This window comes from Gossypium raimondii, chromosome 13 (genome assembly GCF_025698545.1).
Source record: "Gossypium raimondii isolate GPD5lz chromosome 13, ASM2569854v1, whole genome shotgun sequence".
Taxonomy (NCBI): domain Eukaryota; kingdom Viridiplantae; phylum Streptophyta; class Magnoliopsida; order Malvales; family Malvaceae; genus Gossypium; species Gossypium raimondii.
In genome coordinates, this window is record NC_068577.1 from 28344738 (window position 1) to 28416826 (window position 72089).

General features: G+C 31.3%; 4 protein-coding genes and 2 non-coding genes across 10 annotated transcripts in view; 3 read left to right on the top strand and 3 right to left on the bottom strand.

Annotated features, from left to right (window-relative positions):
• Positions 1 to 2072: 2072 nt before the first annotated feature.
• LOC128036365 (small nucleolar RNA R71) lies at positions 2073 to 2179 on the top strand. The gene has a single exon (XR_008193162.1). It is a non-coding gene; the product is annotated as a small nucleolar RNA R71 (small nucleolar RNA).
• Positions 2180 to 2265: 86 nt separating this feature from the next.
• Positions 2266 to 16878, bottom strand: LOC105781490 (aspartic proteinase CDR1). The gene is made up of 2 exons (XM_012606027.2): positions 15585 to 16878; positions 2266 to 2489 (listed from the first exon to the last, which is right to left on the bottom strand). The coding sequence occupies exons 1-2, from the start codon at positions 16876 to 16878 to the stop codon at positions 2266 to 2268; spliced, it is 1518 nt and encodes a 505-aa protein (XP_012461481.1).
• A 17800-nt stretch (positions 16879 to 34678) lies between these two features.
• On the bottom strand, positions 34679 to 34785 carry LOC128036361 (small nucleolar RNA R71). Its single transcript, XR_008193158.1, has one exon. It is a non-coding gene; the product is annotated as a small nucleolar RNA R71 (small nucleolar RNA).
• Positions 34786 to 35992: 1207 nt separating this feature from the next.
• On the top strand, positions 35993 to 36508 carry LOC105781491 (uncharacterized). Its single transcript, XM_012606028.1, has one exon. It carries the CDS (start codon positions 35993 to 35995, stop codon positions 36506 to 36508), a length of 516 nt encoding a protein of 171 aa, XP_012461482.1.
• A 13379-nt stretch (positions 36509 to 49887) lies between these two features.
• On the top strand, positions 49888 to 51133 carry LOC105781115 (transcription factor MYB60). The gene is made up of 3 exons (XM_012605691.2): positions 49888 to 50063; positions 50166 to 50295; positions 50409 to 51133. The coding sequence occupies exons 1-3, from the start codon at positions 49931 to 49933 to the stop codon at positions 51001 to 51003; spliced, it is 858 nt and encodes a 285-aa protein (XP_012461145.1). The 5' UTR covers positions 49888 to 49930; the 3' UTR covers positions 51004 to 51133.
• A 17895-nt stretch (positions 51134 to 69028) lies between these two features.
• Positions 69029 to 72089, bottom strand: part of LOC105783524 (S-sulfo-L-cysteine synthase (O-acetyl-L-serine-dependent), chloroplastic) — a 7932-nt gene continuing 4871 nt past the window's right edge. For 2 of the 5 annotated variants that reach the window (XR_001130102.2, XR_008192799.1), the window contains exons 10-11: positions 71482 to 71646; positions 69029 to 69394 (exon numbers count right to left, since the gene is read on the bottom strand). Coding sequence is in view for 1 of the 5 variants with exons in the window: in XM_012609026.2 (XP_012464480.1) it covers positions 71557 to 71646 (90 nt within the window). In the remaining 4 variants the exon portion in view is untranslated. Of the gene's footprint in view, positions 69395 to 70670; positions 71647 to 72089 lie in introns of those variants that run through there. The other 3 variants (XR_001130104.2, XR_001130101.2, XM_012609026.2) reach the window with 3 other exon arrangements.

A 72089-nucleotide genomic window follows, 5' to 3' on the forward strand; every position in this document is an offset into this window, starting at 1 on the left:
CCAGCATCAAGCCATTTGATAATCTCCTTTTTGGCAACTTCCTTCATATTGGGATTCAGTCTTCTCTGCTGCTCGATAGATTTTCCATGGCAATCCTCTAGTAATATCTTGTGCATATAGATTGATGGACTGATTCCTTTGATATCCATAATCATCCATCTCAATACTTTCTTAGATTTCTTTAAAACTTTCAATAATTGAGCTTCTTGATCAAATGATGAGGTTTAAAAGAATGGTCTGATAAATTTAATGGTTCGAAACTTCTCCTTGATTCATCCCCAATTTGCTTAACTTCCATTAGTTCACAAAGCTCTTCAATCATTTCTGCTTTAATTAACTCAAATGAGTCTACATCGTCATTACAATTATTGTAATAAACTTTTGAAAATTCTTCCTGAACTATTGTGTCAACAATCTCAAAAGCGTGTTTTCATCTATACCTGCACACTCCATAGCATCGAAAACATTAAAAGTTATCTGCTGATCATTAACTCTCATAGTTAGTTCACCTTTTTGTACATGAATTGATGTTCTACCGGTTGTAAAAAAGGTTTCCCGAGTATGATTGGTACCTCTTTATCAGCCTCACATTCCAAAATACTAAAACAGACTGAAAAAATAAATTTGTCAACTCTTACCAACACGTCTTCTATTTTACCTTCTGGATGTGCATATGAATGATCAGCTAATTGTAAACTGACAGTTGTAGGTCTCGCTTTCCCTATTCCTAGCTTCTTGAAAATAGACATAGGCATTAGATTTATACTTTCACCTAAGTCGCATAATGTTTTGCCTACATAATGGTTTCTAATAGAGAAAGGTATAGTAAAACTTCCTAGATCCTTCAGTTTTGGTGGCAATTTGTTTCTCAGCATTCTTGTGCATCCTTCAGTGAGAGCAACAATTTCAAACTCCCCTAACCTTATTTATTTTGATAAGATATCTTTCATGAATTTCACATAGTTGGACATTTGTTTCAATGCTTCTAGCAACGATATGTTGTTATGTAATTTCTTTAGAACTTCCAAGAATTTCTTGAATTGAAAATCTTGCTTAGATTTTCAGAAATGCTGAGGGAAAGGTGGCGGTGCCTTCCTTCCATTTATTCAGGTTGTTGTGCCGTGGCATTTTTATTGGCAACACAAGATGAACCTACTTCAACATTTTTTTGGTTACTCTTTTCCTTTGTAGCCTGCTCCACTACTGGTTCTAAATTATTCTTATTTGTGAAAACTGAAATACATTCTTCAATAGTGGTGTCATTAACAACTCCTAATAGTTGCGTACCACTTCTGAGCGTAATGGCTTGGCACTATTTCTTTCCTTAAGATCATGAATTTTTTGTATCACTCGGCATTGCTCCTTGTAGTCTTGAGCTTAATGATTTGGCAATTTGCCCCACTTGATTCTCTAAAGATCTTAAAGATGCAGCTTGACTTTGAATGATAGTATCATTCTTGGTCATGTATTCCTTCAATAGATCTTCCATCGATGAAGAACTCGAAGCTAAATTTTGCAGAACATTTTGTCGTGGCATGAGTTGACCGTATCCAGGTGGTACACTCACAACAATCTATCGAACAGCATTGCTGGAATTTCCCACCCCTAGATTACTCCAACAGAAGTTGGGATGTTGCTTCCACCCTGGATTATATGTGCTAGAATATGGGTTGTTGTTGCGATTAAAATTTCCTATATAATAAACTGAGGCTAGATTCAATGGGCATTCATCAAAAACATGATCTTTTCCCCAATAAACACATGCTAACTTGGCTATTTTTATTTCCTCCACTGCAGCTAGTCTTTTCAGTGTTTTAATCAAATTCTTTAAAGATGATACCTGAGTTGTTAGGGAAGTAATCACGTCAAGTTCCATTGCTCCAGAAACTTCTCTGACAGTCCATACTCTTGTAGTAGGGTATTGATAATCCTTGTTTGCTATCCTTTCCAGAATTTCATATGCCTCATTATATGATTTATTGAGCAAAGTCCCATTGGCCGATGCGTCAACCACCATCCTTGTATGCGCATTCAATCTATTGTAAAAAATTTCCATTTGAGTCCAATATTAAAAGCCATGCAACGGACATTTTCTAATTAACTCCTTGAATCACTCTTATGCTTCATATAATATTTCATCCTCAAATTATCGAAAGGACATAATATCGTTCCTTATTTTCGCATTCATGTTCAAAGGATTATATCTCAGCAAAATCCTCTAACAAATTTCATTCCAAGATGCCACCGTACCTAACGGCAATGCATTTAACCATGCTCTGGCACGATCTTGCAATGAATAATATGCGGCCTAACAATTCCTAGATTCAGATCATCTACGATCGGCACTACATGTTCTCTGATGGATTTGTCTCTGTCATCTATTATTCGAGGAATATCAACATCCCTTCCTTCCTGATGTAATGACTCTTCTCTAACTTGATCATTTCTAATTCTTTCAATTTCTAAATCAGAAGAATACTCTTCAATTGCTAAAATATCTCTACTCATGCACCAACAAACAAAAAAAATCAAAACAACTAATTAGGCTAAACTAACAAAATAAAAAAATAATAACACACCAAACTTTTTCCAATGTTGTCGATCCCCAGCAACGGTGCCAAAAATTTGTCGCGTGTGAATGTGTAATGCGAATGAGCAAGTATACACGTTGAATCAAGTAATAAAGTGATGAGTGAGTATTGTCTCCATAGGGATAGGAATTTATTAAAATAATTGGTTATTTATTATGAAATTAACTAATTAAACTGCATATAAGGAATAGATGACAAATTCATAAAGAAATTTAATGAATGACTTAATAAAATCAATTATGAATGAAAATATGCTAGGGCAATTTAAATGTTGTGGCAATTCTCAAAGAATAAGGAGGGAAGATTTGTACTGTTGAAGGATAAAGGTTAGAATTACTCAAGCTTTTTTTTTATATCAGAATAATGTCATGGCAAAATCTTGACTATTATACTGCTTAAGGACTCTCTACTACAGTATGCTTCTTTCAAGAGCCAGACTTTAAGTTGTCATTTTGAGTTTTTGTATTCTATAGAACTCTAGAATGATATATAGATTGTTCTTCCTTTCCTTGTACAGATTACAAATTTTATGTCTAGAGTGTTGCAAATATTCTTTCATATACTTACCTATATCATTTGAAAATAATCCAATCTATTTAATCTTTCCCAAATTAAATCAAATCTAATAACATACAACATACAATTATCTATGTCTATAGCTTGCATGCATGCATTTAAAATAATCACAAATTGAATGAAATAGTAACCTACTCAAAATCAAACCATGGGCATTAAAGATAATAAGAATCCACCCAAACAATTCCAACCTAATGAGATTTAGCTCATGGGTTGGACATTCAAGTCCAAAGCAAAACCATTCAACTTCTTCATTTAAGTTTATGAATCACAAATTCAAATCAGAAAGCAAAGTCAGAGCTGTAGGAAGCTCTCGCTACTCCAACTTTCACTTTAATAATGAGATTTTATGTAAAATTTAGGTCTTATTTCTCTTCCCCTTCCTTGCGTCTATGACTACTCTGCTCTGTAAGTTGCTAACTTTTCCTCTCTTTTTCTCTAAGATTTTTCATGTGAATCTGATGCAGAGAGAAAAAATTGCTCTCCAATTCTTCTCTCTTCGGATCCTCTTTTCTCTTTTCTCTTTCCTTCTTTATAGGGTAGGTCTCTCCCTCTCAGCACACACCTTTTGCTTCCTCTTTTTCAGGGTGATTTATCTGGTACAAGTACAGCTGGCTAAGAGTAACGTGGACTGAGTGTTGTGTCATCTTCCTGGTATTGCCATGGCATTCTTATTGGCAATCTAACCATCATTTTGCCATGGCAATATTTCACTTCCTTCATTTTCCTACACTTTTTTTCTCCTCTTTTTCATCCTGCACCTGCTGTCGGCTACAACCAACACATTTCTTCCCCAATAATAAAACTAACCAATAATAACATTTATAGCACAATCCAAGCTTCGTTATGCAATGTTCTAAAAATATCTGAAAATGCAAATTTATGTACTTAATCACAAACAATTAATTCAATCTAAAGGCTTGAAGTATCTTTTCAAAGGTTATCATCTCCCAATTGAACTAACCACATTATGAGCCTAGGCTAGTTCAAAAACCCTAACTTTGCAAACTTTGAAAAGGGATAGCTCTACTAAGACTATGTGAGGACCATGTAGAGACCTAGAGTATTTGATTGCTAGTCGCTCTAACATGTCTCATCCTAGGACATCACATCATTGTCATTGTCAAGGGTATTAAATTACACTTCCACTCAACGGTCATAGGACTCCTACCTAAGCTTGTCCCCCACTATTAAAGGATCATGCAAACAACTCACAAGCGATTTCTTCATCCCCTGAATCTCTAGACTCTCTCCAAGAAAAATATTGATCTTTTCTCAACTTTCATCCTTCTCTTTCATATCCTACCTTTATCTTATTTCCTAGTTCACCTCACTGGTTAACAACCCACTAAACTATGGGTAAGTTTTCTTTTTGTTCTTTTAACTAAAAAATTACAATTTTGTCTCTAATATTTTTAAATTATTTTTTGTCACTTGATGTTAAGTGGTTTTTTAGTTGTTATAATAACAATTTTAGTCCTTAACTTTTATATTTTCTATCACTTTAAATTTGATTCTATATAAAAATTATGAAGAAAACTCAAAATTATTTAAAATAGAAAATTCTATATAAATATTGTAGAGAAATAAATTCTTGAATATGTTGTTAATATGGAAAATAAAAAAACTTATCATTTAATAGAATTCAATAACAAATTAAAAACAGAACAAAACAAAAAATAGATCATTATGTACTTTTCAAGTTTTTCTCGAACCCATATTAGTAATATCTTCAAGTCAACTTCCATGTCCTTGAAGAACATCTAAAATTGATATTACAGAGGCTTGTGAAATCAATTCTAATATCATTTTTAGGCAAAAAATACAAAATATACTTGAATGTTTTTCAAACTCAATTTATAATTCCAATTCATTTAATATATTTTTCAAAACTCAATTTGTAAAAATAATTTATATGCTAATTTTTTTATTTTCTTATAACGAAAAAGCCATGTCAAGAGACGTAAGAGATAAAACTAAAACAAAAAAGTAATAATTTTGCTTATGTTATGAATATCGATTAAGTGGATGTTCATCAAAATCAAGATAAGTTTTGATTTACTTTAAACTCTAATAGTAATTAGAAGTAGATCTCTACTTCATTTATACTTCTTATGCCTATAAATAGAGACTTTGGAGAAGTTTTGAAAATATCCCAATTGATCAATAAAAATACGCTATCTCTTTACTCTCCATTCTCTTTATTCTTTACTCTCTGGATTTTATTTTATAATATGTTATCAGCACGATTCTCACTTAATTATCTTAGTTGTGGATTAAATCAGCAGTAACTTTGCAAACCATTAAGCCTCCTCCATAATACGAAAATTTAGCCTTCGACCACTAAAATTACCCTTATTTTTTTTGTTTCGTTGGCTCCTTTGCTTCTTTACATGGTTATTTACTACTGCTGTTGCTATTCAAATTGAGTGCTTACTTCCCTGATTCTCCATTACTTGTTGCTTTTCGCCTGCTGTTATTTGTAACTCTTCGTAGAAAATTTTTATCTATTTAGTGTTTTATATCTAGATTAATTTTCAACTAAGTTAAATTAATTTGATATTATTTTAATTAACTTATTTTACTTCTTATTAAAGTTGGTAAAAGCATCTTACTCCGGATGAAAGGTTTGAGTTTACAGAAAGAGGCTCAACACCAAGATGGACACTGTAGTCCATTGCTTTGGATAGTGAATTTTATTTTATTTTTTTACCTCAACATGGATTTTGGATTTATAGAGCATAATTTAAATTGGTAAGGAGCTTCAATATTTTTGAGGTATAATTATTATTTATTTGTTTTAAGTCTAATCAAATTATTAAGCTATACTATTGAATATCGATGGGTTCATAAGGTTTTCTAATAAAATTTTATAATAAATTATTTTTAAATGATTGTTTAAAGATATATTAATTATCGACGTAAAATATAAGTTTTTATGATATTGGTCCCCTTTAAAGAGATTTTTATTATTATTTATGAATAATTGGATTATACCTTTTAGATTGAATTATGAAGTACAAAATATATTAAAGCATCATAAGATTCTATAAGTTATATGTAGTATGTTCTTATGAAAGCATAGTTATTTTAGTACTAGTAATAGTGCTCGTGATAATAGCCAAGGTGACGACGATGGTGTTAAAGATCTTGGTATGTTTTACTATGATTTATTTATTATATCATGTTTATTATAATTGAAGACTAATCATGACAAACACAAATAGATAGGTTCTGATTTGAAATGCACGTATGTTTGCGATGGTGATTATGAAATAAAGAATCAATGGATGTGTTTAGAAGTTTGTCCTACTAGATTTGTTTCATTCCCTGAAGTGAATGCAAACATAAAGAAAATAAAAGATATAATCATGAACCACTAAAAGTGGGAACATAGTAATAAATAAGAGAACAATGAGAGTTCTCAAGATAACTATTCAAAGGGTAAAGATAACTTATGTTATCAATGTGATATGAAAGATTATTGGCTACATATGTGGCGTATGCCCAAATACTTTGTTTTTGTTAATATTCTTTGAGGAAGGATATGATAATGTAATAATGAATTCTATCATTACAAATAGAAAACATTTATCTTATTTGGTAGTGAAACAAACAAATATTATTCCAAAATTTAATAGTACAAAATTAGTTGAAAGCTCTAGAAGAGCTAATATATCAATACCGAAAAACACAAAATTTGTGATGGTTAATGCATTTGTTTTAAAACATATTCATTATAATGGATATCATATTGAGATTGTGAATGAAGAAAAGATTATATTTCATATAAATCACTATTACTATAAATATCTATTTTGAAAGGATGAAAAAGGGAGGATTGAGTTATTGATTACTCTTGTTATTAAATTGAATTGATTGTGACTATCTTTGTGATATTTTTCATCATTCCGTTAAAGGGTTGAAAGTAAAAAATTTGACTATGAAACATCTACTTATGAGTAATAGAATATGGTAATTCTATCTAAAGCACGTTATGGTTGGATGCATCTGAAGTTGCAAGTTTTTTTTCTTAATTGTGAGTATAACTCTATAGTATTCGAATAAGTTCTCAATTAAAATTACATGGAAAAATATTAGTGATGAGAACTTGCAAGAGAGAAAACTTATATATGAAAAATCATTGGTTATGTACATTGTATACCGGAAAATAAGATCCACTCTCAAAGTTTGCTATTAATATATTTTAATGGATTCAAAGTCTACTACTGGAGTTTAATTTTCTTACTTCTTTATAAAATCATCAAGACTCAATAGAGAAAAAAGGGTACATCTTTAAATATTAAATCTACTTGATATATGGTTTAAATATTTGAGATGGTCTTCTTTTAAGTTTTGATTACATGGGTTACATATTGTTTTAAGCATCTCATTTGTTCATGAAAATGAATATTAACTGATTTATTTATGTCGCTATAGTAGGTTTTATAATTAAATAATATATTTGATTAAAACATATCTAGTATTCAAATTTGTGTTAATAAACCAATGAATTTTATGGTTATTTGGATTTGATTTAGTTCAAAGAATTGTTAAAATAGTAGTTCATAGTTTTTATATTATTTTATTTGTTAATTATTTAGAGAAATGACATGAGCAATTGTAAATGAAAAGTTTTATGAGCATGAATGGTCGAATTTTGAATTAAATTTCATGCATATTTATGATGATGGTTATGAAAAAAATTGCTAGTTTTTTCATTATGTCATATTTTTATGTTTGAGATGTGACTTTTATTGATATATTTAGTATGGACTTGTTTCTATACATGACCTAGGCAGTCATTCTTGAAAGTTAACTGATTATGTAAAACTCTTGTTAAAAGGGTTTTAAAAGTATTTTGAATCGAACTTGGGGCTCTTGCACCTGAAGTGAGAATCATACCACTAGACCAAATGCCCTGCATTTAAATATTTTGGCATATTCTCTAAAGAGAACATTGCATATAATTATTTGAAAATTATATTTATTGACTTAATGGCAATATAGACTTCATATTGTTTTAGACATTTCCAATAGTAAATGCTACAATAGTACTTATATGTGGATACAAAGTAAAAGGAGTGATAGTAAAAGTATTAATTTGTTACAAATTAGTACAATTAAAATGCATATTAAAGTAAATCAGAAGTTTACTGATACAAATACATTTACTACTTGGTGTGACCAGTTAGACCATCCTGGATCATATATGGTGCATAAATAATTGAGAATTCATATGGACATTCATTAAAAAACCAGAAGATTCTTTAATTTAAAGAATTCTCATTTGTTGCTTGTTCTCAATGAAAATTGATTGTTAGAAACTCACTAGCTAAAGTTGAGATTTAATGTCTTACATTTCTGAAATGAATATGGGCTCATTCATCCATCATGTGGATGGTTTTGATATTATATGATTTTGGTAGATGCATCTACAAAATAATCACATATGTCTTATCAACTTGCGACCTGTCACTTGCAAGATTGCTTGTTTAAATAATTAATTTAAGATCATGCAATTAAGACAATTCATCTTGTTAATGCTGATGAGTTTATATCTCAGTCTTTTATTAATTGAGTTTGAAAATTTTTTGTCAAAGTCTGTTATTTATGATGCGCATAATGGTTTAGAAAAATTATTGATTGAACGCCTCTAGTTAATGTCTAAACCATTACTTATGGGAACTAAACTTCCTATTTCAACATGAGATTATGTTGATCTACGTGTTGTACGCATCAAGCCAATAAGTTATAAATACTCCCCATTACAATTGATTTTTGGTCAAGAGCTAAATATTTCTCATCTTTGAATTTTTGTATGTGCGTATCTGTTCCAATTGGTCCACCACAACCAAGATGAGTGAATACTCAAAGGAAGTTGGGAATATATATTAATTACGAGTCTCCTTGTATTATTATATGTTTTAAATGTATTGAAGATTCAATTATGACATGATTTGTGATTACTATTTTGATTTGATAGTTTTCATGACATTAGGGGGAGAGAAATAATAACTTGTAATGAGTTAGGGGGACAATAATTTGAACCAGAAGTTAAATAAGGACAACTCATTACAAGCTCCAACTATAAAAATTCTCAGAAAAGAAAATAATAAATCTAGATGGTCATATAGTGAAGGCGGGTGATCCAAAAAAGAATCAAGACATAACTAATAAGTAAAATTCCAAAAGAGATTCAGGTACCTAAAACTGAAGATTAAAATAGTGAAAATAAGATATCTCGATAAGTTATGTCAATTTGAGAAAATGTCGAACCGATAATAAAAGTGGTCGACAATGATTTTGCATGCAATATTATTGTTGAAATAATGAAATATAAGGAGGATCTTGAATAAACCTATTGAGAAATATAGGTATGGGATAAATTGGTCAAAATAGAAAGATGCAACTCAAGTACAATTAAATTTATGGAGTTTTAGACCATTAGTCTAAATATCTAAAGGTATAATAAAGCCAGTGAGGGTGCAAATGAAGTAGTTTTGCAAAATGGAATAAAATATGAAATTTTTGCTAACTCTTGACATTGATTATGAAAAGATATAATATTCTTTTGTGGTGGATACAATAACCTTTAGATATATTATTAAACTAATAGTTCATAAAAGATTTAACTTGCATCTACTGGTTGTTGTTACAACATTTTATGAATCACTATATAGTAAACTTTATATTAAAATCCATCAAGGATTTAGAATGCTGGAAGCATATTGAAATTAATGAGAAATTTTTCATTTATATGAATTGAAAATAATTGATCATATGTGATAAATTTGACTTAGTCAATAGTAGTTGAAAGAGGATTATAAAATGATCCAAAATTCATATTTTATTTTTATAGAGATCATGATTAAAGTTTGTTATGATTATTGTTGAAGCTCCTAAAGAGATCAAAATATATTTCCCCAAAATTTTCCCTCATTCATGACTTTCAAAAAAATGTTGATATAAATGCTTAGCAAATAAGTTCAAATGGTCCTTTGAAAAGCTAGTATTAAAGATAGAATACATAGAATATGAGATAGTATGTGATGTTTTCATGAGGGGGAGTAAATACACGTTGTACTCTGTTTTCCTTAACCAAGATTTTGTCCCATTGGGTTTTCCTGGTAAGGTTTTTAATAGCATATTATGCGTATTATAGATATGTATACTCTTTTTCCTTCAATAGGAATTTTTTTCCCACAAGGTTTTTATCTTAGTAAGATTTTAACGAGACATATTATCTACCAATGGAGACATCCAAGGGGGAGTGTTATGAATATATTATTAAGTGGACGTCCATCAAGATTAAGATAAGTTTTGATATGCTTTAAACTCTAATAGTAATTAGAAGTATATCTCTACTTCATTTATACTTCTTATGCCTATAAATAGAAGCTTTAGAGAAGCTTTGTAAATATTCGATTGATTAATAAAATACGCTCTCTCTTTACTCTCCTAATCTCTTTGTTCGTATTCTCTATCTTTTATTTTATAATGACTTAATGTTTTTATGTTTTTCTATGTTATTTTAAGGATTGGGTATTGGATATTTCTATACATATAATATAGAGAGAAATTTTGGAGGGTTTAAAATAATTTTCCTCATTTTCTCTCTCATTATTTATTTTAAATTTTATTTACTCTTATATAATTTTTAATTTTAATGATTTTTAAATTTTTAAAAGAATTTCATTTTTATCATTTTATGCATAATTAGGGTCAAATTGGTATAAAGTATAGAAACCGATGACTAAAATTGTTATTATACTAACTCAAAAGTCCACTTAATAGTCGGGTGACTAAAAAATCAAAACATTAGCAACTAAATTGTAATTTTTTAGTAAAGTGACAAAACAAAATTTACCCATAGTTTAGTAACTAATGATATAGTTTACTATTTAATTAGATGTTTATCTGTTTTGTTAAATTCGCTGTTTTTTTAGCAAGAGAAATTATTGTGCCTGATTGAGATTATAAATAGTGTTGGACATTTTCATTACAAAGATTAAAATTATACATAGTAATAATATTTTTCCAATGGACGTGTGATGGGTATAATTAATTAAATTATATTTTAAATGACTAAAAGATGTAATAAGTTACTATATTTTTGTATTTGAAATTTAGTCTTTTATTTTTATTTTAATAAATTTAGTCGCTCTATTAAGGTAGTATTTTATTTTTTGATAAAATTAAAGTAGTATTTTTTAAATTTCAAAATGTCATACTTGCAAAATTAATGAAGAATTTTAATGATGTTACAGTTGTACTTGAAATTTTAAATATAAAAATATAAGGCATAATTTTAAAACAAAAGTTGAAAAATTAAATTCCAAATATATAAAGAATATAGAGACTGAAACATATTTTAATATTTTTAAAATATAAAATTTAAATAAAAATTCTTGTTAAATAATGATAAATATTTTTGTAATAAAGTTTTAAAACAAATAGATGTAGTTATTTAATTTAATAAATTATAAATTAATTAAAATTATCACTATAAAAATTAAAATTACCTTAAATATAAATTGAAATTATAACCAATGTTTTAAGAAATATATCATACGCACAAAAGAAAGCCTTTAACTTCTACTTCCCCGTTTTTCCCTTCCGTCCTCCTGCTAAAGCCGCTCATTTGAGAGAAAAGTACTCTCCACCGTTCAGTTCATCAACTCTTCACCGTTCAGCTCTCTACCGCATCTCATCAACTCTTCATCATTCAGCTCATCATTTCTCCATGTACTTCGTTGATTTTTAAGCTCTCTTTTTTTATATGAGTTCTTTACTTCTTTGTTTTTTTTTTTTTTTGGGAAGGTTTTCGTTGTTTTGTTTACTGACGATGGGAGTTCTGCTATTTTCATTGGGTTGTTCTTTCTTCGTGGAAGCTATTGAATATTGATTTCAAGAGCAAAACTTTTTGAACCAATTATATATTTTTAGACCATATAATAAATACATGAATATATGAATTTTTTTAATATCTTTACCTGGGAAATAATTTAGCGATGGATTGGTCCCAAACTCCCAATTTCCTTTAACGTCGGTGAACAGTGCTAATGTCATGCACATGCAGGGACGCAAGTTGTCCCAGTTTTTTGCCGCTGATTATTTTCAACTTTGCTCTGCAATTTCCCCCAAGAATGTTGCAACGTTTTTAAAATATATATAGTATTCTAATAGTTGCAAATGAAAAATTATAAGCAATCAAAAGTTATGCCACTTGGTAATTATTAACAAATAGTCATAATTATCCAAGTAGTTATGTCCCTATGAAGAGACATGAGACCTCGTATAAATAGAATTGAAATTTCATTTATATGACACACAGAAAAACATAGAAACAAAGTTTCTTTCTATTCTTCCACCATCTTTTATATTCCTAAATTGTTCTACAAATAATTATTGGAGAAATTCTTTATAGAAACTGATATCCTTGCTATGCTCCACTTAGTGCTCAATGAACTATTTTTGACAGTACAAAACGTAAATAGTCATTGGATTTTATTGTATCCCCGAAGATCATTTGCCAGTAACTCTTTTGCACAACATAATATATGTGGTGCGAATAGAACCTTAAAGAAATTGACATTTATACATGCATTGAAATCTTTGTTAATTTCACATAAATTTATTTTTATCCCCACATATCAACAATTTTAAGGTTCTATTTTTTGTAATTTATGAGAAATTAAAGAAGGCTTGTCTATAATTTAAGGATGGATATCGGAAAATGTGGTCGCATGAAAGTCAATGATCTTGTTAAATTTTGATTTAGAAGAAACCTTTATCTCAAGAAAAGGTATGTTAAATTTATTGTTTTACTCTTATTGCATGAATTATATTTCAATTGTTATGTGTTTATTGAATTGCACTACGCAAAAGATGTGGGTGTCTTATGCATCAATTATTTCACAAAAATCAAATGCTAGTTTATTGTGTGCATGTCATTTTAAGATGCATGATTATGATTGGTATAGAATTATATAATATATATTATATATCATAAGAAAGAAAGAAAGAAAGAAAGAAGATGGATGGAATGAAAATGTATGGTTTGGAAATGATTTATTACTGGATCGAAATAATATTTTTGTTTTGAATGGTGACGACATGGTTCAAACATTAGTTGAAGACTTCTATCCAATAGAAGCATTATGACCATTCGAGACAACCTTCCTAAGCCAAAAAGTAGTGCTATTGAATCCAACAATTACTTTTAAAAGGTTGAATTGAAATGGTTTCTTAAAACAATAAAATGCAACTTGAAAAGTGATTTTTTTAAAGAGTCACTTATGCAGTACATTATAAATAAACAATAAGTTTGGAGAATTAAAATTTAATTCATTCCATCCAATTTGTGAGTGAAATTTTAGTCCAAAAGTATTATTTCTTTTTATGATATATATATTTAATTTGAGATATAATATTATTTATTTATTTAAATCATGATATTAGTAACTAGCATTTTGGATGATATTGATGAAACATCATTTTCATTGCTAAAACTGAAAGTTTGTAGGTGATCATGTAATATAAAATAATTTTGGTTATTTTTTTGTTAAATAACCTTAAGCTAAATGAGTTTTATATATGATTACACATTTTTATTCTATGTTATAAAATTTGGAGTAAAAGTGATTTTGATTAGAAATGAAATAAGCTATATGCATAGCATGGTTAATTTTTCTAGTACATGTAGAATAGTAGAAAGTATTGACTTATATAATAAAACCACTATTCGGTATGAAATTTTCGGTGAGAATATATAACGTGATAATAATATATTTGAAATCGAGATCATATTGTGCATATTTACGATGTGTATGTCATTTTTATATATGGCTTGGATATTATCTATAATCTCGTGGTTCTATAAAATTTTGATATGTAGTAAATTTTGAAATTTACTTTGGAAGCCATGAATAAAAGATCTCGTGAGTATTAAAATAGCAATATGAATGCTATTTGACCCATTTAGGTGATGGACATGATTTTGATCATAGTTAGTTTATAATATCCATGGTGAAGGGTGAATAAATGTGCAATTTTATAGTCACTTGATTGGACAATTGATTATCCTCTAATATGACTGTATATGTTATACCATTATATATGCATGGTGTGTTAAAACAAATAATGTTATTTAACTATGAATGCAGAAAAAAAAAAGGTTTTAAAGTCATGTATTGAATTTGAAAAGAAGCTATAACAAATAGCAAATATGTTGTCTAGTTTCACCAAGGGATTCGAGGCCTCTTTACAGTAACTTACTTGCTGAAAAAGACATGATGTATGGTTTTATATATTTGGTGTTTGTGAAATTAATTTCTTGGATATCAAGAAATAAAATAAAGTAGTCAAATATGAAATTGTCATAATTTAGAAAAGATAAAGTGATCACTATAATTTGACAATAGTAGAAAGGATATCCTTGATAGCATTCTTTTGCAAAAAAATGGGTAATTGAACATGGTGAGGATGCTGGTCTTGTGAATTTTAAAAACACAAATAAATATAAAGTTTTACTATTTTGTATTGATAATTAATATAGCTATTTTGAAAATTCGGAAATTAGGGATGAGGGACAAGCCAATAATATTTGAATTACTCATGATTTAAACTCATCTCAACGCTTGGTATAACATCAAGTCTTAAGTTCAATGAGACAAATTACATCATCGGTATGTGACTACTAGCACTATAAAATAATATATAATTATCCCAAGGTAAAAGTGTTAGGTACCCGTAATGATAAGGGGAAGGATGAGTATTATACTCTTAATAGACCCATAACATAAATATGTTAGTGTTATAATTACGGGAACACTCTTGATGGGATCTACTTATGTGAGTGGAAGTGTGGTTGCTTCTAAAAGCTCAAGGGCTTGGCTCTAATAACACTTATGAAAAGAAGTTACAAACACATGACCATAATAACGTTTCTAGATATTGTGCATTGACTGGTGTTGGCATTTTTGTGTAATATTTGTTTGGTAAATCAAATACAATAGTTGGTTCAAAGCATAGTCTACCATAACATTTCGATTAAATGTTTTCAATCAGTGAAGGTTCAATTGTAAGACACCTTCATTTATGTAATTGATTTCAAGAAATATCAAAATCTAGAATATTTTAAAAATGGGGGGAAGATTGTTGGAACAATTTTAGAATATATATAGTATTCCAATAGTTACAAATAAAAAATTATAAGTAACCAAAAGTTATGTCACTTAATTATAAAACCCTCAAGTTATAAATAATCAAAACTTACACATATTTTGGCACATACTTTATTTAATAACTAAAACTCAATAAACTTTAACTAAATTAAATCACTTTTAATTTGAGTTAATAAATAATAACATGTAATTATGCTTATTATATATGTAATGTCCATATTTTTCCAACAATTAGAGCAAACCGAAGGTTTGAACCACACCGTCTGTTTAATAGTATCATATCCAACCAAGAAATTCATCTGAGCCAAGTTACCATAGATGGCGAAATTTGGAACGGGACTGAATGTAAAGCAAGCAACTGTCTCAGAAACCAAGACGAAGGTGTTTAATGGCTGCAATTTTACATCTGCACCACTGAAATGAACTGTAATATCTGGCACTGCAAACTCTGTTGTAGCATCGTAACATAAATTCAGACCCTCGGGACCATTAACCTTCGTCGCATTGATCATGCTAGACACCGCTGATTCGAGTTCCGAGTAAAAATCATCTGGTAAAAGAGTCAATGTCGTACCGGAATCGATGATGATGTTCCCTTGGTCTGTTCCAAAAGGTTTATCCGTATACTTTATTCGGTTGGTTCCCACACTGATTGCTTCCAAGGTGAGGAAGTAGAAAGTTTGAGGGGATTGTTTGGTTAATGGAGTCGAAACAGCTCCGTTACCAGAAACAATGGCATCGGAACCGAAGTTCATCTTGCTTGAATTTCCAGCTTCGGAAAAGGGCAATAAGCAGTAGGAGAATTTGCCATCAACTGTAGTTCCTAATTGGGAAATCAACGAAGAGTCGCCACCTCCAAGGCCGATGATGCCAGAGGTATTCTCGTCGAAGCTTCCATCATTATCATGTCCGCAACCCATAATAACATTTGGAACCACGACTGGACTACCCGTCGTAGAATCCAAGGTGAGTGTATCAGCAGCAACTTCGCCCTTTGAGTAAGATCCATCGCCATAAGAGACTGAATATTGGCATGAACCGTTACTTGAACAAGATGTTCCTTCAACATCCCCACATTGACTTGTTCTGCAAGAAAACTTTTTATATGTTGATGATGCGGTGGGGTCGAAAAGAGGGGCGTTTTGCGGGAAACACTGAGAACAAGGCTTGCATTGAGTCCAAATAAGATCACTTCCCGTATCAGCAATGGCGACAATATCAAAAGCTGGGGTTCCAATTGATATATTCATCAAGTATTCACCCGAATCTGCAATAACATCGGCTTCGGCTTCCATTGTTGACACAGAAGTCGGTTTGAAACGATGAACTCTATTAAAAGAACGACGCAAGGCATTGGTTACACGATTGTAGGTAGTATCTAAATGATTGTATAAGGGAGACTTTGGGGAGTCACGGTGGATTAATTCAACACTGAAACCACCCTTTTGAGCTTGAATAAGGGAAAGATTAGAGAGACCAACAATGGCAAAAACAAAGGCGAAAAGAGAGACGATGGCAGCCATTGTTAGAGGAAGAAGGTGAGTTGGAGATGGTTTGAATGTTTAGAATCATGGTGAATTTATGGGGTTAAATGAGAGAATGAGACAAAACAATTCAAAGGCGTAGCATATAATTTATGAATATATGAATAGATTTTTATTTTGATTTAATATGTAAAGGGTGTTCACATGAATTTTAATTACTGTAATTATAGGTATAAAATTTTGATTTAATTACTTTTATAAAGATGAAGCATTAGTTTTGATGTATTGTACATATTTAACAGAATAAATAAATCTAAATACTACATTGGTATCAGTACTAAAACTAAATTTTCATTTACAAAATTATACAAAATCATCTTCAAATATTACAACACTCAATGAAGCAAAATTGTATATAATTATTCCAATAATTATATATATTATATGTTTTAATGTATACAAATATATAAGGAAATTGTTTACGTGACAGTTATTTTTGTGATACGAGAATAGTTTCATTACTTGACACATCATCATCTTTTATGTTAAATTAATGTAATCCTTATTGTTGAAAAATAAGAGAAATTATTTGAATCATAAAAATTTTAAATAATTAATTACACTTTAACTATACTATTTAACCATTATAAATTATTAATCGACCTTAAATGTATAATGTCAAAAAAATTTAAGTAATTAATTATATGGCGTTAGTAAAAATATTTCAATTAATTCAAAATATTTGATCTATGAAATATTATGTGTAAATTGTTTTACAATATTTTATAAGAAAATTATATAATTAATAGTGCATTGGAGAAATTAGTTTACAATAAAATAAACGAAACATTTTCCATTTCCATTTTCATATTCAATATTTAATTTTATTAATTTCAATGTGTCCAGCTATTATAATTCAAAAACGGGGATCTAAAGCCAAGACAAAAGGGTTTTGGAAATCAATTTTTATTCCGGTAAATTAATTAAAAGGGAATATATAGAAAGGAACGTAATTGAAAAAAGAAACAAAAAATCAATATACACCTATATATTTGGAAGGATATAAAGTAGGTCCAACGAAGACTTTCCTCGGAAATAATCGCCTACAAAACAGGAGATACTCACAACGAATGCTGGCTTTTGGCGATTTTTAATAATATATACCTACGAGGGAAAATGACATTAAACAAATGCAGTCATGTTTTGGTTAGTACACGAGCCAGCTTTTAGTAAACTATATTGTAATCTATATTGTAAATTGTTTTAAGTAGGAGACGTTTTTATTTCGGTTACTCCAACTTTTTAATTGTTAATTTAGTTATCTAAAAAAATTTAAATTGATCACATCACCGTTAAATAATAACAGGAGAATTAACAATGCATTTGTATGAAATAATTTTGGATTGACCAAAATAAGGACGACTCCTCTTTAGAATGATTAACAAGTAATTTACCCTAATTTTAGGGTGACTAATGTGGAAATGCACCGTTAGACTTCTCTTACTATGTAACAATGGAGTGACCAATTTAGTCAATTTCTTTTTTTGGTAACCAAATTAACAAAAAAAAATTGGGGAGGTCAAAATAGGAACGACACCTATTTAAAGTGACCAATAGGGTGGTTTACCCATGCTATACCTTGTGTAATGGGTTTCACGGACCTTACAGCATACATTGTGAACCTGGTCGTGTAGCCATAGAAAGTTGAACACATGTCTCCTAATGGAACCAACCACATTGCGAGCCTAGGCTAGTTTGCAAACCCCAACTTGGCGAACTTTGAAAAGGGATAGCTCTACTAAGACTATGTGAGGGTCATGTTGAAACCCAAAGTAATTGATTGCTAGTTGCCCTAACATATCTCATCTTAAGACGTCACATCACCATCACTACCAAATGTATTAAATCAAACTTCAACTCAACGATCTTAGGACTCGTAGTTAAGCTTGTCCCCCATAATAAAAGGGTCATTCAAACAGCTTATAGGCAACTTCTTTTTCCCCTGGATCTCGAGATTCTCCCAGAAAAATAGATATCTTTTCCCAACTTTCATCCTTCTCTCACATATCCTACCTTTATCTTCTTTCCTTGTTCACCTCACTAGTTAACAACCCACTAAATTATGAGTATATTTTCTTTTTGGTCTTTTAACTAAACAAATTACAATTTTGTCTCGACGTTTTTAAAATATTTTTTGTCACTTATCATTAAGTGGTATTTTTTAGTTGTTATAATAACAAAGTTAGTCCTTAGCTTTTATATTTTCTATCACTTTGACCTTGATTCTATATAAAAATTATGAAAAAGCTCAAAATTATTTAAAATAGAAAATTCTATATAAAGTTTCTAGAGAAATAAATTCTTAAATATGTTGTTGAAGAATTAATATGTGGGGAAAATAAAAAATTATCAATTAATAGAATAAAATAACAAATTAAAACAAAAATAGATCACTATATATTTTTCAAGTTTTCTCGAAACCAAATTTGTAATGTCATCAAGTCAAGTCTCATGCCCTTGAAGAACATTCAAAATTAATATTAAAGAGGCTTGTGAAATTGATTGTGATACAATTTTTAGGCAAAAGAAAAACAAAATATTATACTAGAATATTTTTGAGGCTCAATTCATAATTTCAATTCATTTAATTTATTTTCAAAACTCAATTTGTAAAAATAAATTATATTCTGATTTTTTCTTTTTTATAATGAAAAAGTTGTGTCGAGGTAAAAAAAGTAATAATTTTGTTTAATTTTTTTCTATGTTATTTTGAGGATTGAATATTGGATATTTCTGTACATATAATATAGAGAGAAAATTTGGAGGGTTTAAAATAATTTTCCTCATTTTCTCTCTCATTATTTTATTTTTATTTTATTTAATTTTATATAAATTTTGTTTTTTATAATTTTCTAAATTTTAAAAGAATTTTAAATTTTATCATTTTATGTATAATTTAGGTCAAATTGGTAGAAAGTATAGAAACCGATGACTAGAATTGTTATTATACCAACTCAAAAGTCTACTTAACAGTCGGGTGACTAAAAAAATGAAAATATTAGCGACTAAATTGTAACTTTTTAATTAAAGTGACTAAAACAGAAACTTGCCCATTGTTTAGTGACTAATGATATAGTTTACCATTTAATTTAATTTTTATATCTATTACTAATTTAACCCCTTTTTTTAACTAAATTTAATTCTTAACTTAAAAAAAAGGTCGAATTCAACCACCAACCATTTAAAAAGAGTCAAAATAATATTTTTATAAAAATACAAACTAAAACATTCACTACTAGAAATTGACCTAACAGTGACAAAAAAATTTTCCATCGCAAATTTCTATCACTGTTTTAGGTTTTCAGTGACAGAATAGTGACAACGACAAAAAATAACTTTTCAGACTCAACTATTCATTGTGACGGAATTTAGTGATAGACTTGTGACGAAGATTCCATTAGAAATATTAACATTATAAATAGTAACTGAATTTTATGACGGATTTGTGACGAATTTAATTAATGAATTAATTAATTAAATTATTTTTTAGAAAATAATTTTATAAATGAAGAGAAATTATTGTGCCTGATTGAGATTATAAATAGTGTTGGACATTTTCGTGACAAAGATTGAAATTATACATAGTAATAATATTTTTCCAATGGACGTGTAATGGATATAATTAATTAAATTATATTTTAAAAGATTGAAAGATGTACTAACGACCTATATTTTTTATTTGAAATTTAGTTTCTTTATTTTTATTTTAAGAAATTTAGCCTAGTATTTTTTTTAATTTCAAAATACCACATCCTTAAATTTAATTTAAAAATTTAATGATGTTACAGTTGTACTTAAAATTTTAAATATTAAAAATATAAAGACTAAATTATTAAAAATAAAAATTAAAAATTAAATTTAAAATGTATAAAATGTATAGAGACTCAAAGCATATTTTAATATTTTGAAAATATAAAATAAAATAAAAATTCTTGTTAAATAATGATAAATATTTTTTGTAAGGAAGTTTTAGAACAAATAGATATAGTTAACTAATTTTAAATAAATTTATAAAATATTTAAAATTATCACTATTAAAAATTAAAATTACCTTAAAAAATAAACTGAAATTATAACCAATGTTTTAACAACCTTTAACTTCTACTCCCCCCTTTTTCCCTTTCGTCCTCCTGCTAAAGCCGCTCATTTGAGAGAAAAGTACTCTCCACCGTTCAGTTCATCAACTCTTCACCGTTCAGCTCTCTACCGCATCTCATCAACTCTTCATCATTTAGCTCATCATTTCTCCAGGTCCTTCGCTGATTTTTAAGCTCTCTTTTTTTATATGGGTTCTTTTTTTTTTCTTTTGGAAGGTTTTAGTACTTGTTTTGTTTACTGACGATGGGAGTCTGTTATTTTCATTGGGTTGTTCTTTCTTCGGGGAAGCTATTGATTTCAAGAGAAAAACTTTTTGAACCAATTTTATATTTTTAGACCATATACTAAATACATGAATATATGAATTTTTTTTAAATATATTTACCTGGGAAATAATTTAGCGATGGATTGGTCCCCAAACTCCCAATTTCCTTTAACGTCGGTGAACAGTGCTAATGTCATGCATGAATAATTGCTAGTAGACATATGAAACCAAGATTGCTTTGCTTATTACTATTTAATGCATACATAAGATTTCACATATAGGTTGTCCCTTTTTCTTAATTCTAAATAATTTGTGGACTTCCTGAGACCATTATGCCATTCTAAACTTTTATTCGTGCTTTACAACCTCATCATTGTTATAGTTCTTTGTGCCAATGCATTAATAATTTAATTTCTTGTTTAAGTGCATAGTTGCATGAGTCAGCATACCGTAATGTGTTCTGTTTAGGTTTTAGTTTTGTTATGCTTGGGACAAGCATAGTTTAAGTGTAGGGAAATTTAGTGAGATATACAATTTATATTTAATTTGTGTAATTTAATTTAGTGAGATATACAATTTATATTTAATTTGTGTAATTTTTCCCTTGTGTTTTATAGTTTTAGATACTTGATTATTGAATTTTGAATTATATTTAAATGTTCATATAATAAATGGGAGAATCGGAAAAAAAAAGGTTTTATATGAATTTTCACGAGATTTAGATATGAAATTTTAATTTTGAACCCATAACATATCATTGGAAGGACATTGAAAGATCTAACCAGGTTATCACACTAGAAGCTGAAAATATTAGGAAGATGCCCAAAAATGTCATGAAGTTAGCAGTAGAAAATTGCCATGAAACTTGAAAAACTGTTGTAATTCATACAAGGCGATTTTATCTTTCAACCTTTAGGCGATTTTATCATTGGAAGGGCATTGAAAGATCTAACCAGGTTATTTTTTATTCTTTTTTTGGTAATTTGAGGTACTGAAATGTTTAATGATGCAATTCTACATGTACAATGTACTCAAATGGGAAAATTTTCTTAGTATTTAAGTGGAAAAAGGACATAGTATAGGACCAATTTATTAGTGTACAATTAAATTAATTTTACCCATGTGAATAACTTTCTCTATAATTTATGTTTTAACAAACTAATTGATAGATTTTATCAAATTAACTGGAATTGTTATTAATGTAAAATTTTAATTCTTCAATTTTTTATTAAATCAATTGAAAATATATATTTTCCTTAATTTCTACTTAGTTATTGAAAGTTTATTTAGATGAAAAATTAGTTGAAATTCAAAATTTACCATTTATGACCTATGTAAATAGAACATGAAAAACTTAACCATTAGATTAAGCAAATAAACTGTACAAAAGTTGTACAAGTGCTAAAACTTAGTTTTACAACAATACAAGTAGATTTTTGTAGTGATATTTGAATAAGATTGGTTGGATCAGGAATTGTTTGGTATATCAGTCCGAACATAGGGGTTAAATTAGTTTTCGAGCAAACCGCTTGGAATTGATAAAATAAAAATAAAAAAAACTAAGATAAAAAGCCGATAGTTGAATCGATTTTATAATTTTTAATATATTTCTAATTTTAATTATTTTTATAATTTTAATGAATTTTTCAATTATTGTTGAATTGACAATCAAACTAGTTGAACCAATTAAACAGGAATCAATTATTTAATTGGTTCGACCACTAGTCTAATTATCAAAACATTGGATTTTTGTGTTGGAATATATAGGAAGCACCAAACCCCCAAAATGGTAAATTTATAGTTTAACCCTTTTAAAAATTGTAAAATTTTAAGTTCATACAATGATCAAATTAGATTTTAATCCTTTCAAGAATTTATAATTTAGTTTTAATCCTACAAAATTTCTAGCTACCCTTGTATATATGTATACCCTATATATAAAGTGAATTTACTCACTTTCATAACAATTCCTATGATTAATATTTTAATAATCTAACCATCCTATTTTATGCTCCATTTATTTATATCATGCAAATCAAATCTAGAATGAAATAAAATTTTATGTAAAAAAATTTCAATCGTTATATATGTCGAAACCATTTGGAAAAAGGGGATCGACTTTGAAAATAAAATGGGAGTCGCCACCGATCTTTTATTAAGGTGTGACCGGTTCACCGTTAAAAAAATGAATTTGGTCCGCGAAATTTTGAGAAAATAGATTCGGGAGTCGCTTACGCACGAGGAAGGGTTAGCACCATCGTAACGCCCAAAATTGGTACCAAATTGATCGTTTTATGTCTTAGAGTTGAAATTTTGAAAAGATTTTAAAAGTACGATCCTTGTTGAGAAAATTTGAACAAACTAGATTGAATGATAAGATGCATTTATTTTAAAGAAATAAATTGTCACACTCAGTGAGTTAGAGTGTTACGATTCAATCTTTGAAATTAAATGTGTGTTCTTTTTTAAGAAAATCATATTTAGAGAAAGTTACTTGATTGTTTAAGTCAATTGAGAGATCAGAATCCAGTGAGTTAAGGTTCAATTTCTCGAAGTTCTTAAGCATCAAACATTGCCTTTAAAAAAATCAGGATAACAAAATATCACATCTAGTAAGTTAGGATGCGACATTTTGAAATTATAAATGTTTAGTTTTAAAATTGAATGATTTTAATAAATTAAACACTTGATTATCTAAATTCATCGAGAAGAATCGAAGCCTAGTAAGTTAATGCCCGATTCTTTCGAGAACTTATGAATATCGAGCTTTCAGGAATTAAGAAATAAAATGATTATAACGCCTTAATGAATTTTAATTCTTACAAACAATATAATTGAAAAGCAATATATAAAACAGATAAATAGCGAGCTAAATTTATACTAGAAGCAAGCAAACAAGTAATATGCTAATACAAACATTCTTTGATCATGTTATAAACACCCACATTAATAATTGCAGCCTAAAAAATTAAAAAATCGATATAGAAAACTTGAGACAATACAAATAAAATAATAATAATAACAATAAATAATATGAACATTTGATACAATTTTGATAGTTGGACTAGAAAACAAATAAAGGGTTTGAATAAATTTTCATGAAAGATAAAAGAAATAAAATCAGCAAATAACCCAAAATCAATGCCTACATTTTAATTAATAAAACAAAATTTTGTATAAATAATAGTATATATATAGTGAGAATATATAAAAGTTAAATAAATAAAATAACAACTTTACAAGGAATAAGGTTTCTATACATAAAAAGATTTGAAATTAATAACATATAATTATATATATGTATGTATACTAAAAATACTATATATACACATATAAAAAAATATGAAGTATTACTAAAAATAATTTGAAGTTAATTATATACATTTATGCATACGTGAACCAAAACAAAAGGTATATATAAATTACAATAAGGTAATTTCTACAACATACATAAAAATATTTATAAAATTAAGTAATAGATGTATAAAATAATAATACATAATAAGAAATTTATAGAAAAATTAGGTTAATTAATATATATAAAGACTACTAAATATAATAACAACAAATGAAATTAATAATAATAGAACACTTAATTTAAGGAAAATGGATCTGCTTTGCATTCAAACAAAATTTTAAGGGTTGATTTGAAATAAATGAGCAAATGTCCACGTTGAGAATCATTGAAAATCACAAGGACTATTATAGCAATTTAACGCAACAATTTAGAACAGTCAAAATCAAACATAGAAAATGATACCGTTTGATCTTGGACCAAAATGAAATCAAAATAAAAGATGCGGTGCAAATTAAAAGAAACTAGATAAAATCAAATTGAAACATCGCAAAACGGCGAATGTAAGTGCGCGGATCCTGCCCTAGGGTCGGGTCACCGCGCGGGTCTCAGCATCAAATGACGCCGTTTTAATAATCTGCCTAAAATGAAAAAACAAAACCTAAACTAACCTAATCTACCATTTGAAAGAAAAAAAAAAGTAAAAAAAAACCTAAGCACTCTCTCCCTCTGCGCCGCTCGACGGTTCATCGCCTCCTTCGAAGGCTCCCTGAACCTTGCCCCAAACTCCGATGACAACGGAGGAAGAGCGAAAGGTCCAATCGTGAGGTACACCTTTTTCTTTCCTTTTTATTGTTTTTCTTTTAAACAAAGATTGATGAACATAAAAACAAGAAAAAGAAAGCAAAGAAAAGAATCAATTCCAGCCAAGAAAATAGAAAAGAATAAAAACCCAGAAAATCACCTTCCTCTCTTCGATTTTTTTGTATTCTCAATCTTTGTATATTGAATGCGTAAATTTTTACAGGCGTTTTTTGGTTCTTATATCTGTATTCGACAAAGAACCCGAAAAATTGAATCAAAAAGAAAAACAAAAATAAAATAGAAAACCCCCATTAGTTTGCTCTTTGCTCGTTGTTTTCATTCTATTTGCAGGCCTGGCGTACGGCGGGGGACGTGGCATGTACAGAGACGAGGGCGCGCGCGTACAGAGTCTAGTCACATGCGGAGGGAGCGTGAAGAGGTGCTTCTGTTGCGGTGCTGGGAACCCTTGCTGCTAGGGTTTCTGGCTTCTGGTTTAGGCTATTTGTTTGGGCTTGATTTTGGGTAGTAATTTTGGGCCGTGCTAATTTAATTTATTGGGCCAGGTGTTAAGTTTGGGCTTCTGTTAATTAGACTGTTTAACAAACTGTGGTGTTTGGTTTTTTTATTATCTATTGGGCCGGGCAAATATTAGGCCTTACAACACATATTGACAATATTTTATATTGATGTGATAAAATCGGGCTAATTCAAAAAAGTACATGCATGATAAGTATAAATAATTGATAAGTATATCAGCTGGATTGTTAATATATAAATCGTACGAAAAATTATAAAAGTGTCTTTAGTTATATATATACTAGAAATATTATTACACGCTCTTATGTGTGGAAGCCACATATTTAAAACGGATTTGAAACTAATTAATGAAATGTATATAACACATTAAACTAATTAATAATAACATTCAATATTAAAATAACGAAACCACATATTTAGTTATATATATAACATTCAATAAGTAATAAAATGTATGGTTTGAAACTAATTAATATTAACACATGAAATATGTATAATATTAAAATAAAAAATAGATTAAATTATAATTATAACAAAATATAAACACATAAATACATTATATTAACAATAGTAAATGCATTACAACTATTTATCATGAATTTGTCATCAATTATTAGTTAGTGTCGAGTTGATTTGTGGCACCAATTCAACTAACAACATTATTGATACAATTAACAATTTTATTTATACTAGAAATCCTATCACACGCGTATGTCTGTGGAAACTATGGATTTTGAACACGATGTGTGTTTAAAATAACATACAATAAATAATGAAATGTATGGTTTGGAACTAATTAATCATAATAACACAAGAAATATGTAAGATATTAAAATAAAAATGATTTAATTGTGAGTAAAACGAAATTTAAACACTTAAATTCATCATATTAACAATAATAAATGCACTACGATTATTTATCATAGCGTTGTCATCAATTGTGAGTTAGTGTCGAGTTGACTTGTGACATCAACTCAATTAACAAAATTATTAATATATACAATTGATGGAGATCATAAATTGTGCTATTAAAATAAAAATGTATAGAACTTATCAAGATGAAGTTTTGGTTGAGTGGTCAATTTAAGTTTTTACCAATCCAATTGGTGCACATTTGATAGAGGGTTGCGCGCAGACCAAGATCGAGTTGTCAAGTCACGGGAAAAGTCCTGCGAAAACTATCGACACTTAGATCTGAAACGAAAACAAAAAACAGAAAATTAAACTTAAAAGACCAAGAAAACCAAATTGAAATAGAATGGTACTTGGGCGGCAAGAAAGGATGAATAAAGAACGTTTCTTGATGCCAAAGAATGCTGCAAAACAGATCCTTGAAGTTTGGAATGGATGGAAACACAACAAGAATAATTAAACCAAGTTAATCAACAATTCGACACAAACAAAAATAATTAAAAAAGAACAAACAACAAAAAAGATGGATGAAGTCCTAAGAAGCCTTGAAATCAAGAAAGATTTCACAACTCCCTTCAAACGGCTCTAATCTTCCCTCCAATGTAAAAACACGGCAAGAAGAAGGTTGAAGATGGCTCCCACAATCAAAAAGATTGTTAAAACTACTTCTAAAGAAAACTCAAGAGAAAATTCTTGGAGAAACTCAAAGAGAGTTTTCACTCCACAAAAAAAATCTGAATTCAATATATCATCTATAAGGGTGGCCGGCCAAGCCATATATATAGGCCTCCTAACTACTTTCCTATCCCTACTAGGAAAACTAAAAAAACCCTAATTGTTGCCTTTCAAGGGAATTTCGTCCATGGCCTTTAAATGGGCCTCTTGGACAGAATTTTACATAGAAATTTATTCATAAAGTCAAAAATTAAAACTAAGTATTTAAATAATTAAAATTTTACAAATTGGGCCACTTTGACAATTTGGTTGGGCTTAGGCTTGGAACATCTTATTGGGCTTGGAACATCTTATTGGGTCGTATCTTCAAGAACTTAGGCTTGTAATCCGTTCTCTCCCGAAATTGGTTCGTTGATACTCGTAACTGAGATCCAATGCGCCTTAGCTGCAAGATTCAGTTTCTTGGACCAAGATTTCCAAGATTTGAAATCTTGATTTTCTTGATTCTTGAAATCGCTCAAAACAGCAAAATTGGACGAAGATTTGGTTTCTTGATTTTCTTGAAAATAAGAAAGTGAATCTTGATTTTCTTTTTCCTTTGTATACGCATCTAAGGCCTTGCTAATGAAGTCTTGAACGGTTCCATTTAGTTTCATACGCATTTGCCTGGCCTTTGACCTCGTTATTGGGCCTTGTGGTAATTTGAGCCCATCACGTTCTTAAGCTTGAATTGGGCTTTTGTGACTCGTATCATTCCCCCCTAATATATACAACTTAGGGAGATAATGAATTATGCATATTAAAATAAAAAATGTATAAATTATATTAAAATGAAGCTTTGGTTGACTTGTAAATTTAAGGTTTTACTAATTCAATTGGTGTAGGTTTAGATCCCATCATATGCATATTTTTATTGGTTTTTGTTAAAATGAAAAGACTAAAATACCCTCGAATAATATAACTTATTTTAATTATAGAAGGGCATTTGTGTAATTTCCCTAATCGAGTTGGTGCCCGATTGACTCATGATACAAACCCAGTTAGGAGCTTAAATAATAGTATAAACGAGTTGGTTTCGTTTGACTTGTGACACCAACTCAATCAGGAGCTTAAATAATAGTATAGATATAAAACTGATAGAAATAATAAATTGTGAATATTAAAATAAAAAAAGTATAAAATATACCAAAATGAAAATTTAGTAGAGTGGTAAATTTAAAATTGTACCAATTTGATTGGTGTGGTTTCAAATCCTATCATATGCATATTTTATTGATTTTTGTTTGAAATAAAAAGATTAAAGTACTCTTAAATAAGGGTAAAATTCCTAAAAATACCAATTTTTTAGAAAATTTACTGAATTAGGCCAAAAAAATAAAAATATGTCCAGCTGGAAGCATTTTCCTTCTCTCTTCATGGCCTAGGGTTATTTTATTGTTTTAGGCTTGTGGTTTAAATTTTTGTTAAGGGCTTTTGGCTAGGGTTTTCTAATGTTAAGTGTTTTATGGTTTATGGGTTAAGGGTTAAGGGATTAGGATTTTTTATGCTTTTAAAATTTTTATATATTCTTTAGAAACTTTTTATAATTTTTTGAGTTATAAAGTTTATAGTATTTTAATATTTTGAAATTAATTAGAGCCCAATTTGGTGTAATTTCTAAAAATGACAGGTACCAAAAGGGTATTTACAAAAATCGTATTTACACCAATCGTATATTCGAATTGTAAAATTTCATTCAATTAAAATTGAAACTCAAACTACTCGATTCGATTAACTCTTTTTTTAATTTTTTATTTTTGATTTTTTTTTCAAATGAAACTGAGTTTTGATCACCCGTAGTTTACTGCAAGTTAAGGCCAATCAGAATTTTTCAGAAAATATTATCCCGAGAATCCCGGGATATTTGATGGGTGAGTGGGAAATTTGTAGGAGTTGGATTTGTCAGTGGGAAAACGCTACATGTAGGGTGCATTTTCAGTGCAATGTCAGAAAGATGCACTGAAAGCATGTCCAGTTGGATGCGTTTTCATGCCATGTCAACTAAAAATGTGTCTAGCTGAACGCGCTTTCAGTGCATTTTTCTAAAATTGCAATGAAAACTCTTCTAGCTAGACGCATTTTGAGTTAATATTTTTGACATATCACTGAACACGCGTTCTACATGGAGCATTTTCCTTTTACCAATTTCAACGCGCGCAAACATCCCACTCACCTGTAAGATATCCCCAAAAAATTTTCTAAATCAATTGCCACTCACCCTGGCTCTATAAAAGGATGGCTTTCAGCATTGAGTGCCATAAGGCAACTTCAAGCAAACAAGATTGCAAGAAAAATTGCAAGAAGAGGAAGTTTGCAAGGCATTTCATTAGGCATAATTAGGAGCAAACACGTAAATGCATCAAGTAAGGTTCGATTTTTTTTTGTTCATATATAATTACAACTCTATGGGAGATTTGTGGGAGATAACGGACCTATGATTGTGGGAGATTTGGTGCACTTTGCTTTCCATATGTTTATGCAATTGCAGCATGTTCCTCCGTACGTTTAGATCACATGAGCTTTGTGGACGAAGTGTACAAACTCCAACACATGTATAATGTGTGGAGATACGGATTCCCACCAGCCCCAGATAAAAGTATGTGGCCACTGATATCGAGCGCTCCATTCAATTTGTTACCCAATAATTCATTGCATCACAAACCAAAAAGTTGACCAACATCTACTCGAATATGTGACAACATGGATATTTAAGAGAAGACAAACCAACCAAGGTTATATGAGTTTTGTAGGAACCCAGGGCATAAATTGCTGTCATGTCCACACTGACAGGATACTATAAATTGGCTAAACAACTAAAATTTACATGAGAAGTACAAAAAAAAATCATTCATATCATTAAGTAGAATGTATGCCACAACATGGTGGTTGTTGGTTGCGAGCCAGATTTCTTCTTCGTGCAAGCTGTATACCAGCCTTCATCTTTATTGTCACCTTTACCCTTAGGTACATGTTGTGGTCTCGACCTCTCATCTTTTTCACCTTCATCCATGGTTGATTGCGAAGTTCTCTTCTGTTGCCATCATCTATCCTCCATTCTACAAACAAGTGGTTGCGAATATGGTCCACCTTGGTAGAACAATGATCCCAGAGCTATTTGTGACACCATTGACATAGGCGTATAACCATATTGTGTGCCATAAACCGATGATAGAATAATTGGATTTCCAGTCAATTCCCCAAACATAGTCGGCCTATGCGTCATTATCGTCTGAAGCGTCAATGGCATTGACGTGTAATATGCTGGGACGGAGGTGGTGGTCCAAAAATAATACTTGGAGATGATGTAGAAACAAACAAATGTGGTGCAATATTTGGTGCTTGTATAAAAATGACAAGGTTAGTGAAAGCATTAAAATAAGTCAAATAAGTCAAGTTATACTGACTGAAGGGTGGTGCAGCGATCGATGCCTATTCTTGTGTTGGTGTAGATGATGGACCCTGTTGGATCACCGGCACCCCTATGGCGCAGCGGAAAAATTTAATAATCGGTGACCCTAACCACGGATACATGTGTGAGGAACGAATTGGGGTGAAAAGGGTTACGAAATTACTTAATGTCGTTTCGAGTAGACAAGAACTTCTCAACAACGTAGTCGATCTCTGATCGAACTAAGCCGCAATCTATCGAGACTCGACCTCACGTGATCCACCCAGTTGACTACTGAACGGAAGAAATCCCAAAACAGCTTTTGAGAGTGAATTTTCTTTGACTACCGCTAGACCAAAACAAAGAAAAACGGATACTTATATCCTTATTATTTATTTTTAGGGTTTTTATTTATGAATTAAAATAAATATAATAATATTTTAAACCAAAATTATAATTACATTAATTATAATATAATTTGTAAACCATATATTTATTTGAATTCATATGCTAACCTCATTATGTGTACAACAACCTTGTAGATAATGTGTTGAAATCGAATTAAATTAATTCTATAATTAATTTAATTCAAGTGACACCTAAAAACAATACCAACTATGGTTTATTTCGTTCATTTTAACTATAGGGTGTGACCTCAGAGGTTCTTGTAACGTTAGCAGTAATACTAGAACGATTCCAATGTTACAAACAATGAGTGGCATCTAGCAATGCATCATTGCTACCTAAGTCACAAGAGATCATGATTCGAGATAACTTTTTATGATTAACCTTTTATGCAATAATCCTTAAGTCCTTTATCTCTGGATTGGACACAAGTCATGGAATAGTCACACTTGTATAGTCCATTCCATGTTCCTTGATATTTTAAGGAGACTACGATATACAAATAAGGATGACATCTCATATCAACTTATTTGAGCATGGCCATGCATTTCTAGTCTCACTTAATCAAGTGGCCTAAGATATTACTCTCATTATGTAGGAGAGACTTATTCTATATCGACCGACCATATCCCTCTACATCGATTGTGGTATATCCAACACCAGCCTTTATAGAACAACCAGTTACGGTATACGTTTGAATGTATCAAAATATACTACTCACGATGTTGGGATTATGATGATCTCAAGTCTGAGGATCATATACATATTAATCACTATGAGTAATGTCGTGACAATTACATAATAATCCAAGAAACATACTCATAATGGGTCAGTCCAATATGTTGTTCTCTAACACACATATTCATGCATCGATTCTGATATTCCGTATCAATGATAACTCTTTATCATCAATCAACTACATGTTAGTCTTAATGCATTATTGTTGTCCTATCCAACAATAATACTTGACTAAGGATCTTTTAAGAATAATCATATTATTCTTAGGACATTATTAGAAAACAGTTTATTTATACACACAGAAAAGAAACTGAAATAATAATGGTAACGCCTTATATTAATAAACATGATAAATCAAGTATGTTATTACAATCATCTCATGATTGATCTTTGGGCATACTCTAACCTTAGCAGTTGCCCCAAGCATTGGATTCCTAGGCACTTGTCGTGGCTTCTTCATATGACGTTGCCTACCCTTCACCTTTTCTATTAGTATATATGGCTTGCTATGGTGTCTAAACCATGATATGTACTTCGAATCGCGGGCTAATTCCCAAGTGATAATGGGTCTGTGATTAGGTAAAAAGTCACACCTATGGTTCCAAATGTTGATATATTCCACGTGGAATATAAACCAATAGATAAGTGATAAAAGTAACATATTTAAATCCCGTTCTTAATGCATTTTTGGATGATTATTTATGCAAATTGGTGAATTTTATGCTCTTAATCTTTTAAATTCATGTTTCTATACTTAGGAGAGAATTTGGGAGCTAAAGAGCAAAAACTCTAACATTTGGAGCAAATTTTAGGAGCCACACGGGTTGAGCCTTCTCATACAAGCTGGACACACGGCCGTGTGAGCCACACCGGCTGGACACACGACCATGTGTCAGACCATGTCGATTTCGCAATTCACATCCCAAACACTGGAATAACATAATTTTTAGGTTTTCTGGGCATTTTAAAGTCTATAAATACCAAATAGAATAAGAGAAAAAGGAGCCATCAGAGAATATTGAAGAAAATAGCTTGAAGAACACCATTGGAGCCAACTCTGAAGTAGATTTCCTTCAAGATTGAAGACCTTCTTCTAATTTCTTTTGAAGTTTTTATGAGTTTCTTTATTTCTTGTGGTTATTCTATCTTTAAGATGTTTTTATTAACAATTATGAACTAATTCCTTGGATACCTAGGGAAGATAAACCATATGTTAAATTCTATTATTTGATTTATGTTTTATGTGATAAATACTTTATTCTTTTTCTCAGTTATCTGTGCTTATCTCTTGTTTTAATATTTATGGTATATTCATTCATGTTTTATGTGCTTAAATTAGAGGAGGAAAAGTCCCTGTTTAAGAGTAGATCTAATAATTGAGCGGAGTTGCATGCAATCCTTAAAATAGGACGACATAAATCTACTAGATTAGATTCAAATCTAATAGGAGAATCCATAGATCGACTTAATGCGACAATAGGGGTTTTAATTAGAAAGAAGTTTCAATTAATCAACCTAGAGTCAGTTGCTCTTACTCTCGAAAGAGATATTAGCATAATTTAGGGATTTCTACGGATCAAGATACCAAGTGAATAAATCGTTTAATTCATATTAATAATAATAGATGAAGCCTAAGTGGATTCTTTCCTGAGTATTTTTTCTCTTATTGTATATTATTCAATTATTTTCCTGATTTATTCTCTGTTGAGTTCTTTAGTTAAATTAATTTAGTAATTTTAGTTTAAACCAATCACTCCAATTTGTTGGCTAAATAATAGGAAAACAGTAATTACTAGTACTTTTAGTACTCGTGGATACGATATCTTTACCCACCGTAGCTATACTATTTATTGATATGTGTACTTGCCTTTGTCGTTTTTTTTGTTAGTCTCAGGACACATCAAGTTTTTGGAGCCGTTGCCGGAGACTGAAATATTAGGAAAACTTTATTTCTATTAATTTATCCATTTTTTATTTTATTTCATTTTTATATTTTTGTTTTAATTTAATTTTTACATTTTAATTTTTATTTTGTTTGCTTCTGATAGGTTCTTTTGGTTTATAACTAGAGGAAGCTCGTCTGGACCATTACTTTTTTTATAGTGAAATTGAAAGTACTGCTCATAGAAATTGTAGAGAGGTTAGATAAGTAAGGCAAAGTCAACTGAATATAGTAGACGAATAAGAGGACAACAATATTACTAAGGATATGGGTGATAATCAGAATATTCAGCTACCTCCTGTAGATCTTATTCCTTGTACTATGTACAATTAAGGCAAGCCAACTCTGATTGAGACTGAATCGAGCATTGTGAGACCTACTATTGCTGCAAACAATTTCGACCTCAAGCTGAACACTATTCAGATGGTACAATAGTATGTTCAGTTCGATGGTTTGCAAGATGAAGACCCCAATACTCATTTGGCTAATTTTCTTGAGATTTACAACACTTTCAAGATTAATGGCATCGCTGATGACGCCATTCACTTACGATTGATCTCATTCTCGTTGAGAAGCAAGGCAAAACAGTGGTTAAATTCTTTACCACGTGGTTCTATCACAACATGGGCACAAATGACTGAAATTTTTTTGTTAAAATATTTTCCACCAACTAAAATAGCTAAGTTGAGGAATAACATCTCTCCTTTTGTTCAACTTGATATTGAGACTCTTTATGACACATTGGAGAGATTTAAGGATTTATTGAGAAGGTGTTCTCACCATGGACTACCTTTATGGCTCCAAGTTTAAACTTTTTACAATGGTTTGAACCCCTCGACTAGACAGATGATTGATGCAGCAGTTGGCTGAACTTTAAATAACAAAACACCTAAAGTAGCTCAAGAATTCATTGAGGATATGGCACTAAATAATTATCAGCAGCAAGTTACAAGGGTGAAACCTATCAAGGCAGCCAGAGTTTTTGATCTTGATGCAGTTTCTATGTTGGCTAATTAGGTTGAAGCTCTTGGTAAGAAAATTGACAGTTTGAATCTTTCTAAACAGGTAAATCCAGTGATGCAGTGTGATGCGAATGGAATGGGGATGCTTAATTCAGAATTTCCACCCTTTATGTCTAACATGGAGCATTAGCAAGTTGACTTTATGGGTAATAATTCTAGATCTCAAAAAAAACCCTATAGTAATACATATAATACAGGATAGAGGAACTATCCACATTTTTCATGGGGTAGTCGAGGAAATCAAAGATCACAACCCCCTCTAGGCTTTCAACAACTTTATCAGTAAGAGAAGAAGTCTAACCTTGAAGAGATGTTGGAAAAATTTATTTCGGTGTCAGAGACTCATTTTCAAAACACCAAGACAGCTTTGAAAAATCAGCAAGCATCAATTCATAGGCTCGAAAATTAGATTGGGCAACTTGCTAAATTGGTTTCAGAAAGACAGAAAGGTAGTTTACCTAGTAACACCAAACCTAACCCAAATAAGCATGTGAAGACAGTTACATTGAGGAATGGGAAACTGTTGGCTGAACTCAAAAAGAAGCTGCAATAAGAAACTGATAAGATAATTGATAAGGGGGTAAAACCCAAAGAAATTCAGACACCAGTGCTTAAAGAATATAAACCACCTATCTCATATCTAGCAAAGTTGAAGAAAGACTGCATGGATGAACAATTTGGTAAATTTCTTAAACTTTTTAAACAATTTCATATTAACTTACCTTTTCTTGAAGCTATTTCATAGATGCCCACATATGCAAAATTTTTAAAGGAAATATTAAAAAATAAAAGGAAGTTTGAAGAGCTATCCACTATGGAACTCAACGAGGAGTGTTCAGCCATTCTCCAAAATAAATTGCCAACTAAGCTGAAAGATCCAAGAAGTTTTACTATTCCCTATTGTATAGGTAGTTTAAACATTGAGAAAGTATTAGAAAATTTAGGTGCTAACATTAATTTGATGCCTTATAAAATGTTCAAGCAAGTTGGTCTTAGGGAATCAAAACCCACTAGGATGAGTATTCAATTGACTGATAGATCTGTTAAATATCCTAAGGGTATTATTGAAGATGTACTTGTGAAGGTAGATAAATTCATATTTCCTGTTGATTTTGTTGTGCTTGACATGGATGAGGATGTTGAGGTGCCTTTAATTTTAGGTTTCCCCTTTTTAGCCACTACTAAGGCTATTATTTATGTGGGTAATGATAAACTTGTGCTTAAGGTAGGTGATGAGGAGATCATTTTTCAAATTTATGATGCCATGCGATTCTCTAGAGAACAAGATGATTTATGTTATTTTATTGATTCTATTGATCACGCTATTAAAGATTTATTGCACGAAATTATTCATAAGGACACGTTGGAACTATGTTTTGCTCAAGGAAAGCATATAGATGGTGATAATGCTGTGATAAGTGAGACAAAAATTAATTTAGATACTAATGAGTCTTCATTGAGGCAAAAAATTATGAGGACATTGAGGTAAACAAGGAATTGAAATTGAAACTCTCTATTGAAGAACCTCACAAATTGAAACTGAAGTAATTACCAAATCATTTGAAGTATGCATTTCTTGAAAACAATTCTACATTACCAGTAATTATTGTTCAGATTTAAAGCCGAATGAGAAAGATAAGTTATTGCAAGTGCTAAAGGAACATAAAAGAGCTATAGCCTAGAAGATTTCTGAAATTAGAGGGATCAGTCCTTCTTTTTACACCCATAAAATTTTAATGGAAGATGAGTACAAACCATGTGTGCAAACTTAAAAGAGGTTAAATTCCAACATGAAGAAAGTTGTTAAGGCTGAGGTTATTAAACTTCTAGATGCTGGAGTTATTTATCCTATTTCTGATAGTACTTGGGTGAGTTCTGTGCAGGTTGTTCCTAAGAAAGAAGGCATGACTGTTGTGACCAATGAGAAGAACGAGTTGATTCCAATGAGAATAGTCACGGGATGGAGAGTTTGTACTGACTATAGGAAGTTGAACAATGTCACAAGGAAAGACCATTTTCCTCTACCATTTATAGATCAAATGTTAGAGAGATTATCTGGTCACATGAATTATTACTTCCTAGATAGACTTTCTAGCTACTTCTAAATCTCGAGGATCAAGAAAAAAATGACATTTACATGTCCATATGGTACGTTTGCTTATCAAATAATGCCTTTTGGGTTATGTAATGCTCATGCTACTTTTCAGCGTTGCATGTTAGCCATCTTTGATGAACTTGTAGAAGATATTATTGAGGTATTTATGGACGACTTCTCGGTATTCAGTAATTCTTTCCATCTTTTCCTTAAAAATTTAAAAAGAGTTTTAATGAGATATGAGGAAACAAACCTTGTGCTTAATTTGGAAAAATATCACTTCATGGTTCAAGAAGAGATTAAGTTGGGCGATAAAATTTCTAGTAAAGAGATTGAGGTTGATAAAGCGAAAACTGAAACCATCAAAAAATTACCTCCCCCTAATTCAGTTAAGGCTATTCAAAGTTTCTTAGGACATGTTAGGTTCTATAGAAGGTTTATTAAAGATTTTTCTAAAATAGCTAAGCCTTTAACTAATTGCTAGAAAAAGATGTGTCATTCGATTTTTGTTAGGAATGCTTAGAAGCATTTAATATTCTGAAGGAAAAATTAATTAATTCCCCGATTGTGGTTGCACCTGACTGGAATCTACCCTTTGAACTAATGTATGATATGAGTGATTTTGTTGTAGGTGCAGTTCTTGGACAGTGAAAAGACAAGCATTTTCAGCCTATCTATTATGCTAGCAAGACTTTGACAAATGCACAAGAAAATTACACTACTACAGAAAAAGAATTACTAGTTGTAGTTTTTGCGTTTGATAAATTTATACCGTATTTAATATCGTCTACAGTTGTTTACACTGGCCATCCACTCTTCGCTAACTAAATCGGATGCAAAACCTCAACTTATACAGTGGATTTTATTATTGCAAGAATTCAATTTGAAAATCCAAGATAAGAAAATAGCTGAAAATCTTGCAGTAGATCACCTTTCAAGACTCAAGAATCCCCATCTCAAGGAGCTTAATGAGAACAAGATAAATGGCTCGTTTCTTGAAGAATGACTCTTTGTTGTAACCGATTCTGAATTCCTTTGGTTTGTGGATATCGTGAATTATTTGGTTGCTAACATTCTACCAAAAGGGTTGACGCATCATCAAAAAAAGCAATTCTTTGCCAATGTGAAAAATTATTTTTGGGAGGATCTTTTTCTTTTTCGTGTATGTGCAAATCAAGTAATTCGAAAGTGTGTTACAAAATCAGAAGTGAATAAAATTTTAGAACATTGTCACTCGAGATTGACAGAAAGACATTACAGTGGGATTAGGACAGCACATAAAACACTTGAATCAAGTTTTAATTGGCCCACACTGTTTAAGGATGCTAATAGGTATATTGCTTCTTGTGATAGATGCCAGAGAATAGGTAATATTTCTAAACGTGATGAAATGTCTCAAACTTATACTTTCGTGTGAAATTTTTGACATCTGAGGCATTGATTTCACGGGACCATTTCCTAGCTCTTACGGTAATAAATACATACTAGTAGCAATTGATTATATGTTAAAATGGATAGAAGCTCAAGCTTTGCCTACTAATGATGCTAGGGTGCTAATTTGATTTCTTAAGAAGCTCTTCTCTCAATTTGGAACACCTAGAGCGATTATTAGTGATAGGGATGCACATTTTTGTAACACTCAATTTGATAAGAACCATAAGAAATATGGAGTACATTATAGAATAGCTAACTCTTATCACCCTCCAACTAGTGGTCAAGTTGAAGTTGCGAATCGCGAACTCAAACACATCCTAGAAAAAACTGTAGAGTTAAATAGAAAGGACTGGGCTTTAAAAGTAGATAATGTTTTATGGGCTTATAGGACTACGTATAAAACACCCATAGGAACATCTCCTTACAGACTTGTTTATGGGAAGAGTTCCCATTTACCGCTTGAACTCGAACACAAAGCATTTTGGGCAATAAAATTTCTAAACTACAACCCTAAACTTGCAGGAGAGAAGAGATTGTTACAGCTAAATGAGTTAGATGAGTGGCAAGCTAATGCTTTCAAGACTGTACAAAGAAGCGAGAAAGCGACGCCACGACGCTTGTTTGAGCAGCCTAAGCAATTTACCATTGGGGATTGTGTCATTTTATACAATTCAAAGCTCAATTTTTTTCCCAGAAAGCTAAAATCAAGATGGTCAGGCCCATTCGTGGTACAAACCATTCTCCCATATGGTGCAATAGAGGTAACACATCCTGCATATGGTTCATTCAAGGTAAACGGACATTGACTCAAATTTTATAGTGGTTATGGTTTTAAAAAAGATAGAGAGGAGTTTTGGCTCCAAGATTTGAACTAACCGTACGCATACAAGGTAAACTTGAGCCTAGACTCTAAATAAGCACTTCTCGAGAGGCAACCCGAGTGTTTAAATTTTGTTAATTCTTTTAATTTTATTGAATTGTAATTCAAAATTAATTAAATTAAATTTAAAAAAAAGTTTTGAACCACACAGCCGGGATATACGAGTGTGTCCCAAGTCGTGTGCATAATGGGGTAATCTATAGTGAGTTACACGGTTTGAAGACATGGTCGTGTAGGTTACACGGCCTGGACAAACGGGCATGTCTTGGGACTTGATTTTCTCAATTTCAATTATTACACGACTTGGCGACACGGTCGTCCGACACACACGGCTGGACACACAGACATGTCCAAGGCCGTGTGAATGTTGGAGTTGATTTTTCAAATTTAATTACAAGTTAGTGAGTTGCACGAGCCACAGACACGATCATGTACGAGATACGGTCTCGGACACAGGCGAGGGAGAAGTGAATGAAGATCACACATGGCCTGGTACATGGACGTGTGTGACACACGGGCGTGTCTAAGGCTATGTAACCACTAGTAAATCACACACAGGTTGAGGAAACATGCCACAGGCCTGTGACACTGTCGTGTGGCCCAACACAGGTCTTTACACAACTGTTTCCCCCTTTCTAACCCAGAAACCCTAATTTTTTATACTTTGTATTCTTCCTCCCAACCCTTCAAAAAACCCTAGCCATCGTTTTCTCCTTTCCTTACCATTCCGGCCACCATCGCACATCTCCTTTTTCCTTTCCCTTCATCGTCCATTCTGTGAACCACAAACCCTTTCCCCTTTTCCCTTCCTTCTTCTTTTCCCTTTTTTCTGCGACCAAGCCCATCGTCATTTGTCCCTCATCGCGCCTCTACGTCTTGTACCACAACTACAAACACCTCCCTCCCCTTCTTCCTTCCACCTCGTCCCCTCATCGACCCGATCTCCTTTTCCCTTCTCCCCGTCACCAACCTATTATAATTATCGCCCGTCTTACCGTTTTAGGAGCCCTATGCCTCGTCGACTGACCCTCATCCACCATTTGGCCCCTCCCCTATTATTATTTTATTTTATTTATTATTTTTATTTTTATTTTTATTATTACTGTTATTACTAGTGTAATAGGCCCAATTTGCCCGGCCCGTCATAAAAAAATATAAACCAAACAAATTAATAACAGTCCAAAATAGTCTAGTTACACGGCCCAGTAAACTAAACCCGTTAACCCCAACCCCAAATTACCAGCCCGATGGCCCAAAACAAAGATTAACAAAAAGGTGAAACCCTAGCATCAGCCCCAACCAGCGCCGCAATCACTAGGCCTTCTCCTCGCACGTGTTGCGCCTGCGCTCGTGTAGCCGCTCCACGCCAGCCTCTGTGCTCATGCAAGCCTATGTACGCAGACATCCGCACCTCCGTACGACTATAGTACCTGCAACAAATACAACAAATGAGTCACAAGAAAAAACAACAAGCAAAAATAGCGAAAAGGAGAACAGAAAAGAAAAATTTTGTATTATTTTTTTCTTTTTATTTTTGGGTTATAAAAACCCAAAGATGTACTAGAAAAAGGGGGTCACGCATATTGTATAAAAAAAAACACAGAATCAATAAAAAAACGAAAAAAATTGAAAGAAAAAGGTGATTTTCAGATTTTATTTTGAAACTTTTCTCTCGATTCTTGGTTTCTTTCTTTCAATCTTAGATTTATTTTTCTTTTGATTTGCTATTTAAGAGAGAAAACAGAAGGTGAGTGATTTTACTTGAGGGGAATTGTTGTTTGCTCTGTTGTGATCGGAGTCGAACGACAGTTCAAAAGATCGGAAGAACTCCCTTTTCTGAGTGGCACAACTTCGGAAGGGAAAAAGGGAACCTTTTTTTTCTTTCGTTTTTTTCTTCTGATGGTTTAAAAGGGGAAATCAGATATTAGGGATTTTTAGGGTTTTGTTTTCAATTTTTGCAAGTGTAATAAATAGCGCCGTATTGTCCAGTGCCCAGCAACCCGCGAGCGACCCGCCTCGCTCCATGGGGGATCAGCGCTTCATTGGTTAAATGGGTTATTCATCCCTCCGGTCCCTCCGCGTTGGAAATGTGTTCCAATTTGGTCCGTGTCAAGGCGCTGCATTTTGAGGGAAAGGAATATTTCCCATTCGGTCCTCATGTTATTCGCGCGCCACGTTTTTCCCCTCCATTTTGATTTATTTTCGTTTTTCTTCTTCCGATTCTGTTTTGATTTTAATTTAATCCTTTACTTTGTTTGAGCTTGTTTGTTTCATATTTTATTTAATTATTTGCTACTATATTATTCTTGATATATTTAATTTCAATCCCTTTTTGTTTATATCCCATGTTTTATTGCAATTTCAAGTCGATCTTTACCTTGATTTAAACTGTTCTAATACATGCCATAATTTCTTTATTTTTCCATTATTTCATCTATTCATTTTAAACTTTTTGTATAATACGTGTTTTAGTATATATATATTATCTTTTTATTTTTTCTTTTAATTCGTTTTTTTGTTTTGTAAATATTTTATATAATATTATTGATATTAAATTATGCTTAATCTATATATTATTGGTCTATTAATTATTAATGTTAAGTTTTCTTTTAAATATGTTCATATATATATTTATATTAAGTTTTCCACTCAGTATTTATTATTCTCCTAAATTAATATATGAATATAACTTTATGTATTTTTATATAATATTTATTTTAAAATTATTGGGCTACTATTATTTTATGACGTATTTGTCTTTAATTGTATTTTATTATTTTTTCAAATTTTCATGTATATATTACTTATTTCAAACCTTTTAATATATAATTTCCTTCTTTCATGATTGCTTTTTGTTGTTTATTTAGAAACTTGTCACATTTTATTTAATTTGCTTGTTACCTTTATAAGATTGACTTTTTAATTCATTTTACTTGCTAATATGGATGTAAGTATTTGCATAATATAGGATATAAAATTGTTGCTCTTATGCTTATAATATTATTTATTCGTGTATATTGAATCTTTGTTATGCATTTGCGTATGCTTTAGTGTATGAATTATTATTTCGCGTTGTACGTTATTATTCAATCATTTTTTTTAAAAGATCACAAATGTCAAAGTTATCTCATGCAAAAGTTTTCAAAAATCTTCAAAATACTCGAAGTTTGGAATCCTCGAGAGAATTGAGCCCTAAGGTATTGGGTTCCAATTTTTTCTCGTTGAATCTAAATAATCGAAATTTTTCCAAACATACAAAAATTTTAAATAAAAACTCATTCTCGGGAATTCAACACGTTGTGTCCTAACGCATTGGATATGACATGTTATTTTCTCGAAACGAGAATTTTAAAAATAAAGGCAATGTTCGATATTTAGGAATTTTATGAAATCGAACCCTAACTTACTGGGTTTTGATTTTCTCATTTGACCCAAATAATCGGATATCCTTCTCAAAACGCATAGGTTTTAAAAATCAAAGGATAAGCTTAATTTTGAAGATTTGAAATGTTGCACTCTAACTTACTGAGTGTAACAATTTATTTCTTTAAAATAAACGAGTTTTATCATCCAATTCATTTTACTCAAATTTTCTTTTCGAAGGATCATATTTTAAAATCTTTTCAAAATTTCCATACTAAGACATTAAACAATCGATTCGGTACCAATTTTGGGCATTACGAGGGTGCTAACCCTTCCTTGTGCGTAACCGACTCCCGAACCTGTTTTCTCAAATTTCGCAGCCCAAAATCATTTTCAAGGTGAGCCGATCACACCTCAATAAAAGATCGGTGGCGACTCCCATTTCCATTTTCAAAATCGATCCGTTTTTCAAATTTAAAAAAAATGGTGTCGACAACTAGTTTGTTATTATTATTATTATTAGGTTTCATATATTATTGTGCTTAGTATAATTTTATTCTTACTTTATTGTTTATTCTTTTTATTTTCTTTGGTGAGGTTTGTTTTTCCTTTAATCCTTCTTATAATTGTATTAGTACTCATAGTTTCATAGTTTTAGTTTCATATTATTAGGATTTATTCTTTTATTCTGTTTAGTTTTTGTTTTTCCCTTGTCATCTTAGGAATAGTTTCTTGCTCTATTAGTATTATATCTTGGTTTTCGTACTATAATTATTCGATGTTGATTGGTGGTGCGTACTTTACTATTTCTCTGATATTAGGTTGTTATCCTTTCTTTCACGGACATAATGACAAACACCCGACGTAAGACTAAGACCGCCGATGCATGCCATTCATGTCTACGATTTTCACAGGGTCCTCAAGAGGACCTTTATTATCATCTGCGGTAGCGACCATTGGGATTAGGCTATTGTATTGATTAGGCGCCTTGGAGCAGATTCACTTAGCTGATAGAGTTTGCGCACTGATTACTACAAATCCATTGGACCGTTTCTTCTCCATCATCGAGCCCACCTACTTGGAGCTTACCCTCGAGTTATGTTCGACATTCATTCTACAGCACGTGATGTTGAGCCACGATGAGCTGTGCACTATTTCTTTCAGACTCGACAATACGATGTATCATCTGAGCGTCCCAGACTTTGGAGTTGTCCTAGGGCTCTATATTGAGGAGTTAATAAGTGCCGAGGGGTTCCTAACCTTATTACGACACATCTATTATTTATCATCTCTAAGCTGGACAAAGCTTACTACGAGTACGACGCCCTATGACCCGAGTCGGTCGAAGGCGACTTCACTTCCTCCAGCCTTGCGCTATATCCATGCCATATTGGCCCACACATTGACTGGTCGAAGGGAGAGCACCGGGTTCGTTGGTATATTCGACGCTTACTTCCTTAGGAGCATGAGGATGGGATGCACTTTCGATTTTGCTTACTTCATTGCCCTTGTTTGCCGCCATCAGACAGAGCATAGTAGGAAGGGTCCTATCTACTTAGGCCCTTACGTAACTCGTCTTGTATGACATTTTGGTCTCCTCAACACTCCAAAGCAGTCCTCTTTTGCACTAGTTGGACAGATGACCCCGTAGAGGTAATCGAGTATGAGTCATGTGAGGATGATCGAGCAACTGCATGGAGTGGGTCCTCCTTAATACAGATTATCTCATTCTGATCCTCTGGATGAGCATGAGGACTTAACTGATGACGTCCCTCTCCACCATGAGGATCTACCTCATACTCCACTTCTGAGTCACCCTACTACTGCCTCTGCTGCCACCCTAGTGGACCTCTCTGAGTGGTTCACTTGTTTTGAGCATCACTGTTTTGAGCAGTTCGACAGTATTGATGCAACTTTACAGCAAATCTGTCAACATCTCCACATTTCTTCTACAGTGCCGACACCTCGCGATCTCGATGCCTCTCACGATGAAGATCACTAATCTTATTTATTTCTTTTCTTTTCAGTTTTATTTTTCTTTTTATTTTGTTTTTAGTTGTTTTATTTTTATTTTTTAGACTTCTTTCGTTTATCTTCTTTCGAACTATGTTTTTATTTTTATGGTTATTTCTAATTGAGTTTGTAACATCTTAATCTTCTTCATTATTTATGTTTATTTTCTTATTAGTTTTCTCGGAACCATGCACTACATTTAGATTTACGTATAATTTCGGTTTTCACTATTCTGACAATTTTGTCCATATTCAGGGTAGTTTTAGTTTTCTCTCTCTTATGATATTCTGCTTATCCTGTCATTATATTTGTTTGTACATTAAAGACAATTTACATCTTAAGTTTGGAGAGGATATTTATATAATTACTAGAAAATCTCTGAATTATGTGTTGTGTTTAAGTGCTTTTCTCATACTTCCATTAGAGTGAATCATTTTCGAGTTGAGATTCTTATTGTTGTTGTTTTGGATTAATTATTCGATATTTGTGCATTGGTTGACTTAAACTTTAAGACATGAGAGAGTCAAGCATGATAAGTTGTTTTTCAGAAATAAAAAATTTTAGGTTGTTTCCCTGAATTAAGGTATTATCTTGAAGTTTTAAATTTGCAAGTTTGAAATCAAAACCATGATTTTTTGTGAGGTTTTGAGCCTATAGAGCATAAATTTTTCATCCTCATTTTATTATTGGTTATGAGTGTGTCAACTTGATTTCCTATTCTAGAACTTGCTTCGATTATGCATATTAAGATCACACCATTGATTTGATATATTGAGATGATAGAGGCACTTAGGTTTTAACCCACTTAACCTATAAAAAGCCTACCTATTGAATTAACCCTTAGTGAACCCCATTGAGCCTAACACACTCTTTCTTGATTAACCCATTAATGTTAACCCATAACTCATTTTTTCATTGTGACTTTTTCCCATTTATTGACTCCCTTTTTATCGAGATTTGACTTGGTTAGTTGCTTTAACTATGTTCCTTTGTTTGAATTGCTGAATCTTTTATTGTTCTCAGTTGAAAAAATAGAAAAAAAAATTTTACTGATTGAGCTTGAACAATTAATTTCTTATTTTGTTGAGAAGCTTGTTTTTATTCTTGAATAATCTTGATTGATGTATTTTCTTTTAATTTAGCATTTGATTATTTTTTCTAGTTTGGTAATTTATCAACTCAATCTTGATTATAACCAACTTTTCTGGCCTTTTTCCACACCCTTAACCTAAGCCTCATTACAACCTCCTAAAAACATTTTAATTGGTGTGTCATATCATTTTATAGTGGCGGAGATTTGATTTTCAAGTAAGCTTATGGTAATGACATTTCTTGTTCGACTGTTGAGTGCATATTTCTTGAACCTTAAACACTTTGAGTGCTTTGAGTGAATCTTTAGTAAGGATCTCAATTCTTGTTGATTGTGAATTAAAAGGTAATTACTTAAATAAGGGGAGACACCTATCTTTTCGTGCTTTAAAATTTTTGGCTTGGATAGTTTGAATCTTTAGTGCCCTTTTAGTTGAATTGCCAATGCATGATTGTTTGCAAATTATTTTGAGACAATATTGATGAGAATTACAAGTTAAGAAAGATTAACTTTAATGTGAGTTTAGGATTTTGCTTGAGGACAAGCAAATGCTTAAGTTCGGGGATATTTGATAAGTGATAAAAGTAACATATTTTAATCCCATTCTTAATGCGTTTTTGGATGATTATTTATGCAAATTGGTGGATTTTATGCTCCTAATCCTTTAAATTCATGTTTTTATACTTAGGAGAGCATTTGGGAGCTAAAGGAGCAAAAATCAGACATTTGGAGCAAATTTCAAGAGCCACATGGGCTGGGCTTTCCCACACTGGCTAGATACACGGTCGTGTGAGCCACACAGGCTAGACACATGGCCATGTGCCAGACCATGTTGCTTTTGCAATTCACATCCCAAACACGTAAAAAAACACAATTTTTAGGGTTTCTGGGCATTCTAAAGTCTCTAAATACCAAATAGAAGAAGAGAAAAGGGAGTCATTAGAGAATATTGAAGAAAACAACTCGAAGAACACCATTGGAGCCAAATCTTAAGCAGATTTCCATCAAGATTGAAGACCTCCTTCTAATTTCTTTTGAAATTTTTGTGAGTTTTTTTATTTCCTATGGTTAATCTGTTTTTCAGATGTTTTTATTCACAATTATGAACTAATTCCCTGGATACCTAGGGAAGATGACCCACATGATGAATTCTATTATTTGATTTCTGTTTTACACGATAAATACTTGATTCTTGTTCTCAGTTATGTGTGCTTATCTCTTGATTTAATATTTCTAGGATATTAATTCATGTTTTATGTGCTTAAATCAAATGAGGAAAAGTCCTTGTTTAAGAGTAGATCTAGCATAATTGAGTGGAGTTGCATGCAATCCTAGAAATAGGACGACATAAATCTACTGGATTAGAGTCAAATCTAATAGGGGAATCCATAGATCGAGTTAATGTGACGATAGGAGTTTTAATTAGAAAGAAGTTCCAATTAATCAGCCTAGAGTCAGTTGCTCTTACTCTCAAAAGAGATATTAGCATAATTTAGGGATTTCTACGAATCAAGATACCAAGTGAAAAAATCATTTAATTCAGATTCATAATAATAGATGAATTTTAGGTAGATTTTTTCCTATGTATTGTTTCTCTTATTATATATTATTCAATTATTTTCCTGAATTATTCTCTGTTAATTTCTTTAGTTAAATTAATTTAGTAATTTTAGTTTAAACCAATCACTCCAATTTGTCGACTAAATAATAGGAAAACGGTGATTACTAGTGCTTTTAGTCCTCATGGATACGATATCCTTACTCACTATAGTTATAATATTTATCGATAGGTGCACTTGGCTTTATCGTATTTTTAGTTAGTCTCGAGACATATATTTCGCATGGAATGTAACCCAATTTTCATTGATTCGCTCTCGCAAGTTGATATGGTACAGATCGTCGATGTATTTAGGGTGTCAACAGAATCGTTTGCCTAAACTCAAATTGTCGCATAACTCTATCTGATTCGTGCATCTCCACCGGAGCGTACACTACCAAGGCACCTTCACCAAAAATTCACCAAGGACCAAGAATTCGGACGAGATGCATGCTTGAATTCTCGGATCATAGTATGAAGTCCGTTCAAAATATATTAAAATAATAATAAGTTTCATTATATATTTTCTATTAATTTTTAAATCAACTACGTTAATATTATATAATTAAAATTTTAAAAATACATACCTCCGCTTCCAATCATTGATCTAACAGAAAACATATATCTTGAAGCTCCTTCGATAGTTCCACATAACTCGGCCTATGGTTCCACCCATTGAAATAATATGTTAACACAATAAATTAAATTTTAAATTATTTTATTACGGTAAATATATTATCTAATGAATTTTACCTTGTTACGAGTGGAAATGTATAAGGGTGTCCACTCGAGGACGTAAAAAAGGCAATCGGTACCACACCCATTATTGCAGTAGTAGCATGCAACCACTAATTTTTAATTTTCTATGGTTGCATTGCTTGACACATCTCCTAGTATAAAGTCGCCAACACGGCTGACCCTCAACTAAGTTCACCCGCTTCTCTAAAGTTCACAAGTTTTAGAAGCCACCTTAAATGGACAAGATTTCATGATTTATCGAGCATTAGGAGACCCCCGGTGATCATAATGATGTACACCCGAGCGTGTTGTTCTCTTTCAACTTCACTTGATTCCACATTGAGCCCACCAAAATTTCTTTTCAACCAATTCATATCTATTATAGCTCTATAAATCATGTCCAGAACCTTCCCTAAAAGTTGCTCAGATACATCTCTCCAATCGACTGCGACAACTGACTCAATCACTACCAGCCTATCCACTGATAACTCGAGCTATAACAACACGTGCTCGAGTGTGATAGTACATTCACTGCATTGAAGATGTAATGTGTACGTCTCGGGTCTCTATGTTTCCACCAACACGCTTACAAGTGTGGGGTCCAATTTACACCCCCTACCCATATGGGCCACATGCAAAAATCCCACATCCCTCAAGTATGGTTTGATCAAAGACGATGAAGGAACAATTAGATTACGAATATACGTCCCCAAAATCCGATCTTCCGACTATATATAAAAAACATACAAAATATTAAATTTTAGTATAACAGCAAAATATTTAAATTAAATTAGATTAAATATAATAAAAAATTTACCATTTGCAATTGAAAACCGAAATGTGCTTTTCATCCAAACGAATTAGAGATTTTGCCATTACTAATTTCAATAAATATGAAAAAAATTGTAATATAAAATTAATTTTTAGAAAACTTAACAAAATTTTAATAAAAAAAAGAGAGAGAGTTGAGAGAGAAATAAAAATTGAGTGAGAATCAATAGGAAATTGAGAGAAATTTAAAAGAGATTTGAGAGAGAATTGTGAATATGAGAGAGTTGAGTTGAGATTGAATTGAAAAAAAAATAAGAATTAGGGGGTTTATATGGGGGAGAAAAAAGAGATGTTAGGGGGGTTAAAGGGCATTGAAATAGCCATTGGGTTTTTTACCGTTAGGGTAGGGTAGCCGTTATAGAAAATGCTCCAATCCGCTGAAAACGCTTCTAGCTGAAAGCACTTTCTTACTAATCCGCTACCTAATTCGGTAATTTAAAAAAAACAACATTTTTAGGTATTTTTGCTCTTAAATAATATAATTATTTTAGTTACATAAAAATATTTTTATAATTTTTTTAACTAAGTTGGCTAAGGTGCGGGAGCCGTTGGGTTTTTTACCGTTGGGGTGGGGTAGCCGTTATGGAAAACGCTTCTAGCTGGAAGCATTTTCCTGTTAATTCGTTACCTAATTCGGTAAATTTTGGAAAAATCGATCTAATTCAGTGATTTTTGAAAAAAAAATTGGATATTTTTACTCTTAAATAATATAATTATTTTTATAATTTTTTATTAACTGAGTTTATCACAGTGAGGATAACTCATGAAAAGGGTTAAATAATTAATATAGCGTGTATATATACAGTTGGAGCTATATAGCAAAAAAAAAAAAAAAAAAGCAGTGAAAAGAGAAGCAAAGTGAAAACAGGCATGGGAAGATCTCCTTGTTGTGATAAAGTTGGCATCAAGAAAGGTCCATGGACCCCTGAGGAAGACATCCTTCTTGTTTCTTACGTCCAAGAACACGGACCTGGGAATTGGAGATTAGTGCCCACTAACACTGGTATTACCATTTTATTTCATCTTATGTGTTGAAGAATCTTAAACTTTGTCAGCTCAATAAAAAATGGGAGTTTCATACTTTTGGATGTTTAAATTTTAAAAGGGTTGCAGAGATGCAGCAAAAGTTGCAGGCTTCGATGGACAAACTATCTGAGACCAGGAATCAAGAGAGGGAACTTTACACCTCATGAAGAAGGGATGATTATTCATTTGCAAGCTTTATTGGGTAACAAGTAATCTTCAACCATCTTCTTCGTTTTCTTGTAGAAAAACACTTTCAATTCATTGGGTTAATCTCAGACTCAGATTATCTAATTCTGCAATTTTATTTTATTCTTCCACTTAGATGGGCAGCCATTGCTTCATATTTACCACAAAGAACAGATAATGATGTAAAGAACTACTGGAACACCCACTTGAAGAAGAAGCTAAAGAAGTTTCAGCCAGCTATGGAACTCCCCCAAATGGCTCAGGCTTGCTTGAATAAAACCCTAGCTACTGGTTCAAGTTCAACCATTGCTACATATGCTTCAAGCACTGAGAATATTTCTCGTCTTCTTCAAGGTTGGATGAGAGCGTCACCAAATATTTGCAGTAATCAGAGTGCCATAATTCTCCAAACCCAGTCGAAAGATGAAAGTGGAGGTCGTGATTTGATGTCGAACGAACATTTTGAGTCCATTTTAAGGTTTGAGAACATGAATAATGTTGCATGGGAGAAATCCGCTTGTGGTTCTACTACTTCAAAGGGTGGTTTTCAAGATTCTGGGAATGATGATCAGTTCAGTGTTGAAATTACCCAAGAAATGAAGCAAAAAACTGGGAATAATAGCAAATTTTATCCTTCATTTTCATCTCTTGAGAAATGGCTTTTGGATGACAGTTGGGCAGGTAAAGTTGAAGAGATGAATCAGTGGATGGAACTTTCCCCAATTTTCTAAGATTTTAATTCTTTATTTTTATTACTGTGGTAGATTTGGTTTTCACTCTATGCCGTATGGTTGTTTACATAGCAAATACTATCACCATTAATTATGATATATCAAATCACAAAATAATAATCATAATTTTTTATAGATTTAAATCATCGTAAAATAAGTTTTATCTTCTTGTGAATGTAAACATATCAAATATTGTTATGATCAATTACGATAGGCTCAAAATTATAAAGACACATTAAATATTATTGCCATCAATTATAATAAATATTAACAATAAAAAGCTCACAGCTATGAAATATTGATTGTAACATGAGTTTTATCACCCTAAACATGATTAAGGGATGAATTGAATTCATATTTATACTTCAAAACCATTAAAAATTGGTTTGTAAGCTTCATTCACTATAGAAAGCAGAAAATCAATTTATTCTCTAATCTAACACTAATTTATTCAATAATACAATAACTCTTTACCCAAATTTTTTATCAAGTTATTATAATCATATAAAAATCATTGCATTTAAGTAGATTGTAGGACACAACTTTGCAATACCTGCTAATCTAAGAGGTACCAAAGTTTAGTATTGATACTTTATATGCTACCATACCAAGCAATAAATTTTGAGCGACTGTAATGCCATACGCTCACTCTTCAACGACTTTACTCTTCACTCGGGATCGTATAAGCAAATTCTATTATTGATATTAATACCATAAAAATTTAGGTTGAGCATAATAATTTTGCAATAAATAAATTAGACGGCCTTATGGTCTTCAATAATTGAAATTTAAACTACAAAACTGGAAAAGAGACTATAGGCATATTAAATTCCTACTTTTGCTGCAAATTAAGTGTGTTTTATTATATATAAAAGCAGGAACTGAGTTAAAAAGTTTAATTCAATTTTCTTTAACACCAACACTCCATCATGTTTCGTACATTAGGGGTGCAGAATATGTTAATTTCTTGAAGAAAACAATATGTGACTAATTATAGACAAGAATAAAAGAATAAGCCAACTGATTAATTGGATGGGTGAAGTTGATTTTAGGTTAAGTTAATCTAGATTAAGTTAATTCAAGTTTTAAATTTTTGAGTTATTTCAAGTTGGGTTATTAATTAAGGTCATTTTGAGTTCAAGTTATTTTGAGTTGAATTATTTTAAATTTTTCAAGTTAAATTATTTTATCTATAGTAATTTGTGTCTAATTTCATGCATGAATTATTTTGAATCAAGTCTTTTAGATTCAAGTTATTTGTATTTTTGCTCTTACTTTTGAATTTGATTAGAGGTTGATGATGTTCATTTTCTTATTTTAAAATTGAATCAAGTCAAATTTAAATAAGTTATTTGAGTTAAATCGGTTATAAATTATTATTTATCAAACAAAATAATTAGATTAGATTATATTATATTAGATTATAAATTTTAATTAATATAATATATATTATATAAGAGTGGTTCTCATTCTAAATTGGCTCCCAAACTTTCAAGCATTTTAATTACATCCTTAAACTATCAATATTATATTATTTAGGTTTTTCTATTATTAAAACCGTTAATTTAATCATTGTAATTTAAAATAAAAATTTAAAGAAATGTAAAACATTAGCACATAACTTTTAAAGCTTAAAACTAAAATGAAGTAAAAAGAAAAGAGAATGAGCGATAAAGATTTTATAAAAGTTTTGAAAACCTCAAAATTAAGATTTTACAACATCCATTTTATAATATTCATTTTTTATTTTCATTTTAAGTTATGCCGCTTAAGATCTAAAAATCTCATTTACCAGTTAAATTAATAATTTTAGTAATGGAATGATCTTATTGATATAACCACAATAGTTTGAGGATATAATTATAATATTTTAAAGTTTTGAGACCAATTTAGAATAAAAGTTATAGTTGAGGGATATATGGTAAAATTAACTCATTATATAACTAGGTACATGCTTAAATGTATAGTTTCATTTAACGACGGTGTGGATACTCTTTTAATTGACACACAACATTACAACATATTACAAATTTATAGAAAGTTTTAAGTAAAATTAAATACTATTATTCTCTCTATTTTTTTTTTGGAGAAAATTCTCTCTATTTTTAAATTTTGGTTTAAAAGTGAATTTTAAAAAATTATTATTGTTCTTAAAATTATTTTTAGATTAATAATTTATCTAATTATAAAATATTTTATTTTAAACTCAATTTAAAAATATTTATTATATACTTATATTATCTTAAAAATATTATGCAGAGAATAAAATTAAATATATTATAAAAATAATTATAATAATTTTTGAATGATTATTATAATATTTTCTTTCCAATAATTAAATAATTAACCATATTTTAAATTTTATTTAAAAATAAATTTGTATACATTAAATATAAGTATTTTGACTTTGATGTTTTAAATTCCATTCCTATTGTTGGCATGTAATTTTTTTATTTAAATTACTCTAACTTTTGGTTATTTTTGTAGGTATAGAATGAGAGGTTGTATTTCTTTCAAAATAATTTGGTGGCAGCAGCCTATCAAGTGATAAAAAGAAATTAATTAAATTAAATTTTTTTCTTGGCCCAATTATCGATTAGAAGATTTAACTTGTATAAATCGATATTGGTTTAATACTAATAATGACAGTTGTCTTAGTATGGTAATACTACAACAAAACAGGTTTTCCGTGACACTTTTTTTTACTTTGGACGACGCAAAAAATGCTGGCATAGGTCATCTCGACGCTTCCGAAAACATTGCTTATAATACCATTGGCATAGGTGTCACGACGCTTTTGAAAAAACGTTGGCATAATTCAACATAGCCCAACCTTTATTGAAGGGTTGACAAAGACCTAGTCAAGGCTGACCTTTAAAAAAGGTTGGGATAGAAGGAAATAGACAACCCAAAAAAGGTCAGAATAAAGCATTCATATGTCGACTTTTTTAAAGGGTCGACGTAGTCCAAAAAGAGTCGTCTTAGGCTTTTCATATGGCAACACTTTTATATAGTTGAGAAAGGTATAAAAAAAGTCGACATAGTGTTGGACAAAGTCAACTCTTATTTAAGCATTGCCTTAGGCATGCATATCCCGACCCTTATACAAAAAGTTGGCCAAAGCATATGTCAGCAGGTCTATCCCGACACTTAGGAAAGTGCCGGCCCAAAAATGTCATCTTAGGGCTATTTTGTTGTAGTGTAAGGATCCATATGTATTGCATTTGAAAATTCATTAATGGTATAATTTTCCCTGTTAGAGTTGTGTGACCCAAATTCCTATTAAATAAAATAAGAGATTGCTTGCAAGTCAAGTTAAACAAAATATATTTTCTTTCTAGAAGATTTAGTATTTATTAGTATAATATATTTAGCATTTATTAGCATAATTTATTTGACCTATGAATTTAGCCTATAAATAAGCTCTTTTACAACTTTAGAAAACACACTCATTAAAATATTAGAACTCATAACACTTTTGGAGAATTTTGTGTTTACGTTTGAGGGTTTAGTTTTTATCTTCATCTTTTGTACTCTTCGTTCTTTTGTCATTATAGTAAAATTATCTTTACCCATGGTTTTTTATCCTCTTTGAAGGGGTTTTTCACATTAAATTTGTGTGTTCAATTTCTCAATTTCTTCCGATATTTTTACTTATTTGTTACTTAATCGGATCGATCCCCAACATTCCCTATATTATGTATGTATTGTGCCAAGTATATGAAAACAAATAGATGGGCACAAGGATTGTCTTATAGTTTATTTTAATGCACGATACTAATTTAATGACATATATATCAATTATATCGACAAATGAATCAACAAAATCTTCTTATTTGAACTCTCAAATTTTCTCTTTTGTAGAAATCTCTCACTCTTTTATACTATATTAGTGTCGAAAAATTCTATTTTGGTATCTTTCAAGTCATGTATTTATTAGTTGAACTTGAGTTTGTAATTCTTTTAGGCTTAATGACAAATTTGGCCATTAATGTTTACATGTTTTGTCAAAATGGCCCTAGTTGTATTTTTGAGCTTTTTTTGGCCATCAACCTTTGTTCTTTTTTTTTTCAAATTGATTTTTTTAATAGATTTGGTGAAAGTACCATTAAAAAGTTAACAGGATGATGTAGAATATTTTAATGAGATGTAATTTATTACATAGGTAACCCAATAAGATAATTACATGTGAAAATTATAAAATAAATAAATCATACATGAAATTAAAAAATAACTCTTAATTTAACGAAAATAAGCGTACTTATCTAAAAATGTGAATGCATACATTTGTTTATTGAGAAAGGTTTAAAAGATAATTACATTTATTTTCTTTAAATTAAGAGTTATTTTTTTAACTTCATGAATTATTTATTTTATTATTTTCCACATGTAATTATTTTATCGGGTTATCTAAGTAATAAATTATCTCTCATTAAAAATACTCCACATATGAAATTCCACATCATCCAATTAAATTTTTAATAGTACTTTCATTAAATCATAAAAAAAGTAATTTGAAAAAAGAATAAAGGTTTATGGCCAAAAAGGCTCGAAAATATAATTAGGGCTATTTTGTCAAAACATGTAAATGTTAGTGGCTAAATTTGTCATTGCTCATTCTTTATTTATTTTAACTTTCATATAATGTATATTATTATAGTTCCATACATGTTGAGTTGATTATTTCTTTGTGTCAAATTATGGAGTAAAATTTGAAGGTTAAAATATATTCTAAGTCTTTTTACACTTAGTACATTTAAAATTTTGTCCCTACTTTTATTATCGAATTTAATCCTCTACTTTTTAATTTAAAATTCAAATTCAATTGTTATCACAGTTAAAATTCTTCTATTAAATTTACTAGAATAACATTTTTATATTAAAAATATATATTCACTTGGTAGTCATGCAACAATAAACATAATGTTGAAAATACCAATTTGGATTTTTTTTCTTAAAACACTCGTTTGAACTCATCATGACAAAATAATTTTTTTATAGTGTTATTAAAAAAATTGATATCAATATTTTTTGAAATAATTAACAATATCAACTACTAAGACCAACTAATGATATTATAAAAGAGAGAAACCAAATTATGTAAATAATTATATATCAAATTATGTAAATAATTTTATTTATATATATATATATATTAAATCTCAAGTTTTAGCATAGTATATGAGCCAAAATTGAAATTTAAAATTATCTTATAATGTAAGAAAAATAATGGCAAACTCAAAATAAATGAGAAGTCACTTGTCGGTCTTTAAGACTCGAGACATTCAAATTATAACTAACCATGTAATATTTTAATAAAAATTAACAATATTAATTATTTGTTATAAAAATATAAGACCAAAATTATATTAAAAATTAAAATATAAATATTAAATTACAAATTTAAGCGTAAGGACCAAGAATAAAATTTAACCACTAATCTATTATGTTAAAAGATGGAGGAGCGCACCATGAGGTGCCTTTTACCAATAGAAGGAAAGTCATTTGTTCCTTTTATATATAATTTATAGATGACTTAATATATACAATCTTTTTAATTTGGTTTTATTTTTTGGACCTATTTCAACTTCACAAAAGTTACACATATTACCTCAATAACTTAACAACGTGAGGTGACATAACGAGGCAATGAATGATTAACATGTGACTTTATTTTTAGTTTTATTTTTATATGTGGAAAATCTTTATCTTTTTATTTTTATTTGTTAATAATTGAATATAGTTATTTGTAAAAAATAGAACGTCGGTAATGACAATTTATCACAAAGAAAAAGAGAGAAAAATAAAGAACACACAGATTTTACGTGGAAACCCTTTCAGGAAAAAATCCACGGGCAGAGGAGAAGATAATTCACTATGTCGAATTCCAATGATTACAAGAGGAGCAGACTATGTCTATTTATAGGTTGTAAAACCATATTCTAATAGGAGTGTAGTAAGATTGAAACACCTTATTCTAACCAATATCAAATAGATGGAGTTTAATAAGGTTTTAAAAACCTTATTCTAAAATAAAATAAAAGAAGTATAGTTCTATAGGGATTTTACTTTTATTTTATTTTACCACTATATTTTATTTAAATAAGGATTCGAGTCACTTAATTCTAACAATCTCCACCTTAACACGAATTCCCAATGAACAAGTTCTTCATTGCGAACTCTCAACAAACAAGTTCTCCACCTCTTCCATAAAACCCCTTAAGGGTTTAACTTTAACAATAAATACCAATCAAGTCTAAGCAATGCTCAAACTTGGTTATAGGAAGTGACTTAGTCATCATATCTGCAGGATTTTCATGAGTACTAATTTTGCTCACAATAATATCACCACGAGCAATAATATCACGAACAAAATGATAGCGAACATCAATGTGTTTTTGTTCTCTCATGAAACATTTGATCTTTTGCAAAGAAGATGACACTCTAATTGTCACAAAATAATGTATTGATTTGAAGGTCTTCATTGAGTTCACTAAAGAGTCCCTTCAACCAAATAGCTTCTTTACAAGTCTCAGTAATCGCCATGTACTCAGCTTCAGTGGTAGACAAAGCAACTATAGTTTGCAAAGTGGCTTTCCAACTGATTGCACAACCTCCGATTGTAAATACATAACCTGCGAGAGATCTTCTTCTATCAAGGTCTCCAGTAAAATCAGCATCAACATACTCAATGACTCAATCTCTAGTTCTTCCAAACTGTAAGCAAACATCAGTAGTACCTCGTAAGTATCTTAAAATCCACTGAACTGCTTTCCAATGTTCTTTACCGGGATTCACCATGTATCTGCTAACTGCACTGACTGCATATGATAAATCTGGACGTGAACAAACCATAACATACATGAGAGATCCCACTGCACTAGAGTATGGAACATGTGACATGTACTTAATCTCATCATCTGATTGTGGAGACAAAGCTGATGAATGTTTGAAATTGGCTGCTAAAGGAGTACTAACAAGCTTAGCATTCTACATATTGAATCTGCAAAGAACTTTCTCAATGTACCCTTTTTGACTTAGGTACAATTTACTTGCTTTTCTATCTCTGAGAATCTCCATACCAAGTATCTTTTTTGCTGGTCCCAAATCCTTCATCTCAAATTCTTCACTTAGTTGGGCTTTGACCTTTCTTATCTCTCATTTATCTTTTACTGCTATCAACATGTCATCAACGTAAAGGAGTAGATACACAAAAGAACCATCACTATTTTTCTTAAGGTAAACACAACGGTCAAAACTACTTCTTTTAAAATCATGAGAAGTCATAAAGGAATCAAACCTCTTGCACCACTATCTTGGTGACTGTTTCAAACCGTAAAGGGACTTTTTCAGCAAGCAAACATAGTCCTCTTTTTTTGAGACTGTAAAACCCTCTGGTTGTTGCATGCAAATATCCTCCTCAAGTTTTCCATGCACAAATGTAATTTTTACATCTAACTGCTCAAGCTCCAAATCATGCATGACCACAATACCAAGCAAACCTTGAATCGAACTATGCTTCACAACTGGGGAGAATACATCTATGAAGTCTACTCTTGGAATTTGACTGTAACCTTTTGCAACAAATCTTGCTTTATATCTGGGTTCTTCAACTCCTAGAGTCTCATTTTTTCTTTTTAAACACCCATTTGTAGTGAACAACATTTTTACCTTTAGGATGTTTCACAAGATTCCATGTTTTGTTTTTGTGGAGTGATTCCATCTCCTCTTGCATAGAAAACATCTATTTTTCTGAGTCTTCACAACTAACCGCCTCAAAATAATTAGATGGCTCTTGGTTTGCATCTATATCTTCAGCAACATTTAAAGCATAAGTAACTAGATCAACCTCGGCATACTTCTTTAAAGGTTTAATTTCTCTTCTAGTTCTGTTTTTGGCGATAGAGTATTGTGGTGAAGAAGCAAATCTATTCTAAATTTTTTTACTGGCTTGAAGAGTCGACTCTGTTGTAGATTCTAGATTAATCTGATATTCCACATGCTTTTCATTTTTTATTGAAAGAGCCTTTAAGAGATAAGTTAGGTAGTATAGCAATTTATCAAAAACAACATCTCTGCTAATCACAACTTTTCTATTTTCAAGACACCATAACGTGTACCCTTTTACACCAGTTTTATAACCAAGAAAAACACATTTAATGGATCTCGGTTCCAATTTTCCATTATCAACAAGAGCATACACAGGACACCCAAAGATATTTAAATCAGAATAGTCAGCAGGATTACCAGACTATATCTCTTGTGGACTCTTTTTCTCAATGGCAACAGATGGAGATCGGTTAATCAAAAAACATGCAATAGAAGCTGCTTCGGCTCAAAATGACTTTGGTAAGTTGCATTTGACAACATACATCAAAACTTCTCCATGATCATTCTGTTCATTCGTTCTGCAACGCCGTTTTGTTGTGGAGTATGAGGAACTGTCAAGTGTCTTGCGATCTCTTCTGACTTGCACAGTTTATTAAACTCATCATAACAGAACTCTAAGCCATTGTCTGTGCGGAGGTATTTTATTTGTTTTCCCGTCTATTTTTCAATCATAGTTTTCCAAGACTTAAATGCGAATAACAAATCACATTTCTGCTTCAGGAAGAACGCCCACACTTTTCTGGAAAAATCATCAATAAAAGTTAGCATATAATTAGCTCCACCTCTCGAAGGCACTTTGGATAGCCTTCACAAATCAGAATGAATATACTCCAATGTTCCCTTCATGTTATGGATTCCTCTAATGAATCGAACTCTCTTTGGCTTCCCAAAAATGCAGTGCTCACAAAACTTCAGTTTGCAAATTTCTTACCCATCAAGAAGTCCTCTTTTGCTCAATTCTGTCATGTCATTCTCACTCATATGCCCTAGGCGCATATGCCAAAGTTTAGTAATATCATCATCTAACAAGAAAGAGGATGCGACATCTACATCACTAGTAACAGTAGAACCCTGTAAAACATATAACTTGGCAACCTTTCTCTGCCCTTTCATCACAATGAGGGAACCTTTGGAAATCTTTAAAACCCCACTTTCAGCTATGTATTTGTACCCTTTTGAATCAAGAGTACTCAACAAAATTAAATTTCTCTTCAATTCTGGAACATGTCTTACGTCACTAAGTGTTCTGACAACTTCATCAAACATCTTAACTTTAATTGTTCCAATACTTACAATTCTACATAAAGCATTATTTCTCATTAAAACAACACCTCCAGACACTATTTTGTAAGTTGTAAACCAATCCCGATTGGGACTCATGTGGAAGGTGCAGCCTGAATTAAGGATCCACTCCTCGCTCACTTTAGAATTATTGACAGAAGCGACTAGAAGGTCACCATCGCTGTAGTCTTCTACAACATCAGCTTTACCAAAAATCTTTGGTTGTTTTCCATTTTGATTCGCAGCCTCCCTTTTGATCTTTTTCTGTAGCTTATAACACTCAGATTTAATGTGCATTTTATTTTTGTAGAAGTTACAAGTTTTACCTCTGTTTGAAGAGTTCGATCTACCCTTAGATTTACCGCGAGGATTCTATTCCTGTGCCCTTTCACGATCATCATCAGCATTCTGATCTTGTCTTCCACGAACAACGAGACCCTCTTCCTGAGAGTCAGTTTTAACCACAAGATGTTTCATCTTATCATACGAGGTTAAAGAATCATAAACCTCATCAACTGTGAGAGACTCGCGGCTATATAAAATTGTATCTCTAAAGGTTGAATAAGATTGGGGCAACGAACAACGTAGAATCAACCCTAGACCTTCCTTATCATACTGAACCTCAACGACCTTCAAGTTTGAAAGAATTTCTTTAAACACTGCTAAGTGTTTGTGGACAGATGCACCTTCTTCCAAACGATGAGCATAAAGACGTTACTACATATATAGCTTGCTAGTTAGAGTTTTCAACATACATATTTGTTCCAACCTCTTCCATAATCCAGCGGCGGTCTTCTCATTCATCATATCCTGTAAAATTTCGTTAGACAAATGCAGATGTAACTATGTTAACGTCTTTCGATCATTGCGCTTCTTCTCTTCCTCCATCAATGTTGAAGGCATCTTATCTACCCCTAGCAGGGCTTCCTCTAAGTCCATCTATGTAAGAACTGCCTGCATCTTTATCTTTCATAACATAAATCTGGTGTTGCGATCCAACAGCGGAATTTCATACTTCAAAGACGTCATTACCGTGATTGAGATGAAAAACCCGGAAGCTTGGACATCAATTTGTAAAAAATATAACGTCGGTAATGACAATTTATCACAAAATAAGAGAGAAAAATAAAGAACACATAGATTTTACGTGAAAACCCTTTCGGGAAACAAACCATGGGCAGAGGAGAAGATAATTCACTATGTCAAATTCGAATGATTACAAGAGGAGTAGACTATGTCTATTTATAGGCTGGTAAAACCATATTCTAATAGGAGTGTAGTAAGATTGAAACACCTTATTCTAATCATATCAAATAGACCTTAGTCTAATCGGAAATGAGAAAACTTATTGAAAGACTAATATGTCATCTATCAAGTCCAATTGGGGAGATACCTTGTCTTGGACATTAGAGCCAATGACTTCCAAAAGATAGAGACATATATGTGACTGATTAGACTAACAATACATCGAACTGGACCCAAGAAGAATAGATGACATATTAGTCTTTCAATAAGTAAAAGCCTGAGATCAAATATAAAAGGAACTAGAAGCTGGTGCGTTAGGTATACAACTTCTACAATATGTAGCGTTATTCATAACAATGAAATTCATAGCCCGAGATATGAGTAATGGTATCCTCTCATTGGCATTACATGGTAGATGAAAAGTAGACGTGACCACGGGTCATTCGTCTTTGTGATGAATTACTTAATTGTTATTTTAAAGTAATTGAGTTTTCATAAAGGAAGATGTAATGGTTACCATGAGATAAAATAGGATCATATTGGGAGAATGTATTTATCCCAACAAGATTAATGATATCCTATGAGGGTAACACACTTACGACAAGGTCGTTGGACAAGCACTGATCTTACGACAAGGTCGTTGGACAATCACTGATTAAGTTACTTTCGTAATGGTATGTTATTAGGGAGAGCTTAGTCACGATACTATAGTGGAATGACTTCGTGACTAAATGAGTTTATAATTAATAGAAAAAAAGTTAGAACTTAATTATAAGTCATTTGAGCCCTAATCGCATATGTCCAATTGGTCCCTCCGTTAGCTCGTTGAAACCAGAAATGAATTGCATGTTAAATCAAATGAACAGAATTGAACGAAAATGGTAAAGTTAGAGAAATGAGAAACATTTAGAAATAAATGTAGTTTTCTCTAAATGGAAATGTCTTGAATAAATAATTTATAGTTTTTCGAATCATTATTTAATTGATTAATTAAATAATTGAAGTTAGAATATGCAAATAAATTAATTGGTCATAGTGAATCCGTTGAATGTAGAAATATTAAATATATTTTCTCATAAATTCTTTTACAATAAATTCGTCATGATTTTAACGAAATCAAAATTGGGTTGAGAAAATTATTTAATTGGGAAATTAATTGATTTAAATAAATTTAATATGTTTATTTTGGGAAATAGAAAAAAATATCGGGTTGGATTGAATTATAAAGTACTGGGTGAAATGTCCAAAAAGTACTTATAATTTGACCTGATATGGGAGGCCTAAAAGCCATTCATGTTTAAAGCAAGGGATGACAAACCCTAGCTTTTTTAACTATGGTTGCTACCCCACCTACTCCTAGTTAGACTAGGAGTTTGTTTTTCTATTAAAATAGATTTCTATTATTTTGTCACACCCCAAGTCTGACGAATCACAGAATAAGGCATGTAGTTGTGAAATTATTTGTTTAGCGTAGTGTAGTCCGCTCATTCGCAGTCTTTTGGTGAGTAAAAGTTGGCGTATGGTACTCGTCGTATAAGTAATTCAAGATTTTATTCCAAGTTACTCTTCTATCCAAGAAAAGAATGTATCAAGCAAAAAGTAAACATGGTACGAGTTACAGCCAAATGTATAGTTCACCCAATTTGCCTGAGTACTGTGCTAGTTGGGTTTTGTAATGTGATCTGGTTAGGAGGCAACTGGATTAACTAGTCAAACATCATTTGTATAGTATTTTCATTTGTGTTTCTCTCGGACCTAGTAGGCCATTTATTAAGACAAACTCTAAACAAATTTAACACCTATCAAGTTCCACTAGTGGGAACTGAAGGTATATATATAGTGAGAAGGGTTAATTTAGAAGGTTTTCTTCCCTGAAAAATCTATTTTTTGGTTATTCTTCTCAAACTTATAAGTTCCTTTCTTCTTTAGTAAGATGGAAGGTAGAGTTTTAAGTTAATTAGTAGATGTTCTATCTCTTGGTAAGTTTGATAACTCTGCATGTTAAACTTTTGAAAGAATAAGACTATTAAGAAGCTTATGAATAGTAGAATTTGAATAAGAGACCTTGCATGGGGGTCATCTATAATTGGAATGTTAGAATTTTTTTTGTAAATGTGTTTGTAATGATGGTTTCATGTTTTGTAAGCAGTTGTTGTTGTTGGTTCGAGGAGGATATTCAAGTCTGGAGCTTCGAGCTACAATTTAAGTGAGTCTCTCTCTTGGCTCTTGCATGTGAATTGTTCAAGAAATGGTATATATATAAATGATGATGATATCTCAAATAATCTGGTAAGTGTATGAAGCATAGTAATGATGCTATATGTGTATTGATGATATGTATGAAGTACTGACTGAATAGGAAGTTGAGTGGTAAGTATGTAGGTAAAGTATGATATGTGAAATACAAATCATTCAGGTGTATGAACAAATTTGGATAAGTAAATCTAGAGTAAAATGTCCCTTTATGATGCCTCTGGTAAGGTAGATATATTGCTAACTAAACTGCGAACCACGATATGAAATAAATGCAAGACCATGTGGCTGAGACCCATGGCAATGTGTGATATGAAAACACTCATGGTGATGCCTCTAGTCAGATGAAGACTAGACTGGCATATCACAACATGAGGATGTGTAAGTCCATGTGGCTGAGACCCATGGCATAGCATAGTGATGTCTTCGGTAATATGTAAACTGGATTGGCAAATCACGACATGAAGTTATGTATAAGTCCATGAGGGAAAAACTCATGGTACCTTCTATGAAAGTCCGTTGGGATACTAAACATGTGATTTTGTATATTGCCTGTATGGTGTGATCTGCTAGACCTTTGTGGTGTATTCTATATAGCCTTTATGACAAGTTTTGTATCGTCTTATTGACGTTTTTAGTGATGTCTATATGGTATAATTTGGTTATCCGCCCTTATGGAAAATTCTATATAAAATTCTAAGAGTTCTCTGATATGATAAGGATATGATACGTCTGAAAATAATTTAGTTGGATTAGTTCTGTGATGTAACTGAATAAGTTTTAAGGGAAGTTTCCTGAAAAGAAGTGTGTATCTGTTTGTTCAAAGAAAGTATCCACCATGATAATCTGTCAGTTTAAGATACGGGCATATTCATAGTATGAAAAATATAAGTGTCTGTTGGTCTGAGTATGTTGCACTATGTAATGTTGAAATATAAGTTATCTGGTATTTGTCATATCTGAATAGTATCATTTATTGTTTACGGATTTTATGGAATCTAAGTTGTTTGTCAACTGGGTGTTCTTATGTTTTGTAACAAAAGTGATTAGAATCTTTCTCAATGATTTGGATAGTTTTGAATTAGTTTGAACATGTGTTGGGCTTTGAACTTAGATATGATCTGCTTGGTAGACTGATAATATCAAACTCAGCATGGGAATTTGCCAAAATGTGAGTGCAAATAGTGAGTATCCGCTAGTGAATTGTATCCGTGAATGACCATTCTAGGAAAAATGTTAAGAGGTTTTGTGAAGAGGAAGTCCATAAGAAGTAGGATCTCTATCAATAATCTTTTGAAAAGTACCTTTGATTGCTCTGAGAGAAGATAACAAAATATTGTTTGGTAAAAAAATGAATTCTAGTAAGTTAAGTATGGTAGTTGGCGTATACATACAAGACCGATATTCGAAAGTGTTCACCAAAATAGAAATGATATGTTAAGTATGGAAACTGGCATATAGAAATATATCTTACCTTATGAAAGTACCCGCCAAGGTATTCTGTATTAACACGTACTAAGTTCTCTTAAACTTACAAGTGTTTGTTTTTGTTTCAGGTGTTGACGTATGAATGAGTGCGCTAAGAGGGACAAGCCAGGAACGCGCCAGAGAAACAGCAAGATGGGATATTATGCATACAGGGAATGTCTTGGGATTAAGGCGTATAGTGAACCACGCCTTAAAGATTCTATTGTAACAAACCTTTGAGTAGTAATGCTTTATGTTATTTTAAGAGTCTGTTAAATTCACTGAGTGTTCTATTTTCTTCCTTGTTCAGAACAATCATTATTTAAATGAAATGAATTTTGTTAAAAAGTTAGTATACGCCAATTGTTTATACACAAACTCGCCAGACCTTTTGGTGTACACGAACTCACCAAACCTATTGGTGTACGCTAGCTCACCCAACCTACTAGTGAACACAGTTCGTCGGGCTCAAACTTTTAGGCCCTACTTTGTGATGTTACAAGTATACCCAGCTTACCAGTTTTCGGTTTTTTATCTATCTGAACTCAAGCTTTTATTTAGATCAAAGTGTACGAGTCACGTATACATAGCTCATCACCCAATCATGACTAACGTATGTCACACTATAAACGTCACAAGTGAATAAATTTACAAACAGATCTAGGATCTATTCTACTTGTGTCATGTTTGATGTACTATCAGTTCAATCAGTCATATCTATTTCTTTATATTTTAGGAGTCATCTGCTTCGATACCAAAGACAATGTATCTTCCCAATTGGACTTGATATACAACATATTAGCCTTCCAATCAGTTTGCTCATTTCCGATTAGACTAATGACATGCTCAAATTATCTATGAATATAAATTTTCTTTCTATATTACGATCCGACCACGTAGTGTGACTTAGTTTTAGTTAAACGTTAGATAATCAATAAGTCAATATTTGCTTTAATTTTGTTTTGCATGAAAAAATCGTTAAGAACAATATACAAAGAATATAATACAATTGATGGATATTTTATTAAACCAATTTGTTCGAAAAATACAAGTATACATAGACAAAATGCACTAGATCCAATAGAGATAACACAAAATGAATTGCATGATAGTAACAAAATGGGTCGCATGTATCATTATCCGCAATGAATGTGTTTTTTCACTAAGTACAAAAGATAATTTAAAATTAATTACTTTTTTGAATTATTATTTAATTTATTTTAATTTAAATAATTGAAGTTCGAAATGAGAGTTAAATTAATTAGTCATCATGGATTTATTGAATGAGACAATTAAATACATTTCATCGTAGATTTTAAATTAATTGATTCATTTACATGTGATTAAGCTCCCAGTTGATGTAAAGGCTTAATTTTCGACACATGACATACATTATGTTGAGACATGACAACACAATATATATGATAAAGTTGCCATGACTTTAACAAAATTAGAATTGACTTGAAAAATAACTTAATTGATAAATTAATTTAGTTAAATTAATTAATTAACTAATATTTTGGATATAGAAAATATTTATTGGATTGGATATATTATAAGTTTTAGATAAATGTCTAAATAACACATATAATTATACCTAATACATGAAATGTCAAATTAGGTCTAGTATATGATAAGGGTGACAAACCCTAGTATTTCCTAAGGTGTGACGTCACTCCTAGTGTACTCTACTCCTAGTAGAGAACTAATATTTTCTATTAAAATATTATTATTTAATTAAACCTTATTCAAGCAAAATTCTTTTATTGTTTCACAGCATGAATTGTTTTAAGTTCTTTACACATATTTGAGAGTGTCGTTATTCTATAAGGAAATAGTGGTAATTTTTTAGAAAAAATTTATTTTCCATGAAAGCTCATAGTTTCTAGTTCTATAAAAGAATTAATTTTCATACTAAAAATTAAGAAAAGTTTTTATTCTGGGCACTTGATTTGTTTTGTGCCTAAAAATATTGTTTTCTAAATTAATTTTTCCAACAATGATATCTTGTTAAAGTGATCATTCTATCAACGCAACATCACTTATCCATACCAGTTGTTGGGACGGGGTGTTGAGATGAAATAAAATATCCCTAGATGATTGTGTTGTGATAGGTAGTATATTTTGATGGTGGGAGTTGTAGATTATATATATACATCTATATTATATATAAAGAGAGAGGAAACTAAAGAGAGATGCTCTCAAATGAAGAAGAGTTTGTGCTGATCTTGAGGTGTTAAGTTTTGAGATATGATGTTTGAGGGGGTGAACCTATCTATCTAATATTGCTTTTCGTGGCTAGTAGACTTGTCAATTTGTGTAAGTTGTTAGCCTCATAATAGGATCTAAAGAGTTGTATTCTTTAAGGTTCATGCACCTTTTCAATTCATTGAGGGGTGCATGTGACTCTCACCTGCTCCTGATTTTATACACTTAGAGGACCTTTTAATTGTCAAAGTTAAGCTCCTCATGCCCAAAGATGGGAATCTACGCCAAATAGTGGACTTGGGCTAGTTAGATAAGTGGGGTCCTGTTGAGCCTGACTTAACAACTATATCAAACTCTCACCATTTTCACATGGTATGAGAATTTCAATGTCTATTGTATCAAATGTAACATTCCATACCCAGTTCAGCAGCTTAACCTAACAACCCTATCATCAATCTTATAATTAATACATGCTCAACACAATTAAAACTTAATGGAATATAGTTCAGACATACAACATAGGATATTTATAATCCAAGTCCAACCAAGCCTTAAAATGGCATTTGAGCCAAATTAGGCAACTTGTGACCCTAAGTACTAATACTAGGATTGTGGTTACTAATACTAGCCTTGAAATATTATCATAGTGAACTTCGATGTTTTGGAGTTCCAACATTCCAAGGGATGTAGCAATACATGACCCCCTTTATATCAATATTTTTCCTCAAAGTTCTGATACTTAGTATAAGGTATCGATACCTCTAACTAAAATTATAAATTCCCCCTCCCAAAAAAGAAAAAATAAATAAATAAATTGCACTACTACCAAACCCATTACACATTTCTAACGTACCTAAGATGCTCTCATAACACAACCAACATATTTGGCATACACAAATACATTCATAACCTACTTTAAACATGTTAGAGCACTTCATACACAAGATTTAGCTGCTCAAGTAAAATTTGCTAAGAGGCTAAAAATATTGGCATGAATAAACAATTCTCACAATTCAAGCGTAATACAAATAACATGCTTCTAACTTAATACACCGTCTTTCGAACAAAATCGTCTAGTGTGCAAAAATTAGCCTGTCAAGTAATCCAGCTTACAATATTCAATCTCAACCAAATAAATTATCCAATTCCAAAAACATATTCCATAAATGAACCAATATGTCAATGGGCCAATGGGGCCAAACATTAAACACGATTATGAGTAAAATAGCTAAATAGTAACGTTGGTCCTAGGTACAAGTCTTTGTTTCAATTCAAAGACAAATTGGAAATTAAGTCTTTAAAAACTAAATTGTACGAAAATGCTCGAACGTGCTGCTTCCAAGATATCCTTTCATGCAACCTTGGACTAGCGCACGAAAACAAATATTTCTAAACGGTGAGCGAAAACGCTCAATTGTGATTCACCAAGCTCTAAAAAACTTTTCATATACATTAGCTAACATTAACGGCATACCAAGACATACGTTCACAATTTAAACAATGTATATACTATATAAAATGAAGAAAAATCAGTTCCAAAAGCGAAGTTTCAATAACTTTCTAGCATTTGAACATTTATTAATAACTTCCATTTTTGAAGTACCTCAAGTAACATGGAAAAAGCATTTGAGCACGTGAGTGTCCAATTGAACTTCCAAAACAATCAGAAAACAACGGTGCATAGTGTTAACAATGACAATACCCGTAGCACATATCAACACAACTTGATCATTCGTACATCAAATATGGAAAGAGCAACAATGATAATACTCCCGGATGCTACAATATGCTGGCTATACCTGAAGGATTCTCCTACATGTTTTACTGGGTTGTTTAATACATAATGTGCATTCCAAACAAATATAGATTTCAGGTTATCAAAATAAAATGATATAACAAGGAGCGTTAGCAACATGCTAGTAATTTTAACTAAGGTATACAGTAACTCGAAACATAGAAATCACAAACCGAGGTCTGCTTGATCACTCGTCGAAGGTCACCTTGCTCTTCACCTTAGATGATTCTCCAATCTCATTTGCTTCAAAAACTGAATTCATCACACCAATTAAAAATTAATCAATATAAATTAAATAAAACTGAATTGATGAGCAGGAAAACAACCCCAAAACTTGCTGCCAATCCGAAATCTACCCAAATCCATTTCGAAATCGTTTCGAACGATGGAAAGATGATTTTGATTACTTCAAAACTTCATTACCAATCTAATAACACCATTAAACTCGAAAAGTCACTTTGGAAATCGAATTTCTACTCTAAGCTTAGAATTTCTTGCAATGGGGTTGAAGGGAAATTTGATTTTTGCTTTCGCCAAATTGAATCGATTGGTAGATGGAAGAAAGAATCGAAAATCTTTTTTTTTTTCTTTGATTCAAAAGGATTTTAGGTAAGAGATGAACTATGGGTTTTTCTTTGTTTTGGATGAAGAACGACGCAATGAGAAGTGAAGAGTGTTACTTTTGGCTGAAATTTTAAACCGAGGGCTATTTGCTATTAGCATCATAAAAGCTTTTAGTTTTACTCTTATTTTCAAATATTCAAACTAAAACACTCCAATTTGCCTTTTCCGTAATTAAAATCCCAACTACAAAAATTCCAAGAATAACTAATGGCTTAAAGATTAAATTTCAGATATCAAATTCGTGTCTCATAAATTAACCTTCAATAAACATTGCAGTATTTTAATTTTTTCCAAAGTTCGATACTACAAATTTTGAGACATTACATCGGGTCTGAAATTCCCCCTTACAAGCCTCATTAAACCACTCCTTTTGTGGCAAATAAGGCTACCAAAGCAACTACTTCCCAACCAACAATAAAATTCGAAGCACAGTTGCATCTTAAGTGTTATAACAGATAGTATGGGCCGAAAGAGCAAATAATAAAGCCCATGAAAAAAATCTAGTCCACATGAACGAATAATAAGCAATTATTGATTAAAAGATCATTCCATTAAACCAAACAGAAGCATACTAATATAATTCTATTCCATTCCATTCTATCCAACCAAACAGTTAAATTACTGATTACAACTCTATTCCATTACAGCGAACTAAATATAGTGTAATAATTTTGGATATGATGATAGATGAGCTCGGCACGAAAATAATAATAATTATTAAACATCAACATTATGTAAATATAAGAACATGCCAAAATATGTATATAATAAATTAACTACAGCAAATCAAGCATTTGCTAAGATGGCAAAATAAACCCTGAAAATCTGTTTCTATAATAATCTGATTTTAATCATAATTATTCAATCACATGTACTTATAAGCTCAAAAAGAAAACTGCTAAAGTTGATATAATTAAACATTTTATTAATAATTATGATCTAAAAATATAATACAAACAGGATACATGTACATGGATTGCTTGGTCTTCTCAAATCGCATTGGCAAATTTGTACAAACTACAGTTTCCAGTGGACATCTACCTCTACGCAGAAATGTTTTTCATCTGGGAATTCCGTAATCAGCATTTCCTAGACTCGTATTGAACAGATAACTTGTCCCACTACATAATACTATACCAAAAACATCTGAAACTAGGATGACTCCTTTCGACATATTACATACATATATTATGAGAAGTTTCAACCAAGAATGGGAATGCAACAAGACACAATGTGGAAGACCGATATATAATAATGCCAGAGTTTTTGTAGTGCATTAAGTAAAACATTTGCCTGTCTGTAAATCTGAATATTTCCAATGAAAGCAATCACACAAATTTTTCCAAGTAATTTATGGTATAGGTTCTCAGAAACGAGAAGCTGATTTATGATTTTTCAAACATCAATCAGTCTGACATACTTAACAGGATTACTAAATTTGCATTTTCAAATTGACTCGTTAGCTCCAAGATCATCATGAAATTGTATAATCCAGAAGGCAGCAGCATGAGTATGCACCATGTATGACAAAGCATTCTGATTACCAGCACAATAACATGGTCGACGGTTGACCAGGAAGTTAAATTATCAAGAAAAATCTAGTAGGAACTCCTGTGTTTTTATGAAAAATTGCACCTAGAAAACAATAGATAAAGATAAAAGGAACAGGAGTTGATCATCGAATACAGATCGAAAAGTTAATAAAGGTTATTTACCTGTCGAGTAGTTTTGATTTGAAACAAGTGAGAATTGAATGCCATGGTAGATTGTATCTCCAGTACAGATCTATACTATCTTGCTTCCATTTGTTGAACCTCTTCATGTATAGAACGAAAAAGAACTGTCGGAATATACCTCTCACCAAAACTTGGAAATATAACCTACATCATTACAAACAATTAAAAGATATCTTAAAAAAAGTGCCCAAGTTGAAAGAAGAGCTTAGGTTGGAAGCATATTTTGATCAGCCACTGAAATCGGAAATGGATACAATGTTTCACTTTTCCTGCTTTCCTTCTAAGGAGCTTTAACATGATTGCTATATTGCTCAGACTCCAGTATGAGTGTCAAATATAGAATGCGTCAAACACGAGTATTTTCAATTTTTTCTAAGCTTTTACTTCAAGAGAATTGAAGAATCCAAGCAACGTAGCTTAATCGTGTGCTTGACCATCATGGTGAAGGTGCTGGGAGCAGTCAGTAAACAAATGAATGTGAAATTTAAGGTTTAGACCAACAATTTTATTGATCTACCTTCATATGAAATCAAATAGGCAGTCGCAATAGATTGAACGATAACAATACCATGTTCCAAACCTTTCTG

Excerpts from the sequence above, each read along its gene's own strand:
- LOC105781490 (XM_012606027.2), bottom strand. The coding sequence starts at position 16,878 with ATGGCTGCCATCGTCTCTCTTTTCGCCTTTGTTTTTGCCATTGTTGGT. Across the intron at positions 2,490-15,584 it reads ACCTTCGGTTTGCTCTAATT|CAATTGAAGAGTATTCTTCT; the intron begins GTTGGAAAAATA and ends GAGATATTTTAG.
- LOC105781491 (XM_012606028.1), top strand. The coding sequence starts at position 35,993 with ATGTTCAAGCAAGTTGGTCTTAGGGAATCAAAACCCACTAGGATGAGT.
- LOC105781115 (XM_012605691.2), top strand. The coding sequence starts at position 49,931 with ATGGGAAGATCTCCTTGTTGTGATAAAGTTGGCATCAAGAAAGGTCCA. Across the intron at positions 50,064-50,165 it reads ATTAGTGCCCACTAACACTG|GGTTGCAGAGATGCAGCAAA; the intron begins GTATTACCATTT and ends AAATTTTAAAAG. Across the intron at positions 50,296-50,408 it reads CAAGCTTTATTGGGTAACAA|ATGGGCAGCCATTGCTTCAT; the intron begins GTAATCTTCAAC and ends TCTTCCACTTAG.